Source organism: Pan troglodytes, chromosome 1 (assembly GCF_028858775.2).
Source record: "Pan troglodytes isolate AG18354 chromosome 1, NHGRI_mPanTro3-v2.0_pri, whole genome shotgun sequence".
NCBI classification, from domain to species: Eukaryota; Metazoa; Chordata; class Mammalia; order Primates; family Hominidae; genus Pan; species Pan troglodytes.
The window spans coordinates 194,603,211-194,656,863 of record NC_072398.2 but is presented as its reverse complement, the minus strand read 5'-3'; the positions used below and the strand labels follow the sequence as shown (position 1 = coordinate 194,656,863).

The following is a 53,653-nucleotide window of genomic DNA, read 5'->3' as shown; positions in this document are numbered from 1 at the left end:
TTCCCTTCTCCTCCTCACTACGACTCCATCTACAACGAACCATCCAACAGGCACACACAATACTTAATCAAACCAATCCTGACCTCGCACGTAACTGCTGGTTTTGTGTCCATTCCTCAGAAACCACACCAAAAAATGCCTTCCTGGTCCCACTTAAAGATTGGACCCTTACCAGCCTGACACTCCATCCTCACTATCGAAGCTTCGGAGGGGTAAATGCACTTAAAAGTTATAAAACCAACCTCACCCGCTACACCTCCAGGAGCAAACTTATCTTAGGGACACTTACATCTGATGCCAAATTAGACCAACAGGCACCCCTTTGTATACAGCACGACCTTCCCTCAGGAACCCCTTTAGGCACTCTCCCCACCGGCTCATGTAACTACACCCTACAACTCAGCCCACCTGCTGGTATCCAGCCGCTAACAGTATACAATCCCACTCAAATACTCAAAATTTCTGGTCCCCCAAAAATACAAACCACTAATCTCAACACAATAAACTCAGGTTTCTGCATCAATCAACACAAACCCTGTATGATAACTGCAGGATGGACTCCATGCCCTAGCCCCCGCCCAGCCTCCAACTGTCCACAACTCAGGTAGCCAGAGCCCCCACTGGGGAAAAACTTTCAGTGGACACATAATATTTCCTCCTACACTGGGAAAGCAAAACAGTAGGGCTAGCCAACTAACCTCAACCCATCCCTTCCAACCACTCACCGGGGCGGCCCTGTCTTCCTCTCTCTCCACTTGGCGATCAGAAAACAAGATCCTAAAGCCCCTCTTTGCCAAAGACCTCCAATTTTGCCTTCCTAGCCAGGGCACATTCTTTCTCTGTGGCACTTCCACCTAGCTCTGCTTACCCACTAACTGGACAGGAACCTGCATGCTAGTCTTCCTTAGTCCAAAAATAGACATAGCCCCTGGGGATAGACCCCTACCCTTCCAAATTCAAACATTATCCCGCAGACGCTGAGCCGTACAGCTTATACCCCTGCTAATAGGGTTAGGCATTATGGCAGCTGCAAGAACTAGAGTCGCAGGAATTGCAACCTCTACCTATTACTACAAATCCCTATCCAAGGACCTCTCTGATAACACTGATGACCTAGCATCCACTGTATCAACCCTCCAGGCCCAACTAGACTCCCTAGCCGCAGTAGGTCAAAGGAGGTATCTGCGTCTTCCTAGATGAAGAATGCTGCTTCTATTTCAGTCAGGCCTGGTTCAAGATGCAGTTAAAAAATTAAAGGACCGGGCTCAAAAATCAGGGAAAACAGTTCTTCCCCCTGGTCCTCCTGGCCCCTATGGCCCTTCAGCTCCTGGGCCTCCTGGCTACTCCCACTCCTTGGACCTGTCATAATCATTCTCCTTCTCCTAATCTTTGGGTCCTGCCTCTTATGTCTCTTTACCCAGTGTTTTTTAAAATTATTTATTTATTTTATTTTATTTTATTTTTTTGAGGCAGAGTCTCGCTCTGGCGCAATCTCTGCCCACTGCAAGCTCCGCCTCCTGGGTTCACGCCATTCTCCTGCCTCAGCCTCCCGGGTAGCTGGGACTACAGGTGCCCGCCACTATGTCTGGCTAATTTTTTGTATATTTAGTAGAGACGGGGCTTCACCGCGTTAGCCAGGATGGTCTCGATCTCCTGACCTCGTGATCCACCTGCCTCGGCCTCCCAAAGTGTTGGGATTACAGGCGTGAGCCACGGCGCCCGGTCTCTTCACCCAGTTTTTACAGAAGCGCATCCGAGCCTTCATCCACAGAACCATACAAGACATGATGCTACTCCAAGAATACCAACAATTTCAAAGCCAGAACCCAAACCAACCCCTACCTTCCAGCCTCTCCCCCTAACCACCGCTCCCTCTCAGCTAGAAGCAGCCTGATGAGAACAACACCCCCTTTTCTATCAACTATTAAAAGCTGGAATGTTAGGGTCACCCCGACCAGACTTTTCTCCTCCTTTCGCATAGGTCTTACAATGCAGTCCTTTGTGACCTCCGCATAGCTCCCCCAGGGCTAAAGGCAAACCCCCCGCCACAACTGACCCTTCGAGAGTAACTGTTTGTCCACAAGACTTCAGCTGAACTGGCAAACAGTTCCAAGATGCGGTCAGAACACCTGCTAACCAAAGCTGGCAAAACTATCTCCACGATGCAGTCAAGACACCTGCACCCCCAACTCGGTTCACACACCCCGACCCAGTTCCTCGCCCTGTAAAGCCCTGCTGCAGTCTGTAAGTGGGGCTGCCTCCTCTGCCTGTCAAGGAGCAGCCTGGCAGGACGAATAAAAATTGCTTACCTGACTTTGAGCCTTCTCATCCTTTCTCTCGGCTAACCTTACACAGAGGCCGTGTGGTGGAAGCATGCTTGGCTTGTTCAGGATCAGGGGGCCCAAGCAGCAGGAATAGAGTGAGGGGTGAAGGGCTGAGAAGGTGGGGAGGTACCCAAGTGTGCAGACTCACGATGTAGAGCCTTACAAGCCACACAGACCTTTGGATTTTCTCCTGCATGGAGGGTAAGCCATCAGAGGGTTGTAAACAAAAGAGGGACACAGTCAGGTTTTTAAAGGCTCACTCTGGCTACCATGTGGTGCCTGGACTGTGGCAGGGGAAGAGTGGGAGACCAGGAGGCCAGAGATGGAGGCTTAGCGTGGTTGCAGTGGAGCTGTGACAAATGGTCAGATTCTGCCCGTGTTCTGAAGGTAGGGCCAGCCAACAGGAGTAGCAGTGGATTGGACATGGGGTGTGAGAGAGAAGGATGAGAGGGAGGGAGGGAAGGAGGGACAGAGGGACAGAGAAAGTCAGGTCAACTTGGCTTCAGAGCCTGAACAATCCAGCCACCAAGACCATTCCTCACCCCCTTTCCACTTCCGCTAGTTTGACAGGTCCAGCCAGTGTCCCTGGCTCTTCCCAGGGACACTGGAGACCAGGGTGGCCAAAGGGGATGCCAGCTTCACAGTTCTCATTTGGTTTGACCTTTCAGGAGCACGCGAGTGGTCAGTGTGGCCGCACTGGTCCCACCCATCCTTCTGGTACTTTCTTTTTCCTTTGCTGCCACAGGGCTCATAGTGAAACCTGTGAGGAACAGCAATCCAAGAAGTTCACTTTTGTTTTTGTTAAATTGACCAACTCACAGCCAGGAAACAGTTTAGATCAATACACCAAACTGTTCAGGAGTGCCAGAGTGTACAGGCCCAGACCCAGGTGCTGAGGAGGTAAGGGTGAGCAAAACGAAGCCCCTGCCTGTAGGGTGCTTGCTGTCTAGTGTTTCGCTGAATGTAAGAGTGACACGTGTAGGTGCCCAGGAGGTATCTGTGCCCTGAACAGAGGCTTTAATGGGTGGCGGGACAGGAGTGAGGCTGAACATAGAGACAAGGTCCAGAGCTGAGAGTGGCACTGGTGGGCTGGGAGCGGGGGCACCTCCCAGCAGAGCATCCAGGATGGGTAAGGCATGGGCCAAATGTAATGGGCAAAATCTTTAGACAGCTGGCTGCTGGGGCAGGTGTGGAACTGTGAGGTGGAGGAGTGAGGGGCCTGGGGCTGTACTCGGAAGCACTGCAGAGGATCAGAGCCTTCTCACATCTTGGAGGTGCCCCTCTTGGTCTGTGGACCCTTGACTGGGAAGGGGCTCTGCCTGCACAGATCTTGTTCCTTGAGTGGCCTGGGTATGGGCTCCTGGACACAGAAGTGTGTCCGCGTGGGTGCTGTGGTGTGCCGGGGGAGGGGCCAGCCTACCTCTAGCTTCATTGCTAGAATGAAGTGCAATCTGCAAAGTCTAATTTTTTTTTCTTTTTTGAGATGGAGTCTCACTCCATCGCCCAGGCTTGGAGTGCAGTGGCGTGATCTCGGCTCACTGCAACCTCCACCTCCTGGGTTCAAGCAATTCTCTGCCCCAGCCTCCTGAATAGCTGGGATTACAGGCACCTGCCACCATGCCTGGCTAATTTTTGTATTTTTGGTAGAGACGGGGTTTCACCATCTTGGCCAGGCTGGTCTTGAACTCCTGACCTCATGATCCACCCGCTTCGGCCTCCCAAAGTGCTAGGATGACAGGCATGAACCACCGTGCCCAGCCCAAAGTCTAAATTTAAGCAAAGGAAGGAAGGAAAGAAAGGAAGGAAGGAAGCCCTTGGCTTCCTATTGAGGAGAGGGAGGGGGAGGGTGGAGCAGGAAGAGGCCTGGCTGGGCCTTCTCCTTCCCTGGCTGCCCTGGATGGGCACATGGGCAGTCTGTCTGGGGGCAGCAGGCTCCCCTACCCCAGATGGAGTTCAGCAGAGAGGATCAATACCCTTCAGCTGCTGTGGTGCTGGGATGCCCCACTACCTCCTGCATGCAAGGTCAGAGGGTGGGCCAAGCCAAGCAGGGAGCTCCCACTTGGGCAGTGGGCAGATGCACAGGTCTCAAGAGACTGCTGGGCACTTCAGGTTCCCCTCCCCCGCCAAGACAGTGGTGCCAGGTGCCACCCGCTGGCTGCGGGGAGCAGGGAGGGGGCACACTCAGAGCTGCAGGAAGCCAGTTGGGAATCCTGCACCACTCAGCTGGGATGGAGAGGGATGGGGCCGGGTCGGGGCTGGGTCGGGGCTGGAGAGGCCGAGACGTAGGCAGGGAAGGCAAGAACGCAGGAGACGCAGGCCACAGCGGTTCCAGATCAGGAAGTTTTATTGCTGACATGCAGGAAGAGTCCCCATGTAGTACAAAAATATGTCTTTATACAAACTTTTTTGTGACTTTTTCCGTTTCTTTACAATAGGACTTCTCTCAGTGTGTGACACCCAGTGAGGGCTGACCCATCCTCCTCTCCTTTGCTTCACCAGAAATGTAATCAGACACATGGCTTGACCTTGGAAGGGCCCAGTCTGTCTGACAGGGCTTTGCAGACCCGGCGGCTATTGCTTTGAAAAGGAGGAGAGAGACCACGCACGGGCAGCAGCCTGGAGGGACCCGGTGGGCTGCTGAGAGGGGGCTCTGCTGCGACGGGCCCTGGCCCAGCTTCAGGCCCTCACAGGAGGACAGTCAAGGGCTGGGAGCCCTAGGCCGGACTGCATTTCCGCTCCCGCAGGAGACTTTCTATGAAATAAATATAGAAAAGAGGGCATCCCCCAGCCCCACAGCACAAGACCCTGGCCCTCAGCGCTGGACAGCTGAGACAGACGCAGGCTCGCTGCTCAGGGGGAGTAAGTGCTGGGCTCCAGTAGGCTCCCACAGGCCCACTGAGGCAGAGGCATGAGGCGCCCAAGTGCTGGATGGGGCATGGGGAGAAAGGGGCGTGGGCAGCCCTGCTACTGCTGGCAAGAGGTGGCCCCATTTTTTCCAGATGGGGAAACTGAGGCACAAGGAGGTTTGGGAACTTGCCCAAGGTCACTCACAGTGAGTCAGCTTTTTAGGGGGAGGAGAGCGGCTCACACTCTGGGAAACACAGTCACCTCCCCACTGGGGAGCAGGGCCAGGCAGGAGGGGCCTCAGGGCCCATGACTACCTGGAGGGGACACTCAGCCTCTCTGAGGACATATGGGGGGTAGGCCTCTGGGGAAGGGTCTTTGCTTGGCATCAGGCAGGGCCAAGTCCAGTAAGGGCAAGGGGAGGGGGCATTCTGGTGAGAACAGCATTTCTGGCAAGACGGGCATCCACTTCAAAATCTCGGCTCAAAAGGGCAGCAGGGCTGTTCTCAAGCCAGACAGGCAGGGTCCCCCAATCCCTACAATTCTCCTGAGTCCCTCACCACCATGGAGGACCCTTGCTAGGGTCTATCGGGAGAGTCACCACATCTATTATGAGGCAAGGGCACTGGGATATGTTCCCACCATCCCCTAAACACAAGAGTAGGCTAGGGGAGCGTGCAGGCCGCCCCCGCTCACGGCCAGGCCTGCAGCCCAACCCATGGGCCCCTTCGCATTGGGAGTCCACGTGAGCTCGGTACCACGGGGAAGGATAGAGAAGGGAACAGGTTAATGCGCGTGTACAGCACCTCAGAGAAGCCACTGAGACGGGAGAGAAAGAGCCAGGTCTAGAAAGGCCTCCCATCACCGGCAGCAGAGAGGGACTGGTGGGCTGAAAGGGGACAGGGACTGGCAGGAGGGGCTTCCCTGCCTGGGGGTGAGGAGGGAGCCCACGTGTGGGCTGTGGACTCCTTGCTGTCCAGCCAGGCTGGGGGCAGGGAGTGGCCATGGACTGAGCCACCTAGAGATGGGAGAGAAGTTGGTATGGTAAAAAAATAAATATATTTGAGTTCGGTTTAAGATGAGGTGAAGGTTTTCCAAAGCTTGGACTGAGGGGCCTGGGTCAGAAAGAGAGGGACGGAAAGAGGCTGTGGCAGGGGCCTGGGAGAGCAGGGAGGAGGGGATGCTCGCTCTGGGGCCTGCAGCGAGCTGCACTTTCAGCTTATTTGGACTGTGGGGAGCAGCGCCCCAGGTCAGTTGGTGGCCGCTGGGGAAGGCCCTGGAGTGGGGTGAGCAGGCTCCCTCCTCCCTCTCACTCAGTCCAGAGACAGCATGGTTAAAGAGACAGAGGTAGATTAAAACATCGTGATTAAAAGCAGATTAGTTATCTAGGCTTCTGATTTAAAAACCAATCGAGCAATCATCCCAAAAGGTAGCTTCGTGGTACCTCTGCTGACCCCACGTGTGACCTGGGCTGTCCCTGTCCCTGCCCTGTCCCTGTTGTGGCCCGGGAGAGTTCAGCACTACAGGGCCCAGCCCTGACAGCCAAGCCTTTGGCTGGGGCTGGAAGAAGTGGCAGCAGTGCTGGTGGCCCCGGCTGAGGCTGTTATTTCCGCAGGTAGCGCTGCGCCAGGATGGCCGTGTCCAAGGAGGTCATGGGCTGTGCGTCGTGGCCCAGCCGTCGCACCGGTGGTGCGCTGCCGAACTGCCGCTTGGGCACCCAGCTCCGGGCGTCATGGATGGAGCTCTTCTCCTCGGCCAGCAGCAGCTGCTGACGCATGTAGTTCTCAAACTCGTACTGGGAGCACTCCTCCGTCACCTTCGCCTTTGAGGCGGGGAGGGTGGGAAGGAGACAAAGATAAACCCAGATGAAGGCAGCGCAGCAGACAGGAGGGCAGGCAAGAGTGCTGGCAGCCTGGCTCCTGCAGTCACCCTTCCAGGCACCACACCCTCAGGCCTCAAGGCCGGGGGCAGGAGTGGCGCTGAGGGTGGGTCCCTGACCCCCTCCAGCCAACCTGAACTCCCCTTGCAGGCAGCCCTACGGACCCGGGACTGACGCAGACTCATGCTTCCTAACTCACTGGCTGCGTGAGAGGTCACTTTACCTCTGAAGCCTTAGCTGTCTGGCCCCTCGCAAAGGTTCTCTGAGCCCTGAGGCGGCTAATGCACGTCAAGAGGTACGAGCAAGCCCTGGGCTGGGGGCTCAGCACCTGGAGGAGCCACATATACAGGGCCCCATGCTGAGCTCCCTGGGATGGTCTAGGCAGATGGTAACAGAAGCTGAAGTGGTGTCCCCATGCCAGTCACCACAGGAGACAGCAAGGCTTCAGGATGAGACTTGGGTTCAAGGCTTAGCTCCACTACTTCTAAGCTGTGTGGCTTTGGGAAAGTCCTCTCTAACCCTGCTTCCTCTTCTGTAACATGGGGCTAAGAACACAGGCCACGCAGGCCCGCAGTGAGGGCTGAATGAGGTGCCCTCGGGGTAGGCACTCACTGCGGGCTAGTGATGATGATTTTAGCCAAACAGCTAAAGGGTGGAAGCTGGAGGTGGGTAGGGACTGAAACTCTCTTTCCTCGGGGGCCAGGAGGCTCTGGGAGGCTCTCCCAGGCACGGCCCCTCCTGGTCCTACCTGCACACTGCTCACTGTGGAGCTCCAAGGTGGGCCAGGGAGGGAAGGTCCTTCCAATATCCAGGGCCCAGCAATGCTGTTGCTCGGCCAAGCCCTGCCCTCCAGGGGGCACCCTAAGATCACCTGCCCTCTGCTGCCTGGTGCCCAAGTCTCTGCCCCCAGCCTAGGCCCAACACTTTCTCCAGTGCAGGGAATGGGGAGGAAAGAAATAGGGAGAAATGAGTCATGTGAAAAATGAAAAGCAGGAAGGGTGAGAGAGAACTCTGAGTCAGAGGGGCAGAGAAATGTGACTTGGGCAGCAGGAGGAAGCTGAGAGGGCTGGCCTGGGCCACTTGGGCACTGGCTCCAGCTCGGCTGTCTCACAGGTCTCTCTGGCCAAAGATCTCCAGCTACACCAAGCCCAAGGCAGGCCCCAGGCAGCTCAGGCTGAGGACTGAAGTCTCCCTTTCCCACCCCAAGGCTGGGGAAGAAGACCAAGGAAACTCTGTGGCCTGCGCGGAGCTGCCACCTCTGCCCTTGCCCTGCCTGCCCCCAGAAGCCTGTCCCTTGGGGCTGGGTAATGGCCCATCTGCCCTCCCCAACTCACCTCCTGGGAGCTATCCGCATTGCTCATTTGGTCATCAATGTCAGGAACCACTTGCAAAGGCCCACTCAGAGATGACAGGGACTGCCTGCAGGGAGGCAGACAGGTCAGGCTGGCCCCAGAGAGACCAGGTCCATTGATCCCAGACTTAACTGGAGTCAGACACACCTGGGTTGTGTTCCTGCCATGAGAGACTGCTTCTCTGAGCCTCAGTTTTCTTATCCCATAAAGGGGGACAATTTCTCCCTTATAGGTGGTGGTGAGAACTCAGTGAGGCAGTGCCCATGCCCCGCTGGCAGGGCCTGGGTAACTATGGCAGCCCATAGTTGCTCAACCTTCAGTTCTGCCTATGCCCTCCCAATCTTGTCCATGCAGAGAATCTGGAAATCTGACTCTAACTGGCAGAGAAGCAGGCTGACTACTGGCTGCTTTTCTGGGTAGGATGGGCAGAGGCCCTGAGGACGCAGCCATGTGCCCGGTCAAGTGCCTGTCCACTTACCATGATGCAATGATGGCACTGAGGGCCTCCAGGACGTCGGCGGCGGCCAGGCGCTGCTGGGGGTCAAGGACCAGCAGCTTCCGGATGAGACACACGGTGTTCTCAGAAACCCGTCCATCCCTGAGGCAGGGAGTTGGGGAGGAGGGCTCAGTGGGTGGTGCTGGGTCTGTGGCCAGGATGCCCAGGCTCACCGTGCCGTTTCCCTGCCTTGAGCCCATCAGGCTGGCTGCCCCCCCACCCCCCGGGAGGCAGGACTCACTCAGGGATGGTATACTCGGCAGCCTTGATCTTGCGGAAGAGCTCCTGCGGGATGCTGTCGTAGAAGGGGAACTGGCCATACAGCATGGTGAAGAGCACCACGCCCAGGGCCCACATGTCACTGGGCTTGCCACGGTACGGCCGGCCTATGGGCACACACATACCACACTGTCTTCAGGCCACAGCACCACCGTGGCTCACCAGCCTGGAATCCCACCTGGGACCCTCCACCTGCCACCCTCACTTCCGGTCCCCCCAGAGTCGTCCTCTGAGCTCCTGCCCGTGCTCCCCGCTCCCCTGTTCCTCAGGATGCACCTCTCCTGCCCCAAGGAGAGGGCTCACTCAGCACCTGCTCACAGCACCTGCCCCGCCCGGCCAGACGGCGAGCCCCTGGGAGCCAGGCATGGGTCTGCAGCCCCAGCACCCAGCACAGCAGCTCACAAGCAGGGGGTCAAGAATGCTGGCACAGCAGATAACTAGCTGGCTCCAGATGAGCTGGCCGCTCCTCCTGTCACCGTCCCCACACCCCGCCTGCCTCCTTCACAGCCCGGATGACTACTTGCAGGTCCCCTCCTTTGTCTACTTGTGACTCCCCATCTCCCCTCTAGAAGGGAAGTTCTCAGGTGCAGGTGCCTCCCTGCGGTGTTCACTGCTGAGCCCCAGTGCCCAGCACGGACCCAAGTATTTGCTAAATGAAGGATGGCCACTTAATTCACCTCTCTGTGAGAGTTTCCTCATCTGTAAAGCGAAAAGGAGCAGGCATCTAACGGAGCACCCGCTTTAGGACAGCACGGGAAGAAACTTTTATTTCACTAACTGTGCTCCACAGCTTGAGGACACTGAGGCCCAGTGATCTGCTCTGTCCAGGGCCACATGGCTGCTCAGTGGGCCCACATCTGACTGTCAGGCTCTGCTGCTTGCCTGCTTTCGGGGCAACCTGTCCACCCACCCAGCAGCAATACAGTCATTGTCTGACCCACTCCCCCAAATGCGAAATATGAAGACCACTGGAGCATTTGAAAGCTCTTGGCCCTGCCCACTCCCTGCGATGCACCCTCTGGTATACCAGCAGGCTGTGGCAGCCTGGACCCCAGAACACAACTCTGTTCTCCGTGGGTGTGGAAGAGACGCTGCCAGGCACCCTAGCGTCATCTCCCTGGGCAACCAGGGCCCAGTGAAGGGCAAGCAGTTTAACCGGGAGAGGGTGTGCCATGTGTGCATGGCAGTGCCATTACAGGCCTCAGCCTGCGTCTTCAGAAGGTACCATGGCACCTTCAGGATGGCACTGCCGCCTACAACAGAGGGCTGTTGTGGGGAATAAGCACCTGCCCTGGCTGGTATAGCAGGTAGTTCTGTGGAAGATGAGCTTCTCCCAAGCTCTTTCCAGGCTGTGTCATCCTTGGCTCTTTCCAGCGCCCGGTGCCAAAGAGCAGCTGCGGTGACTGTGTGGCTGACCCCATGGCTGACTCGAGGACAGCCCCCTTTTCCTAGAACTTGCTCCACCAAGTGGGGTTGCCAGTACAGAATCTATTACTTGTACCACCATTCTTAGCTCTGTATGGTTCCAAAAAAGGTGCTGCCTCTCCTCCCGTGTCTGGAAGATGCTTCCTGTTGAGCTGTCCTGCTGGCTTAGGCAGGAAGGATCTGCTTCCAGGACCTGTGTAGGGTTCCCTCAGCCCGAGCCTCTGTCCTGACCTGGAGGTATGAATGGCCCCTCCCCAGACAAACTCACTGGGAGCCTGACCTGGGCAGGCGACCTTCCCTGGGCTTTGGCTTCTGAGGGGACACTGAAAGCTTCCCTTTCAGCAACGATCATGCCAAACACTAGGTTAAGGGCATTACATATATATATATATATATATATATATATTTTTTTTTTTTTTTTTTTTTTTTTTTTTCCTGAGACAGAGTCTTGCTCTGTTGCCCAGGCTGGAGTGCAGTGGTGAGATCTCGGCTCACTGCAAGCTCCGCCTCCCAGGTTCACGCCACTCTCCTGCCTCAGCCTCCCGAGTAGCTGGGACTATAGGCGCCCGCCACCACGCCCGGCTAATTTTTTTTATTTTTAGTAGAAACAGGGTTTCACTGAGTTAACCAGGATGGTCTCAATCTCCTGACCTCGTGATCTGCCCACCTCGGCCTCCCAAAATGTTGGGATTACAGGCATGAGCCACCGCGCCTGGCTGGTTAAGGGCATTATTTAATCCCTCGAGTACTACTACTGCCATCCCTATTTTACAGATGAGAAAATGGAGGCTCAGAGAGGTCTGTAACTTCCCTAAATTCACACGGTTATTAGCCAGACTATCACCTCCATGAGGGCCAGACCAGGCCTGCCTTTTCACAGCTCCATGCCCCATGCCCATGCTGGGCACATGGAGAATAAATGAAAGGGCAGACCTGGGTCTGAAACCCACATGGTAGGGCTGGTACTTCAGCTTCTAACCCAGGAGGGAGGAGGCTGAAGTCAGAAGGAGATTGGAGGCTGTGATCACACAGCTGGTTCAACAGCAAGGCCAGAATGAGAACCCAGGTCTCTGGTCTCCCAGTCGAGGATTCTCTCTGATTCAGTCAGATTCCTTTGTTTCATCCTCCAAGACTGGCACGAGTCTGGAAGAACCAGAAGGATAGGCTGCTGGCAACAGCAGGGAGGGCCACAGAGCCTCAGACTGCAAATGAAGGCCACTCTAGGCTGGTGCTGCAAGAGAGGAGTCCCAACCAGGGCTAGCCCACAGCCCGAGCCCTGCAAACAGGCACAGCCCCACTCACAGGCTGGGTGGAAGGAGGAGCCTGGCTCTATCTCCTATGGGGATGCTTTGGGGATTATTGTAGAGGGTGCCAGACTGTGCTGGGCCATGGGGGTGGTGCCCCAGGAGTTAGGGTATACCCCTGGCACCCAGTTCCCTCTAGCAGAGGCTGTAGTGACTCTAACCAAAACCCCCAGGTCTGGGGAATGGTGCTACTGTCTTTGCACACGGGCAGCCCTGGGGACAGGCCTGGCTCTCCAGCAGAAGCGGCAGCTGGGGGAGCCTCCGAGGGAGTTGTAAGTGCTTGTATTACAGCAGCCTGCTCACCAGGACGTGTGTGAAGAGCTGGGACGAGGCTGGCTCGGCCACTGCACGGAAAGGGCGCACTCATGTGTGGGGTGGGGATGAAGGATCTTGGAGACAACCCCAAGTTCTCCATGTTGGAGGGATGGGAGCTGGTGTAAGCCCCGGTTCCCTAAAGGATTTGGGCCAAGGACAAGGGGGAAAGAGAAAGCAAGAGTCGACAGTGAAAGAGTTGCAAGAATGGGCTTTAGTGGGAGGCAGCCCTGGGGCTGCGCCTCCATTTTCCAGTTTACTATTTATTAGCTACGACTTTGGACAAGAGATGTCATCTCTCTGAGCCTCAATTTCCTCATCTGTGAAAAAAGGACTTAAGATAGATATTGGCCTCACAGGGTAGCTGTGTGGTTTAAACAGATAATGCGAGTCACGCTCAGCACAGTGTCTGGAACTTGGAAATCAGATCAGTGGGCAGTAACTTTATGAGATTTTTTTTTTCTTTTTTTTTTTTTTTGAGATGGAGTCTCGCTCTGTTGCCCAGGCTGGAGTGCAGTGGCACAATCTTGGCTCACTGCAACCTCCACCTCCTGGGTTCAAGCGATTCTCCTGCCTTAGCCTCCTGAGTAGCTTGGATTACAGGCAACCGCCACCACGCCCGGCTAATTTCTGTATTTTTAGTAGAGACAGGGTTTCACCATATTGGCCAGGCTGGTCTTGAACTCCTGACCTTATGATCCCGCCACAGCCTCCCAAAGTGTTGGGATTACAGGCATGAGCCACTGCACCCGGCCTGTGAGTTACTTATTTGTTTTGTGTATTATCTGTCTCATCCCCACTAGAAAGTCAGCTCCATGAAGGCAGCAATGTTTGTCTACTTTGTTCCCTGTTGTCTCCAAAGTGTCTAGAACAGAGCTTTGGGCCTGGGTGGCCCTCAGCAAACAGTAACAATGAATGAACACAGACAAGGAGAGAGGGCTCTGAAACACAAACTCATAGCGGCACACTCAGTTAAGAACTGTTCAATGGCTTCCACTCGCACTTGAAGTAAAGGATGACACCTCTTACTGAGGCCTATGTCAGGCCTTGCCTGATCTGGCCCCTGCGCACCTCTCTGGCTTCCCCTTGAACCAGGCTCACTTTCTGAGCAGCTTGCAATTGCTCCAACGTGCTGTGCTGCCTCTGGGACCCTCAGCCTCAGCCTAGTCACACATACCCAGGGAATTCCTAGTTCCCCTTAAGATCATAGCTCAACTGTCACCTCATGGGGAAAGTCCTCCAAGCACCCTTCATCCACTCTCACAGCAATCCCGTTCCTCCCTAGCACTAACCTCAGAGGAATTAAACATGCATTCATGTTATCATTACGTCTTCCACCTCCAACAGACCAAACATTTTGTATGGGGAGGGACAGTACTGGTCTGGGTCCCCAGTGAAGCCCCAGCACCTTGCCCAGGGCCTGCCCACAAATTTGCTGAGTGGATTGTCACAGAGCCTGGCTGTATTGAGCTTAGAGGCCCAATGTCTGGCACACACACGTACCGCTGAGCACGTCGGGACTGATGTAGGCAGGGCTCCCTCTCTGGTCCTTCAGCAGGTCCCCCTCGCTCACCAGATGCTTCCCGAGGCAGAAGTTGGTGATGGTTATCCGATGTGTCCTAGGAGTGGGAGACAGAGTGAACAAACCTCAGTGTCTATAGCAACAGGCACAAGACACGCGGGCAGGACACACCTCGCTGGGCCAACCCCCAATCCTGAACAGTAGGAGGTAGGCTTCTCGTCAGAGGGTGAAGCAGCTGCCCCGACCCCCTCTCCAGGGAGCAGAGCAGAGGAATCAGGCCCCAGACTTTTCTGGCCACCAGCCGAGCTGTCCCAGCAGGGATCGGCTTCTCTCCCAGGTACCTGAGTGTTGCACAGGCCATCCCCGGACCTGCTGCCTGGGCTGAATCTCGGGGTACAGCTTAGGGCTTAGAACAACTTTCAGAGATTTCTCAAAAACAGCCTCACGTAATATTCTAGACTGGGAGTGACCTGAGATTTAGTTCAATTTCCTCATTCACACATGAGGAAAAGGAAGTCCAGCAGAGGTGAGTGACTCCACCTTGGAAGGTGACCCAAGGGCTGGCCCCGAGCCACCTCCGCACCACGGAATATGTCAGTTCTCACTTGGCCCCACAACCACTGCAGAGGAAGAAACTGACAGTGGCCAATGCGGGGGATTTTCTCACTGTCCTGTTTCAGATGATACAACAAAGGCACAGGGAAGTGAAAGGACTTGGCCAAGGTCATGCAGCTGGTGAGCAGAAGAGCAGGATCCAAGACCAGGTCTGCAGGGCCCCAGAGCTGCACACACAACTGACAGCTGCCTCATGCCCAGATGTGTCCCTGGGCAGGGCCCCAGGCCCCGAATGACTTTTCCTTCTGTTCCATCAAAGCTGACTCATCCCTTACCTCGTACTTGTGACTCTGCCCTGGCTAGAACATCACAGACCCTCCCTCTGAAAGGCGTGGGGCAGGGCAGCTTTGGGCTCTGATCCTTTGGAGAAAACTCACATGTGGACAAAAGGAAGTGCCCCGAGAGGACTCTTACACCTTACACCACACTGGGGGCTGGGAGGGTGGGCAGGCCCTGTCTAAGAGGCCTGGGAAAGGTTTCCTGGCCCACTGGGGCAGGCAGTGAGGAAGGATGCCTCTCTACCCAACTGCCCTGCTCCTGTGTCGGCTGGCTGGGTGGAGAAGCTAGGGGGAGAAGCTGGGAGGACAACAGGAAGGAAAGCTCCATGGGGGCCTTGGGCTGCCTCTCCCTACAATCAACTCTCAGAGGCACAGGGCATGTGTGGCTGCTGGTGGATTTCCCCAGGAGCTGCATCCAGGAGGCTCTGAGAGCCCTCGGTGATCTTGGGGAATTCTGCTGGCAAAGGGCTTGATGCAAAACAAAGGCCAGCCTGTCCTCTGGATTCCCCATGGAAACACCGACTCCAGCGCCTACATAGGTCCGCCCTGTCGGCTGCCATAGGAATCTGACTGGTGGCCCGCAGGCGGCTAGAGCCTGAGTGCACAGGTGAAGGGTCACTGCGAAGGGTCACTTGCACGTCAAGGAGTGGGCTGCTCTAGCCCTGAAGCTCCAGTGCCGCTGCCCTGAATATGGGGCTACTCTTGTCCAGAAGGTTCCCACAGAGCAGAGGCACTGTGGGTTTTCTCCCCTGGTCAGAGATGGCCGCGGAAGCTGCAAATGCATCCTGTGGGTCTCTGAGGCTCAAGACGCTGAGAGGAGGACAGCTCAGGAGAGAGTACAGTGGGTTTGGGAGTCAGGTTCCTAGTCCTGACTCTGCCACTTCTTTGCTCTGTGAATCTCTTGCTAAACCTCAATTTCCTCATGCGTACAACAGTGAAATCCCAGCACCAAACTCCAGAACTGGGTTAGGATTCAGCAAGATAAGATAATCTCATGGAGGGCACTTAGCCCAATGCCTGGCAAACAGTAGAAGCTGGTGTTGTCCTCTCATCCCCGATGGTTGGCACACCTGGTAGGAAAAGACTCTGTCTTGGAGGCGGTAGGGGAGAGGTGCCATGGTGTGACAACAGGCCCTGGAAAGCACATACCAGTGTGGCTGAGCTTTCAACTCAACACTGCTGGTGGGACTTTCCCGCCCTCTGCCAGGGCACGGGCAGGCACAGCTGAGGCTCTGCAGGGCTGAGCGGCAGGCGCACTGGAGTCTCTCCACAGGAAGTGGCATGGGCAGCTCCAAGTCCTCCTGAGGTTTGGCAACACTCCCCTGCCCTGCCACCACCACCCAAGTGGGAGGTACATGGCTCCCTGGGAGTCCCAGACCCCCTAGTCTGGTCCTGACAGGAGAGGGCAAGGGCAGAGTGGGACGGCGGGAGGGGACATGTGTCAGTAGGATGGGCTCTGAGTGAGTCACGCTTTAGCTATGGCCCTCTGGGCTGCCACAGTGTTTTTCTCCTTTTCTAGGAACTTGGTATGTTGCTTGCCTACCAAAAAGAAAGGAGGAAGCAAAAAGACCCCACAGCACCTCACATAACCCCAGAAGAGGATTTCGAATTTCGATCCTTTTAAAATCCAAAGCGGGGTGAACTTGTTGTTGCAGCTGCCTTGCCAACACCTCCCCCTGTCTGCTCCTTGGGAGCTCTCTGCTCTGCCGAGAAGGCCTCCAGCTGGTCCGCCTACTGCTCCAATGGAGTTATAGCCTGGCATGATGGGTGGGAAGGGGCTGGAGTGGGCTGGAGCTCCTTCAGGTCAACTGAACGAGGTGAGAGTGGGGCCCCAGAGCGGAGGGTGTGCCAGAGGACACACACGGAGCAGTGAGTCTCTCTGCACCACACTACCCTGCCACTCTGGAGCGCCCATGACTCAAGTAAAAGGCAGCCAGAACCTCTGTCTGCCCTGAGACACAAAAAGGGGGATTTATCAGATTCAGGAAGTACAACCAGGACACTGGGTATGAGTGAGGCATTGGCATTCTGCACCCTGAGGAGCACGCACTCACACTCACAGCAGAGCTGCTACAGCCACGCCGGCGTATGCAGGGAGGTGCGACCCCTTGACTACACTCCCAGGACCAAGGGGGCCTGGGGAAGTGAGAGTTGGAAGCAAATCCCCCAGTGACACAAAGGGCCAGGAGTGCTGGTGTGGTTAGCAGGCATGAGCCCGGCAAGTTCCCATGACAACCCTGGGATGTTCATTTAGAGCCAATGAATGGCTGCTGCGGAAGGCCTGGGAGCTCTCTAGTCCAGCTGGAGGGCACATGGGCTCTGCAGCCAGATGGATTTAGGTGCCCAAAAAATATGCTCTCTCTTTGTGAACAGTAAGCCTGTAGTTCACAGCAGGATGGGACTGGCCCAAGGCCCCAGAGAGGGCCAGGGGAAGGGGCAGGACCCAATTTCCCAACTTTATGACAACTGGCTCTCCACAGCCCAGGGCTGGTTTGCTCGGGGCTCCCCACCACCTCCTCTCATGATGCAGAGCTATGGCTAGGGGACCGCTGGGCCCTCACCAGGGGTGTCCTTATTGGCCACTCAACATGCAGCAGGCCTCATCTCCAGAGATGTGAGCCCATGCGTCCTGTTCTCCTGTCTCTCAGCCACAGGCTCTCCAGTCCTGGCTACATTAGCACTGGGGTGTGCCCGTGATGCGCCAAACCCCATCGTATCACGCAGCCTCACACCCACTGATTTGCATCTCAGGCCAATCTTCCTAGGAAGCCAGGATGACCTTCACTTTCACAGATGAGGAAATGGAAGCTCAGAGAAGTGCTTGGTACCTCAATATATGAATTCAATCAATAAGTACCCAGAGGACCACACTCTCATGGTCTCCAAGATAACGAAGAAGTGGCACTGGGAAGTGAGCCAGGTCTGACCCCCATGTCAGTGCTGCTTCCGTCCTCCTCAACTCACTCACTCAGCCAGTCCAGGGTTCAAGCAGCTCTGGAATTTCCTGTTTCCCTCCCTTCCCCCTGCAGAGCATAGCAGGGCAAGGTTCTCATCCTTTCACTTTCTCAGCCTGGCAAATCCCAACTCATCCTTCACAAATCGACTCAGGTGGCAGCCACTGTCCCTCCACATGTCCCTTGCCCTCTGCACGCCAGTCCTCCACACATGATACCATCTTCTGGTCAGTACACCATCAGATGGTGGGCTCCAGAGGGTAGTGGGAACCACTGAGCGTTTCTGTCTGCAGCCCCAGCACCAGGTGGTGCTAGTCGAAGGATGGAGAACGCTTAGCAGCTGAGGTGCACAGCATCGTCCCGATGGCCTCTCAGGCTGGAGCTATGGGATCTGGAGCCCCCAGCAGTAATTCCCCATCAGTTGAGATGGGGCACAAGGCAATGCCCCCTCCCCGGAGGCCAACCTCCAGGCAGCTTCTTTTCCTCTGACCACTGTGGCTTTGGCTTCTTTAGAGGACAGTGGGCCTCGGGCCCTTCCTGGGCTGGGCTGGCCACATCATGGAATGAATCACCCACCACAACACTTCTGCTGTGAGATTCAGGCTGCCTTTGTAAGCCCTCCAACCTGCTCAATGCCGAGTTGAGAGGTGACAGAGGGGAGCTCAGAAATAATGGGTGGGGGCGGAGTGGGGGAGATGCGCCCTTCTCAGCCCTGCATTTCAAGGATCATGGTAGCCCACAGAGTGGGCCCACTTCCTGCTGGTCCTGGCTTCCTACATGGTTGGTGGTCCCTCTAACATGGTGAGACAGTGGTAGCACTGTCCCAGATCACTCCAAAGAGGCCCAGGACCCTCTGTCGAGGCGGGATGACAACCTGAAACCAGGGCCACGCTTGGTGTCCCTCTGCTGCTGGTTCACCCCAACAAGGGTGGGCCACCGGATCCCCTCCAAGTCTAAGGCATGCTCTCCCTGCTGCTGAGAGAGCTGGTGGCATTTTACAGGTAACCACTCACAGCTGCATCCCTCTCCAGGAGGCCCTCTTAGCCAAAAGAAGCTGCCTTGCCTAAGGGAATGCCCCTCCCTAAGGACAGCAGACATTCAGTGACTGATTGCTGTGGGGGCACAAAGGCCAAGCGCGGGCCATCTGCAGGCCATCCCACTCTCGAGTTTTTCAGGCTGAGGCCCTGCTGGGACTTCACTGCGGTTCAGCTTCTCCCTCTGCCTAATTCCACCCCCTCACCCTGAGAGCACTTCACAGTAAACCTTCTGCACGTAAACCTCAGTCCATTCAAAAAATATATATATTTTTGTAGAGATGGGGTCTTCATTATGTTGCCCAGGCTGGTCTCAAAACTCCTGGGCTCAAGTGATCCTCCCGCCTCAGCCTCACAAAGTGCTGGGATTACAGGCGGAAGCCACCGCACCTGACCATTTAGTCCATTTTTATAGTAATTTTCTGAGTACCCACTAGGAGCCAGGTGTGACAAATAAATGGACAAGGGAGATCTGAAGTTCTTCCCAGAGCTCCCTTTCTGTGGCTCAAAACTCCCAGTCTCAGCAAGCCCCCAATTCCCATGTTCATCCCATCCCCTGAGCCCTGGGATTCCTGGAGGAAGTGGGTTGTTTTGAGTCGGAATCCTCATGAGGACACTTCAGGGCACTGGAGAGTTGCAATGTGTAGCCCGCCCCAGCCCCGGGGTAACTGTATGGATGTAGAGACAGGGATCTTACCTCTTGTTGAGCACCATGTTCCCCAGCTTCAGGTCTCTGTGCACGATATTTTTCTGTAAAACAACAGGCATATGGTTTACATTGTCAATGTGAGAGGTGGGGTCAGGGCCCACCCGTAAGATGGGGGCTCTCCAGGTGTTCGAGAAGGCGGGAAAAATTCTATGATGTGTCTCTTTAGGCTCCAAGCACAGGCAGATCAGGACAGTTCTAAGTTCGCGTGACCTGCGCGTCTGGATGGGGAATGAATGTGCACCTAGTCAGTGTCTCCCCTTCTGTGGCAGCTTCTTTAGCTCTTTCTCCCCTCAGGGCAGTGGCTGGTGGCGAAAGTCACTCATTTTTTCCCCTCCATTAGACATTCCATGGACAGGATGGATCTGGGGGTCGGGGAGGAGCTGTCATGGCTTTGTGACTAAGTACCACAGGCTCGGCCCACAGAAGCGGCGCACCGGGAAGAGGCTCAGGCTCTCCTATCCTTTGTCCCAGCGTGCCTGACACGTCTAATCCTACAAAAAGCTCAGATGTGCTGTAGTTGCTTGGGTGGGTATCTCACTGTCATCACTACATGCGGGTGGACACCAGGCCTCTTAACTGATGGGGAATTAACACAGTTGGCTGTGGTAATTACCACAGCTGGGCTGCAGGTCAGCCCTCACCAGGAAGGTGGCCTGCAGGGTGGCACTGTGCCTCACCCTGTGCACCTGCCACTCAGTCACTCTTCTTTTGGACACTCCCAGCTGCAAAGCACACCTGGGTGCACAGGACAGAGCTGCCTTCTGCTCAGCAGCAGCAAGAAAGGTGGCTTTCTGTGGCCAGAAGGCGCAGCGGCAGGGTGTGGCCTCACCTGGTGCAGGGCCTCCACCACGCGGACCACGTCGTAGAAGATGACCACAGTCTCCCTCTCGCTGAGCCTCTTCTCCTTGATGACGTAGTGCTGCAGGTTGATGAGGTCAGCAGTCTTGTCGCTGAAGTCATGAGCACAGAGGCAGTCCAGGACGAGGCAGATGCGCTTCTTCATCTTCTTAACCATCCGGCTGGATTCTGTGTCCTCAACGATTTCACAGGTGCGGTCCTGGGAGGCAAGGGGGCAGCGCAGGGCTTGGCTGTGAACTTGGCAGGGCCAAGGCCAGGGCCTGGGACTCTCCTCTGGAGTGGGACACTCAAACCAGTGAGGGAGCCTGGAATTAGCCTGCATGTGCGGGCCAGAGAGGACTGAGGCCTGGGCAGCCTAGACCATGGGGCAGCTCGGCACTGTGCAGCCTCTTGTGTGCCAAATGCCAGGACCAGCAAGAGGCTGAAGCTAAAACATCTCAGGTGAAGGCTTAATGCTTTGATCATAATGCAAAGGATTCAGATCAGGTCTGGGCGTTTAGAGCCCAAGGGCCCTCTTAGCCCAGTGCTCAAGCAGCAAAAATGGGAATCCTCCCTCCATGGCACCCAGATTCCAGTAATCACCAACAGAACCCCCTTTTGATATCTAAGATGGTGGAAGTTAGAAAGAGGTCAATCTTGGCAGGCTCCAGAGGCCATACAGGTTCTGTGTATCCAGGACACCTGTTTTCCTCAAGTGCCTTCCTGCTTTCCTCTTTTCTCAGAAAAGAGGACTGTCGGGATGCAGTACTCCCGACAGTCACATGATGGCTAAGAGTGACTTTGACCTCAGACTGCTGGGTTCAGGCCCCAGCCACCTTGTCTTAGCTGTGGGACCTGGGGCAGTCTGCTTACCCTCTCCAGGTCTCTAGTTCCTCATCGGTAAAAGGGAGCTAGTAATCTTTCCCCCACAGCCCAAGAGAAGTAAATAAGACAATCCATGTCCTGTGCTTAGGTCATGCACTGCCAGGGCTCAGTAAGTGGGTACTGCCACCAATGTTGTGGCTGCGAGATGGACACAATGGTAGCAAACTCTAGACCCATTTTCCTTGCTGAAAGGTATTTCGAGTAAGACAAAAAACAGGGGGACTTCATCTGACCAGCTTGAGGAAGTCCTTGGTGTCATGCGGGGTAGACTGACTGTCCCCTCTGGGGAACTCCTGAAGGACTGAATATCCACATTTCTTCTTTTTCTTTCTTTTTTTTTTTTTTTTGTGAGACGGAGTCTCACTCTGTTGCCCAGGCTGGAGTGCAGTATCACGCTCTTGGCTCACTGCAAGCTCCGCCTCCCAGGTTCATGCCATTCTCCTGCCTCAGCCTCCCGAGTAGCTGGGACTACAGGTGCCCACCACCATGCCCGGCTAATTTTTTGTACTTTTAGTAGAGATGGGTTTTCACCGTGTTAGCCAGGATGGTCTCAATCTCCTGACCTCATGATCCGACCACCTTAGCCTCCCAAAGTGCTGGGATTACAGGCATAAGCCACCTCGCCCGGCCTCCGCATTTCTTCTTAAGAGCAGGACCACACCTCATATTTGCTTTTCCTAGCACAGTGTCTGGCACACAAACAGTACACTAGAAACACTTCTGATCACCCAGGTTCTCTCATCCAAAATGACATGAACTAAGGCCAAGCTTCTGAAGATATCACAGACAAAATACCAAGAAACCACAATCACCCTCAATTTGATTTCATGTTTATGGGGATACTCTAATTTTTGGAGTTGCCTAAAAATACTCTGAGTCACCTCTAATTGCAAATCTAAGAACAAAGACCTTGCTGGGGTGTATACATGGGGATGGGAAGTGTTTTCCCTTTGTTTTATTTTAGGAACTCAAGCTGACAAGGAGTTTTTATGCCTGAACAGCAATGATGATGACAGTGTTCCAGCAGCAGCTCAGTGCTTGACACAATCTCATTCATCGTCCCAACCACCACTGGAGGTAGGTACTGTTATCACTATCCCCATTTTATAGATGGGGAATCTGAGGCCTAGAGACCTTAAGTGACTTGCCCAAGGTCATACTAGCTGAATCCAGGACTGTCAGCATCAAAATGTGACTGCTCTCTCTGGCACTGTGTGCCTCTCAAACAGCAGGTCTGTCTTAGCAAGAGCTGGTCCTGGCCAGCAAATGGCTGAGGGCTCAGTGGATGCTCAGCTGAGGAATGGGGCTGTTCCCAGGCCTGTGAAGGAGGCCTCCCAGTCATTCTGAACCCAACTCTTCATTTCTGGAGACACAACTTCAGTGCTGCCCCAAGAATGGTTCTTGTCAGGTACACACTGTTAATCAATACCTTTCCTAAGGGATCTGACCACCTGTTCTTCTGCCTGCTCAGGCATTTCAGTTTGTCCAGTAAATGTCTCAAAAAAAAAAATTTTAAAAAAAAGGACAAGGGGGCCCTTTTGAGACGGAGTCTCGCTCTGTCACCCAGGCTGGAGTTCAGTGGCACAATCTTGGCTCACTGCAACCTCCACCTCCCGGGCTCAAGCGATTCTCCTGCCTCAGCCTCCCGAGTAGCTGGGACTACAGGTGTGCGCCACCATGCCCAGCTAATTTTTGTATTTTTAGTGGAGACGGGGTTTCACCTTGTTGGCCAGGATGGTCTCGATCTCCTGACCTTGTGATCTGCCCACCTCGGCTTCCCAAGTTGCTGGGATTACAGCTGTGAGCCACCGTGCCCGGCCTGGGCCTGGGTGTCTTTAAGTGACTTCTTGCTTTCCTCTTTTCTCAGAAAAGTGGCTCTTCAAAGAAAGCCTGGCTGCTGTTAAGATGCAAACTGTGTGCATTCCTGGCTAGGCTATAACCATCCCCACAGAAGCACAGCTAGTGTGGCCCAGCCTGACTTCCAGCCCAGCCCATCTCACCCACCCTGGAAGTCCTGATGTACCTAGCATGGCAGGGACACCCAAGGGTCACGTGAGCTGCTCGTATGGCTGTGGCCCCAGCAAGTGGCAGCCCCCAGAGCCAGCCAGAGGTGGGCGCAAAGGGTGAGGGGGCAGGCCGCTCACCTGGAAGAGGCCGTGGTGGTGCACCACGCCATCCTGCGTGTGCAGGAGAGACAGCAGTGAGTACTCGGTGTGCAGCAGCATCTTGCCCTGCCGCTCTTCCTGGCTCTCTATGCCTTGGTCCCCCCTCTCCTCCAGGGTCAGGATCTTTAGGAAAGCATAAAAATAAAACCAAAACCAGAACACCTCACTTTACACAGCAGAACAACCAGAACGGGGGAAGCAGGGGGCTTTTTACCACATGACATTTGTGCACAATGCACACACAAACACACCAAGTGAAATCGTTTTTCTTAATATGATGGTGATGTAATTTATGCACAGACAAAACTCTTTAAATCAGAAGTTGTTCTGAGGGAGACTGTGAACTTGATTGCTTCTCGGGAAGAAATGGCACTACTCTTGTTCACAATGACGCAGGTGTGAAGGTGGAGGAGGGAGGAGTGGGTTGGCATGACAGGCCCTGTTCCTGAGGCACCCTCACCCCCATGTCTCACTTACCTTCAGCTGATAGAAGTCATCCGTGCCATCTTTCCTCGCCAAACACTGCACTATGCTTGGCACCGGTGAGTTGCCCAGACGGGGACCTACGGCACAGAGAGCTGCTGGTCTACTTTTCAGAAGCCCTGGCTGTCACAACGCCAGGTCACCACGTGGTCTTTTACTAGACCTTCTATTCAGGAGGGCACCATAGCTCACGTGTACTGGACTGACCCTCCAAGGTCTCCTGGTGGAGAGTTTTCAAGGTCTCCCCTCCAAAAATAGAGGGGTATGTGTGCTCTGCCTGGAGCACATCCAGCTTTTGCAGACACATTTCCCAAAGAGAGGTTTTCAACCCTGGGTGCACGCTGGAATCTCTAGTGAGCATCTATTAAAAACAAGAGATCCAGGCTGGGTGTGGTGGCTCACACCTGTAATCCCAACACTTTGGGAGGCTGAGGTGGGAGGACTGCTTGAGCCCAGGAGTTTGAGACCAGCCTGGGCAACACAGTGAGACTTCTTCTCTACAAAAAATAAAATATTGGTTGAGCATGGTGGAGCATACCTGTAGACCCAGCTACTTGGAAGGCTGAGGTGGGAGGATCGTTTGAGCCCAGGAGGTTGAGGCTGCAGTGAACTGTGTTTGTGCCACTGCACTCCAGCCAGGGCAAAAGAACAAAGCCCTGCCTCAAAAAAATCAACAAAACCCAAGAGATCCTGGATCCCCTGAAGAGCAACTTCAGGGTGAGGATCCAGGAAACTAGAGCCGCAACAGGTTCCCTGGTGATTCTGATACAGCCATCTGGCCCCTGTTCAAGTGCCAGCTTTGGGGACTTTCTGTACTTCTGGAGATGCACAGTGCTCACTGTCCCGTGACAGCACCTTGCCCAAGCTTTGAGAGTGGAAATCTGATGTCACAGTGCCACTGCTGCGTGAAAAAACTCTTAACGAAGCTCCGCGGCTCTTTGTTTTCCTTTTTACCAGTGCAATGTTCACAGACCCACTGCTCTTAACATACCACCCAAACTCCTTTGTCTGGCCCCCAAGGCCTTGCATGATTCAGTTCCCGCCCACCTTTCTAACAGGATGTTCCATTCCCTGTCCCATGCCACACTCCAGCTCCTAATGTTGGGCTCCTAGTTCCCAACATGGTAAACCCTTTCCTGCTGCTGGGCCTCTGCAGTGCTGTTTCTTCTGTCTGCAATGTTCTTCCCCAGCTTTCCCCACAGTTGCTGCTTCTCCTCCTCAGGTGTCAGCTCATATGGTGCTTCCTCATAAACAGGCCTTTCTTGCCTGCCCTACCTACGGGACCTTCTCATCTCACGTCATCGTGGAACTTCCTTCAAGGCACTTGCACCACCGGTGATGACTGGTGAGTTGTTTACTCTGTTTCTCTGTGAGGGCAGGAACTTGTCTTATTCACTGCTGCATGCCTGGCAAACAGCACAGGCCTGGCACGTAGTAGGTACACACCATTAAGTATGTACTGAATGACTGGAGCTGGAACTATCCTGTGCCTGTAAGTCCAAAATGCTGTCCCAAAGTAAAACTCACGCCCAGTCTCTGGCCGCAACCCTGACTATAAGCAATTTGGACTGCTGGTCCTTATGCATCATGCAGAAATGCTCTGCTGCTCCTCTGGCCAACTGCCAACACCTGTGCCAGGATTTCTGTGCCAATTTAAATAAATTTGGGGGGCTATACAAAATGCTTTGTGAAATTATGCCATCCAAAAATGGCATAAAGCAGTGCCTTGGATGATAGATCTTGGGTTTTCATTTTATTTTATTTTTTTAGAGACAGAGTCTCGCACCGTTGCCTAGGCTGGAATGCAGCCTAGTCGTGGCGTGATCACGACTCACTGTAACCTCAAACTCCTGGGCTCAAGTAATCCTCCTGCCTCAGCCTCCCAAGTAGCTAAGACTACAGGCATGTGACACCACACCCAATTAATTTTTATATTTTTCTAGTAGAGATGGGATCTCACTATGTTGCCCAAGCTTGCGAAGTCTTGAACTCTTAGCCACAAGTGATCCTCTCACCTCAGCCTCGCAAAGTGCTGGGATTACATAAGTGAGCTATTGCACCTGGCCAGAGCTTGGGTTCTAACGCAGCTAATGACTTCTAATGGGTGTGCTTCCTGTGAGCACGTCACCATTCTAGGGGCACACATAGGATTCTCTGGGGGGAGAGTCGGAGCCTAGCTATTGGCTAAGGCTGATCTAAGGCTGGTATGGCTAAAACACTGACAGCCCCTGGTACAGAGTGACCCAAGGCTTGGGTCTTCCACTGATATAAACATACTCCGTTTCAAGTAGTGAAGCTAGGGACCAGGCCTGGGGCAGGGCAGGACCACACACTGCTGTGGGCGGGCCACCTCACTCTGATGTCTGTAGGTCAGATCATGCGAGCCAATGTGCCCTGCCCCTGCCTCCCAGCCCACCCATTTTTCCCAAAGGTCAGAGGCTTACCAAGGATGAATGGTCCAGCTCTCTTTGCATTATTTCCAGAAATCCCACTTCCTAGAGCCTTGGCCCTGGCCGACGTTTCCCCAGCTCCTCTGTCTGATGCTCTCCGCTTCATTCTCAGCTCTAGACAAGACAGAAAGACCCCTTCTCACTGAGTAAGTCAGCGAGTTTCCTTATGCTAACCCAGCCTGCAGGTCTTTGACTTGGGATGCGTCACACAGCTGCCTCTGCTGCCTCCAACTCCTCCTGCTCCCAGAGGAGCATCCAAGGCTCCAAGTGACAAAGAACCACAGCTCCTTTACTTGGGATTAATTAGATGCTAAAGGTGGACATCCTTTAAGGCAGCATATACAGGGTACAGAGGCAGGGAGCCAACACACCACCACCAAGTGGCCAGTTAAATTCAGAGAGGAGAAAACTGGGCTTTGTGCAGATGCTAATGCCAAACAGAGCCCCAAGAGACTACCACAGAGACAGAGAGGAGAGCCAGCCCCATCCAGCTGAACCCCAGCCCTGAGGTGAGCAACTATTCCCAAAGTGAGACCTGCCCTCCAAATACCTACAGCCTAATGACCCGAGGTGCCCATTCCTGGCCCGTATCTGGACAGTGGGCCCCAGGAATGGGATGCTTGTTACACGAGGCCTGGGGGCTTCTTATGCCCATGGAGTTTGATGACTACAGCCCTGAGAACCCCTCTCCCCATCTTTCCTTGACTCTCTGGTCCTCTCAGATGAAAGAACCCCCCAAAATTGTCAATGGCAGGGTTTACTTTCTCTTCCCTCATAAACTCAAACTTTTCCTGAATTACTTTTCAGAAAAAGAAAATTCATTGTGTATTTAAGAGTCAGTTAAAGAACACTACTGAAGATCACTGAGCACTCTGATTTGCCTGATAATCCTGAGATCCTCCTGCGTAAAAATGAAAGGCGGACATTGGGGCCAGAGGCTAAAAGACACCTCTGGACACAGATTAAAAAATAACAGATAAAAACACAAAAGAGGAGTTGTCTCTTCCAGCTCTCCAAAGTCAAACACCTTGGCAAAGCAGGATCCGGGGGGGACAAGGAAACAGATGTGTACAGACGCGTTCCACATGGGGAAGGTCAGGGTCACAGGATGCCCAGTGTGGGTGCAGAGCTCCGGGAAAATTTCCCTAAGGATACAGGAGTGGGCCAGGCAAAGGGCAAGGACCTTCACGGTAGGAGGGCCTCAGTGAGCAAACATGCCCAGGTAAGAAATGGCATGCAAGCCACCAACGCCAGGTAGTTTGTGTTGCTGAAGCATCCAACGCGAGGCAGGGAGTGGTGAGAGGTGGCCCAGGATAGAGGCCTGACACCCACCTTAGGAGTGTAGCCTTTACCCTTCCATAATGGACTCAAAAACACAGAACTCCAGCCTGTTCCTGTATTTTTCTTCATATAAAAGTAACTGATGTTCTCTGCAGAAACATTAGAAAATACGCATATGCAAAAATAAGAAAATAAGGTACCCATGACCTTACCTCCCAGATATAACTGCTGTTAACATTCAAGCATGTTTTTCCTGTGTGTGACTGTGTGTATGCTTATACAAAGTTTTATTATTACAAACATGTGGACCACACTGTAATGCTATTTTATGTTTCCTTTTTTCCCACCTAAAATACATTAAGGGAGGCCTGGCGCATTGACTCCATGCTTTTAATCCCAGCACTTAGGGAGGCCAAGGTGGGTGGATCACCTGAAGTCAGGAGTTCAAGGCCAGTCTGGCCAACATGGTGAAACCCCATCTCTACTAAAAATACAGAAATTAGCTGGTCCTGGTGGTGCACACCTGTAATCCCACCTACTTGGTGGCTGAGGCACGAGAATCGCTTGAACCCAGGACACGGAGTCTTCAGTGAGCTGAGATCACGCCACTGCACTTCAGCCTGGGCAACAGAGTAAGACTCTGTCTCAAAAAAAAAAATTAGCTGGGCATGATGGTGGGTGCCTGTCTCGGGAGGCTGAGGCAGGAAAATCGCTTGAACTGGGGAGGCGGAGGTTGCATGAGCTGAGATGGTGCCATTGTACTCCAGCCTAGGGGACACAGCAAGACTCCATCTTAAAACAAACAAAAACCATTAAGGATAAATTGTATAGTATGTGAAATACATCTCAATAAAGCTGTAAAAAACAAAACAAAAACCCATTAACATCCCTGCATCACAATATTCTTTTGCAACATCACTTGAAATAGCTACACAGGCTCCTTGGTACAAATATACAGTGATTTCTCTGACCATTCCCTATTTATGGACATCTAGGTTCTTTCCATTTAAAAAGAATTAGCCGGGCGCGGTGGCTCACGCCTGTAATACCAGCACTTTGGGAGGCCGAAGCGGGCGGATCACGAGGTCAGGAGATCGAGACCATCCTGGCTAACACGGTGAAACCCCGTCTCTACTAAAAATACAAAAAAAAAAAAATTAGCTGAGCATGGTGGCGGGCACCTGTAGTCCCAGCTACTCGGAAGGCTGAGGCAGGAGAATAGCGTGAACCTGGGAGGCGGAGCTTGCAGTGAGCCCAGATCGCACCACTGCACTCCAGCCTGGGTGACAGAGTGAGACTCTGTCTCAAAAAAAAAAAAAAAAAAAAGAATTAATAGTCACGCACATACAAGTATACATCTTGTCAGCCAGGCGCGGTGGCTCACACCTGTAATCCCGGCACTTTGGGAGGCCAAGGAGGGAAGATCACGAGGTCAGGAGATCGAGACCATCCTGGTTAACACGGTGAAACCCTGTCTCCACTAAAAATACAAAAAATTAGCCGGGTGTGGTGGTGGGCACCTGTAGTCCCAGCTACTCGGGAGGCTGAGGCAGGAGAATAGTGTGAACCCAGGAGGCGGAGCTTGCAGTGAGCCGAGATCGCGCCGCTGTACTCCAGCCTGGGCGACAGAGCAAGACTCCGTCTCAAAAGAAAAAACAACAACAACAAAAAAAGTATACATCTTGTCATACTTATCTGTCTCCCTCTGGATAAATTCCAAGAAGCAGAATTGCAGAGTCAAGTGGGGCACATTTTAAAAAAATCCCCATTAGGCTAATACAAGGGGGACATGTTTTTAAGGTATTTGACAGATGCTGCCAGGCTGCTTCCAGGATGGCTGTGCCAATTTACAGTCCAGTGAGTTCCAGAACTTGCACCAGGACTGAGTTATTTCCTTACTCTTATAAATGGCTAATTGGGTGGGCAAAAAAAGCATAGCATTTTAAAATCCATAATTCTTTCATTATATCTGAGGTTGAATTTGTTTCATATGCTTACTGGCTGTGTCTATTATTTCTTTTATGAATTTCCTTTATATTCTTTTTCTATTTTTTACTGCCATGTATTAGTGTTACTGATTTTTAGAAACTCTTTCTATGTAAGGATGTAACTGACATATAGCTTTTTCATCTTTTTTTTTTAATTAAAAAAATAAAAAGAAATGGTTAAGGGCTGGGTGCGGTGGCTCATGCCTGTAATCCCAGCACTTTGGGAGGCTGAGGCGGGAGGATTGCTTGAGCCCAGGAGTTCGAGACCAGCCTGGGCAACGTTGCGAGACCCATCTCAATAAAATTAATATAACATTTAAATTTTTTTAATTAAAATTAAAAATAAGGTTGACTTTTTATGTAAATATTTCTGTCTTTTCCTTTAGTTTGTTTTTGCTGATACTCCTGGAAGCCGTCTCCTACTCTGAGAACAGGTGTGTCTTCACCAGTAAGGTGAAATCCTCACATGCTATTGTTTTGGCCCTTATTCTTTTTTTTTTTTTTTTTTTGAGATGGAGTCTCGCTCTTGTTGCCCAGGCTGGAGTGCAATGGCATGATCTTGGCTCACCGCAACCTCCGCCTCCCAGGTTCAAGTGATTCTCCTGCTCAGCCTCCCAAGTAGCTGGGATTACAGGCATGTGCCACCACACCCACCTAATTTTGTATTTTTAGTAGAGATGGGGTTCTTCCATGTTGGTCAGGCTGGTCTCGAACTCCCGACCTCAGGCGATACGCCCGCCTCGGCCTCCCAAAGTGTTGGGATTACAGGCATGAGCACCGCGCCCGGCCTGTTTTGGCCCTTATTCTAAACCCTAGGAGACTGACTATATGTGGTGCACCAGAAAGTAAGAGGGATGATCCATTGCACTGCAGGTCTAATCTACCAGGCTCCCAATTTGTTTTCAGAGCTGTGCCACTGGGGAGCACAGCCATGACTTAATTTTGAGAATAACTAGGATTGTGTAACTCACTGAGCCCCAACAGTCCCCAGATGGAGCAGAAGCCACAGTTAGGCTTGGCTGGGCCTTCTGCCAAAGAGGCTCATGCTGGAAGCAGATTCAGTGTCATTCACATAAAAGCAGAGAAGGGTAAAACTGCTTCTAGAAATATCTTTAAAAGCTGGGCAGTAATGTGTCTGGCACTGTGTTCCTGCTCTTTGCTTGGCTAACTCCTACGCATCCTTCTCAATCTAAGTATCACTTCCTCAGAGAAGTCTTCCTTGATAACCTCATGACCAGTGGGTCCCAGTTAGTCTCACTCATGGTGGTCTGTAATTTTCCTCCATAGTACTTTCCAGATTTTGTAACTATGTATTTATTTGTGTTTATATGCTCAATGTCTGCCCCCCTCCACCAGAAAAATTCCACCACAACTAAAAATTTCACAAGGAAAAACAAATGTATAAACATATATATAAAACCACTGCAGCCCACTGCCAGGCCCAGCAGATACTCCATGAGTGAACGGATACCTTCCCTCCAGCTGGTGACAGTCATTGCCAGGGTCGGTGGCCCTGGGCCTGTCCTGCGCTGCCCACTGCTTCCAGTAGTAAGTTGGTATCACCACCCTTCTGATCCTGTTCTCTGTCTTCCCGGGAGCAGTAAGCCACCTCTTTCTTTCCCAGGTCCCTGGAGAGCACCATGGAGGCGCGTAACATCTGTGTAGACGCTGCCTACGCGCCTACGCACAGGCATGGTCTAGACAACAGTTTGCAGGGAGCAGCTGCAGCACAGACAATCAGTGGGCTCAGCCTGACCCGCCCCTCCCCCATCTCAGGATTCGACTCAAGCAACTGGCGTGGGAACTGCTCCAAGACACAGGCCGACAGAAGGATGGCAGCAGACGCGCAGGGAGACGAAAAAGATGCTTGCGGGGGAAGAGGGAGCAAGGCTGCCTCCCTTCCTGCCACCTCTTCATGCTACCCAGAGTTGACTGAAGCAAAGGAAGCGTCATGAAGAGGCAGGCCCAGAAAACCGGAAGCTGCTGCAGGCTTACTAGTAGGGTGAGCAAAGACACAGCTCCCAGGGACAGACCCCCCCTTTCCCTGCCCCATCCTCCAATCATCTGGCTATGCGTCCCTCCAGAGACACGCCTGCAAGTGGTCCACAAACACTCCTCTAGAGGGCCTGCTCAGAGGGACCCCGGCTTCACAGTGAGATCTGTGATGATGCCCCAGCTACTCTGGTCTCAGGAAGACTGGGAGCCCAGGTCCCCCCAGACACCTGGTCCTCAGGCTGGGGTGCATGGTCCACTACTCGGTGCCCCAGGAACTCAACAGTCCTTGCTTAGCAGTCTCCGGAGCTTTGAATCTGTTAACTCTTCTACATTCTTCTTTTTTCTTTCTTTTTTTTTTTTTTTTGAGACAGAGTCTTGCTCTGTTGCCCAGGCTGGAGTGCAATGGCGCAATCTCTGCTCACTGCAACCTCTGCCTCCCGGGCTCAAATGATTCTTCTGCTTCAGCCTCCCAAGTACCTGAGATTACAGGCACCTACCACCACACCCAGCTAATTTTTTTTTTTTTTTTTTTTTTTGTATTTTTAGTAGAGACAGGGTTTCACCATGTTGGCCAGGCTGGTCTTGAACTCCTGACCTTAGGTAATCCGCCTGCCTTGGCCTCCCAAAGTGCTGGGATTACAGACATGAGCCACCACACCTGGCCAACTCTTCTACATTCTATCCTCACAAGTCAGCACCAGTCCCCTTAGAACCTGAACTCAACAGGAAGCTGAGAGAGGCAACAATGAGGGTGAGGGGAGGAGGCCAGGAAAGAGCAAGAGCCCAGCTGGCACTCCGCCGTCCGCAGGCTGTAGCTGTGCCTGATTCTGAAAGCAGGGGGTTCCATTGCTTTGCCAAGCCTGGGGAGCAACTGTGGGCCTCAGTGTGAGAGGGCCTCACCTGTGGGACAGCTCCCACTGCGTGGCCTGAGTAGGGGGTACCTGATCTTACTCTGTCAATTTGGGGCTAAAGTCAACTCACCCTAAAGCTACCGGGCAACGTGAGCCCAGATCTCCCAGCAAGGCAGTGAAAGCCAGGCCATCAGAGCCACATAAGGGTTCCAAGGCTGAAGATGCCTGGAGTCCAGTGGTATAGTGTGACCAGGTCCAGGAGAGCTGTCAGGGATAGCTCTACCCCATGGTTCCACCTGGTAGACACACCAATCTCCAAAGGGATGAGGGGTACAAAGATGGCACTGAGCAGATGAAACGCCACCACTGATCTCCCCAGCTCAGTCTGTCCTCATGTCTACCCAACTACAAAGGAGCTGAAGCCTGGCCAAGGCATGGAGGGTCCCCCACTCTACACTGAGAAGCATCCCCACAGGCAGCCACATAGGAGCGCACACATGCTGGCAATTACCTACTTGACATACAGTAAGGGACTGTCCAGGATGAAGAGGCCGCCAGCCTCCCTGAATGGGTCTGTGGTCATGCTCCAGTTGGAGGTGAAGTGTGGGTGGTGGGGAGGAGTCTGGAATTCAGACCTGGTGCCTCCAGCTTAAGATCTCTTGGAGCAGGATTGCGGGAGGAGAGCAGAGCACATATATTGTGCTGTAAAACTTTTACTGCCGAAGGACATAGCTTCTGGGTGTGTGCACTGGTCAAAACAATTGAACAGCACAGTTAAAAGACATGTGAAATCACTGTGTGTAAATATACCTATATTTTTTAAAAGGCAAGCTGCAATCTTAACCAACTGGTCAAAGTTACTATCACCAGTAACAGAACAAACTGGCATCACACACCTCCTAACATGATGTCCTTAATAAACATGTACTACTCATGCTATATATATATATTTTTTCGAGACAGGGTCTTGCTCTGTCACCCAGACTGGAGTGCAGCTTCCACCTGCCAGGCCCAAGTGATTCTCCCACCTCAGCCTCCTGGGTAGCTGAGACTACTGGCACACATTACCATACCTGGCTAATTTTTAAAATTTTTTGTAGAGAGGAGGTCTTGCTATGTTGCATAGGCTGGTCTCGAATTCCTGGGCTAAAGTGATCCTCCCACCTTGGCCTCCCAAAGTGCTAGGATTACAGGCGTGAGCCACCACCCCCAATCTACTCATGCTATTTTTTTTTTCCAAAAATATATAATTTGAATCTAATCATGAAAGAAACCCAAATTGAAGGACATTCACAATAGGCCTGTATGTTTCAAAAACATCCATGTCAGACAGTTAAAAGAAAAGCTGAAGAATGATTCTAGATTAAAGGAGACTAAAGACATACAACAAAGAAATACAATGGGTGATCTGGGAGAAAAAAGGTATAAAAGACATGATTGGGCAACTGGTAAAATCTGAATATAGACTGTTCATTAGATAATAGTATTGTATCAGTTAAATTTCCTGAACTTGCAAATTGCATTGTGGTTCTACAGGAGAATGCCCTTGTTCTTAGGTGATACATACTCAAGTGTTTTGGGGTGAAGGGTCATGAAGTCTGTAACGTACTCTCAGGTCCCCCGAGGCAGAGGAGAAAATCCAACCTGCTCGAATAGCTCCCAAGACCTGATTCACAGGTTCAGAGGGACCTGTGGCTTGTGGGTACACAGCCCACAGTGGCAGAACTTGCAGTCTCATATATGTTGGGCAGAGCCAGCCTGGCATGAACAGGAATTCAGTCTTTTATGGCCCCCTCTCTTCAACACTGTGCTATTATCAAAGAATTGGTGGGGGCGGGGGGGGGGGGGCCTCCATGCAATCTCCAGGCCTGCCACCTGGTGGCGTCTTTCTGTAGTGCAGCTTCACAGGGTTTCTCTGCACCAGGTGCAGGATGGTGGGGCCCTGCTCTCCTCAGGCTGATCAGGAAGGATGCACTCCATGGGAAGAGCTCACCTCAGCCACCTGTGTAAGTGGGGCTGGGCAATCAGATCCCAGGAGGCTGCCGTCTCTCTGCCTGCTGTGGAGGTCCTCCAAGGGCTCCATGCTCTTCAGGAAGAACCCCAATTCCTCAGTGAGCCTAAGCAGACCTAGAATACTTCTCCAGGCTCACTGCCTTTATATGCACCCTAAATCCAGCCACACCAAATGACACAATCCCGAGTATGCCATGAACACCCCTGCCCCGCCCAACTCTCCCTGGTTGGCACATCCTTCTCCCTTGGTCCTCACTGAAATGTCACCTGCTGCAGAAAGTCTTCACAGAAGGCCTCCTGCCAAAGCTGGCTGCTCCTCCTCCAACCCCCAGAGCACCTGAGCACACCTCCGTCCCCTCCCACTGTGCTGCAACCATTGGTTTATCTGTCTGACTCCCCCATCTCAGGCTGTGGGCTCCCCTGAGGGAGCAACTCCAATCCACCGCTGCCTCCCTGCACCCAGCCCACTGCCTGGCGCAAAGCTGGAAGAGAACACAGTGTGGGGCTGTTTGCTGGGCATCTATAAGGCACCATGGTCCCTGCTGGGGCAGGAGACAGAGGCAGTTGAATAAAGAGGTACAAGGTGTCATTCACAGGACAACTCTGTCCAAGGAGGGGCCAGTGGCTGGAGTGGGACCCTGAAGAAAGTACACATGGTCAGACTAGCCAGTATCTGCCAAGTCATGGCTGGAGACAGGGTGCCACAGCTGTAGGTAACTGGGGCTGCACTGGATAGTCTGTCCAGGAAAAGTCCCATGTCAGAAATGCATGAGGCAGAATGGGGTCTAAGCTGGCTGATTACCGGGGGTTTTGCTTAGACAGCATTTGCTGCTGGAGAGCAACCCCTACTGAAGAATTAAACCTGTTCATAACATGCCTGCAGCTGTGCAGAAACCCTCACTGATGAAGGGATGGACCAGGCCCTGTGCGGGAGAATCCCCCAAATCCAGCCAAACGATCTGCTTTCCTGCGGCAAGATGTGGGGAGTGTGTGAGTGGCAGCCTGGCCTGTCCCTTCACACTGGTGACAGGTCCTCCAGGCCACTCCAGGTTTGTGGTGTGAATTCCAACCACTTGCGCTTCTCTGAAAAGAGAACTTCTGGCCTAACTATGCATTTATCTGACTACACCTGGGGTGAAATGATGACACTCTAGGTGAGTGATGTGAAATCTGAATGCACGATGCAACTGAGGTCACCACCCACGCTCTGCAGACCACCCGTGCACACTAGGTGGCTGCCAGGTCTCTTGTAGATTCCTGCGCACCTCTCTGGGTGGTGAATTTCAGACTTAAAACCCGGAAGGGCGGCTCACACTCTCAGATTAACTATCAGAACTAATTTTTACACATGGCTTTATAGTTTACAAAGCATTTGTGAATATAATCATCCCTCAATATCCATGGGGGATTGGTTCCAGGACCTCTGACAGATACCAAAATCCAAGGATGCTCAAGTCCCTAATATAAGATAATGTAGTATTTGCATATAACCTGTGCATATACTCCCGTACTACACTTTTTTTTTTTTTTGATGGAGTCTTGCTCTGTCACCCAGGCTGGAGTGCAGTGGCAAGATGTCGGCTCACTGTAACCTCCGCCTCCTGGGTTCAAGTGATTCTCATGCCCCAGGCTCCTGAGTAGCTGGGATTACAGGTGCATGCCACCATGCCCAGTTAATTTTTGTATTTTTAGTAGAGATAGGGTTTCACCATATTGACCAGGCTGGTCTCAAACTCCTGGACCTCAAGTGATCTGTCCACCTCGGCCTCCCAAAGTGCTGGGATTACAGGCGTGAGCCACCACGCCCAGCCCCATATACTTTAAATCATCTCTAGATTTATAATACCTAATACAACGGAAATGCTGTGTAGTTACTATACTGTATTAAGAAATAATGACAAGAAGGGCCAGGCGTGGTGGCTCACGCCTGTAATCCCAGCACTTTGGGAGGCTGAGGCGGGTGGATCATGAGGTCAGGAGATCGAGACCATCCTGGCTAACACGGTGAAACCCCGCTTCTACTAAAAATACAAAAAATTAGCCGGGCGTGCTGGTGGGTGCCTGTAGTCCCAGCTACTCGGGAGGCTGAGGCAGGAGAATGGCATGAACCCGGGAGGCAGAGCTTGCAGTGGGCCGAGATCAGATTGCACCACTGCACTCCAGCCTGGGTGACAGAGCGAGACTCCATCTCAAAAAAAAGAAATAATGACAAGAAAAAACAGTCTGGCTGGGTGCCATGGGTCATGCCTGTGTAATCACAGATCATGTGATCCTGCCACTGTACTCCAGCCTGCGTGACAGAGCAAGACCCTGTCTCCAAAAAAAAAAAAAAAAAAGGACTGCATGCGGTGGCTCAAACCTGTAATCCCAGCACTTTAGGGAGGCCGAGGCGGGCAAATCACCTGAGGTCAGGAGTTCGAGACCAGCCTGGCCAACATGGTGAAACCCCGTCTCTACCGAAAATACAAAAAAATTAGCAGGGCATGGCAGTGTTTGCCTGTAATCCCAGCTACTTGGGAGGCTGAGGCAGGAGAATTGCTTGAACCTGGAGGTGAAGGTTGCAGTGAGCCGAGATCACGCCACTGCACTCCAGCCTGGGTGACAGAGCAAGACTCCGTCTCAAAAAAAGAAAGAAAGAAAAAAATGTCTGTACATGTTTAGTCCAGACACAAGCATCCTTTTTTGTTCCTGAACATTTTTGATCCGCAGTTGGTTGAATCCACAGACGCAGAACCCACGGATGTGGAGGGCTGGTACATAATGATAACTGATCACCTCCCCACAACACACACACAAAACACAAAATTTTCTAGAAAAAGAAATTGAGCCCGGGCACGGTGGCTCATGCCTGTTACCCCAGCATTTTGGGAGGCTGAGGTGGGAGGATCACTTGAGCCCAGGAGTTCAAAGCTGGCACAGCTGGTAGACCCAGCTACTTGGGAGTTTTAGCTTGCTTAGTTTGGAGGACTGCTTGAGCGCAGGAGTTTGAGGCTGCGTGAGCCATGACAGCACCACTCTAGCCTGGGGGACAGAGTGAGACCTTGTCTCAAAAAAAAAAAAAAAAAAAAAAAAGAAAAGAAAGAAAAAGAAAAAAGAAATTGAGACTCAGAGCTGCCTGAAATCACCTGGCTAGCTGTTGGAAGAGCTGGGATATAAACACAGCTTTTTCAATGCTGAATCCCATATTCTTTTTCCCTGACTGCACTGCTTCCTCAACTGCCCCTTCTCCACCCAATGTCTGCATGGTTCCAGGCATGCCAAGCACAGACTTATTTATAAACAATCATTCTCCTGGAACCAGGGTGCTGTCAAGCCAGAAAGCTGCAGGTGAGCAGGGAGGGAGAGAGGTCATGCTTCCCTCAGAATGAGGCATTTCAGGGGCTGCTGAGTGGGGCTTCTCTGGAGAAAAGGGCTGAGTCAGAGGTGGGTTACTGAGATATCCCTCCACCAGCCAACAGGCAGCATCCCCCACCCTTCCCTGACACAAACACTCTGGGCGCCACCCCTGATGCACTTAATACTCACATGTAGATGCTTCTACCAGGGATACCTACAGACCTGCTCTCCATCCACAAAGGCAGTCCAGGAAACCCAGAGGAATTCACAGCTCAGAGAACCAAGGGTTTCAAGCCATGGACCAGTTATGCAAATGCCAATTGGGATAGCAAGATGGATTTGGGGGTCATGGAGGTCCGGGCTCAAATTTCAACTTCTGACACTCACTTATTTTGTGACTCTACACTAGTCACCTACCCTTCAGGGGCCTCAGTTTCCTCATCTGTAAAACAGAGATGGTAATATGCCTTCACAGGACAGCTGAATGATGCTGTGGCTGGCGGTGTCACCAGGTCTTTGCTGGGTGAAGGGTGGGTGCTCCCTGCTCCGTGCTGAGGCCGCTTCCCTGTGGCAAGTCTCTGCAGGTATGTCTTTTTTTCATTATCATTTGATGGGCACCCACCGCTTGCCAGAAACCATTCCCAGTGTTTCCCAGATTCTCTCTTTAACTCGCACCACTTTCTGATGTGGATTCTCCCCTTCTATTATTGAAAAAGCAAAGCCTAAAGACTGTGGCCCAGGTCAAGGCTCTGGTGAGGGCTTTTCCGCTGAGTCTGAATGACAGCCATCCCTGAAGAAGGCATGCACCCTCTCCCCGGGAGCTTGGTGGCTATGAGCAATCTCCTTAGGAACCCATTGGAAGCCATTTGCTTTGTGCTCAGGACAGATGCTGACAGGCTGGGGAGGCGGATAGAGAGGAGGATTAGTAATCCCTCGATTTCAGCCAGGACTCCCTGATGACAAAGATTCATGCATGTGCTGTCATCTTCACTGCTCCAAAACAGAGCGATGATTTTGTTCATTTTTAAAACGCAGGACATGTATAGCTCCAATTTGTCAAGAATACATAATATCACATCATTTAATGCATAATATCACATCTCCAAATGCTGCACTTTATTGCCTTGGGGGTTATAAGTGAACTGGCTGCTTCTAACCAGAGCTCTCTTTGTATAGGATGACCCCACCCCCTGAGGCCTGCTCTGCTCCCAGCCTGTGGGAGAGTACCTGCTGCAGCCAGAGAGGAAGTGACTCAGCCCAGTGGGAAGTGGGAGGGGCGGTCAGCAAGAGGGCCCTGCGCCCAGCCTGCTCCCCCAGCACATCCTCTGCCACCGCTGCCTTTCCTCAGCAGGACTCCAATGTGCTGAGCACAGCAGGCCTGGGGGCCAGGCAGGGCCTGCAAGTCCAGGGTCTGCAGCTTGGTGACCTAGCTCTAGTCTCCTCCAGGAAGCAAGGTTCATGAGTTAGCCCCACATAAGGAGACTGCGTAATCAGTGACATCCCTCCTCACCCCACTGCCCTGAGGAAGTCCCCACTGGGCTTTTCTGTGACCTCCTTTGGAGGCTGCAAAGAAAGCCTAGAAGCTAAAGGCCCCTGGCCAAGGGGGTGCATCCCAGAGAAATTCTGGAAGAAAAGTCTCAGGGCTGTGCACACAGAGGTAGAGAGAAGCTTTCTCTGCAGGCTCTCCTGGGGAAAAAATACATGGAGTTAGAGACCTGTCCCCATAGCCCTGAACCAGGCCGGCTGCTCCTGGGAGTAAAGGGCTTCACCAGCAGTCACGCTGAGAGCCACCAGAGCAGAATCCAGGGCAGCATTGCCAGCCCTGCCACCAGCTCTCCCCTCCCAAGGGCCTCCGGAAGCAGCTGATGTGACAACAAATAATCTGTCACTGTGTGTGGGTGTCAGAGGAGGAAGGGACAGACTTACAAGCTCTTTCTCTGGGCCGTACTGGCCTGGCCTCTCCATCCAGAGAGGTAGCCTGGGAAAGCAGCCAAGCACCCTGGCTTAGGGATGTTTGCGGTGGCCCCTTGGCTCTTCAGGGTGCCTTCTGCCATGCGCAGTGACGGCAGACTGAGTCACTGGCAGGTCTTCCCTGTCATACTGGCCTGCTCTGGCTCATTTGGACTAGAGGAGGAGATTGCAACAAGGGAGATCCTGGCATGGGCATGTGACTAAGAGTCCCCTCAGCTCCAACCATCAGTTGTTGCTTTGTGCAGTGACTCAGTCCTGGAATAAGGCCTGCCATGGGGTCCCATGTGGAGTTCAAGTTCTTACCACCCATGATAGCCCAAATCAGGCAAGGAGAAAGCAGCAAGCAACCGCAGAACAACTGGTTGATTCTAAAAGCCACCATTCTGTCCACTGTGTGACCCGGACACATGCTTCTCTGCTCTGCAGTCTTCTCATCTGGAGGACAGGGACAGCGCTACTCCCAAAAAGGGTTCCCTTCAGGATTGCCAGGGCCCAGTACATAGGAGGCACTAGACGCTTAACTTAGAAATGTTACGTTTCCTGGCCAGGTGTGATGGCTCACGTCTATCATCCCAGCACTTTAGGAGGCCGAGGCAGGTTGATCACCTGAGGTCAGGAGTTTGAGACCAGCATGGCCAACACAATGAAACCCCATTTCTACTAAAAATACAAAAATTAGCCGGGCATGGTGGTGGGTGCCTATAATCCCAGCTACTCAGGAGGCTGAGGCAGGAGAATCGCTTGAACCCAGGAGGTGGAGGCTGCAGTGAGCCGAGATCATGCCACTGCACTCCAGCCTGGGTGACAGAGCGAGACTCTGTCTCAAAAAAAAAAAAAAAAGAGAAATGTTATGTTTCCTTCTTTCTATCCCAGATTTCCAGAGTGATAGAGAGGAAAGCCCAGCCAGGCCAGACCTAGGTGCTGCGCTTCTCTTTATACTGTTTTCAACAGCAAAAATCACCACAATTATCCTGTGAGAAAGGCAGTCTGGACTGGGGCCAGCAAACTGCCTTTCCTTAACTGCCTCTGTTAAAAATTAAATTAAATTTCATAACTTTAGGCCAGGCGCGGTGGCTCACGCCTGTAATCCCAGCACTTTGGGAGGCTGAGGCGGGTGGATCACCTGAGGTCAGGAGTTTGAGACCAGCCTGGCCAACATGGCAAAACCCTGTCTCTACTAAAAATAACAAAAATTAGCTGGGCGTGGTGGTGCTTGCCTATAATCCCAGTGACTAGGGAGGCTGAGGCAGGAGAATCATTTGAACCCCAGAGGCGAAGGCTGCAGTGCGCTGAGATCGCGCCATTGCACTCCAGCCTGGGCAACAAGAGCAAAACTCCATCTCAAAAAAAAAAAAAAATTCACGACTTTGACAGTGAACAATACAATTCACTTTCTGAAGTTTGACTGAATGTTGAGGGCTATGGCTGCTCAGAGGGGCAACAGGCTGCCTGGTATGATTAGAAAAGCCAAGAGCAGGCGATCCCTTCAGAGTGCCCCTCTGTTGGCTTCACCTGCTCTGAATCACCAAGAGCTGGACACGGCAGATCACGAGGGCTGGACACGGCAGATCACGGGGGCCAGCAGCCACCACTGAAAGACTATGTCCATGCATTGAGGGCGTGTTCATTACCTGTCTGCTTATATGTAGGTCTCGAGAAGGGTCTGGTCCACCTCAGGCCTCCCAGGCTCTGCACAAGCCCAGAAGGTATGCAGAAAAAAGGTGTGAAACCATAGCCAACAAAGAAAAAGAAAATGTACCTGCCTTGGGCCCAGCAATGCCAGTTCCGGGGATGGATCCTGCAGATATACTCACACAGGTTCACAAAGATAATGTGCTCAACAAAAGTCCCTATAGAGCCACGTGTAGCAGCAAAAAACAAAACCATAAAAATCAACACACACACACACATGCCCCCAAGGCAGGAAACTATCTAAATGGCCATCCAGAGAGGACTGGTTAACTAATTATGTTCAGCTAGATAATGGATACTATGCAGCCTTTCCGACTAGGTCCACGCCTGCTGATAAAGATGTCTATGTTACCAAAATAAGCACACTGCAGGAATATATGTACAACATAATCCTACTTGGGTTAAAAAAGATTATACACACCTTTGAATATGCATAGGAAACTTCTAGAAGAAATTTTTTTTTTTTTTTTTTTTTGAGATGGAGTGCAGTGGTACAATCTCGGCTCATTTTAACTATCACCTCCCCGGTTCAAGCAATACTCTGCCTCAGCCTCCCGAGTAGCTGGGATTATAGGTGCTCACCACCACACCTGGCTAATTTTTGTATTTTTAGTAGAGACGGGGTTTCACCAGCTTGGCTAGGCTGGTCTTGAACTCCTAACCTCATGATCCACTCGCCTCGGCCTCCCAAAGTGCTGGGATTACTGGCATGAGCCACCGTGCCCAGCCTAGAAGAAATTTAAGTGGACACCTCCAGTCAATAGAACTAAAGGCCCAAGGAGGGGAGGGAGAGCTTTATTTTATATTCTCCCATATTATTTAACTATTGTACCATAAACTATTAAACTAACAATACTTTTTTAAAATCTAAAGATTTTCTGAACCCATTAGAATTATTAAGAGTAGTAGTGGAGCCAGGCGTGGTGGCTCACACCTGTAATCCCAGCACTTTGGGAGGCTGAGGTGGCGTATCATGAGGTCAGGAGTTCAAGACCAGCCTGGCCAACATGGTAAAACCCCATCTCTACTAAAAATACAAAAATTAGCCGGGTGTGGTGGCACTCGCCTGTAGTCCCAGCTACTCGGGAGGCTGAGGCAGGAGAATTGCTTGAACCTGGGAGGCGGAGGTTGCAGTGAGCCAAGACCATGCCATTGCACTCCAGCCTGGGCAACAGAGTGAGACTCCGTCTCAAAAAAAAAAAAAAAAAAAAAAAAAAAAAAAAAAAAAAAAAAAGTAGTAGTGGAATCAGGGGAGGCTGAGCCTCAGAGAAGGCAGACTTGAGAGAGTATGGCCTGGGAAGAGGTGTAAGCATAAGTGCCCTGGATGTGTGAGCTTGTGTGCCAATGCAATGGTGCAGCAAAAGAGTGAGAGGCAGAAGGACAAAGACAACACCCCTGCAGCTCTCCAGATAGGCTGCAAACATGCCTATAAGGAACTTCCTGCCTGCCCCCTGGCATCCATAAGGGCTGAAAACTGGCTCAGGATGCCTCTTTTGGGACACTCACAGGTTCACTGGCAAGAGCTCACCTGGGCCTTGCTGGAGCTGGCCCCTGGGTCCTGCCTGCCTGCCATGCACTAGGCTGAACGTGGTAGAGGCCATAAAGCCCTGTGTCTCATGACTACCTTAAGCGCAAGAATTGTTATGCCCATTTTACAGAGGAGGAAGCTGGGGTTGGAGACAGGAAGTGACTTGTTCAAGGTCACTCACTTCAGGTTCTGAAGCCACATCTGATCTGAGCCTAGGCCCTTAACTGCATGGTTGCAAGTCTCCTTGCCCACTACCCATAGGGCAGGTCAGGGAGGGACCTGTCTCAAGGCAGTGGCAGTTTCCATTTTTCAGGCAAAAAAAGGGACTGGTTCAGCTTTGGGGCTGGCTCTATGAGTCCAAGATTCTATGTGGGCTGGACTCCCTGGGACCAGAGCTTAGCCAGGATGGAGGAAGGGAACATGGGCTTTAGAGTCACACAAATGTGAGTTGGAAATCCCAGCTCTGCCCTTACTGGCTGTGTAATAGTAGACAGTCTTTTTACCCCGCTCTGAGCCTGAGTGTTCTCTGTAAAATAAGAGACAACCCTTACTTCCTTAGATTCAATAACGTATTGCAGTATTACAAAGGACCTGGGAGGTGGTGGGGCTTTTTTTCTTTTTTTTTTTTTTGAGACGGAGTCTTGCTCTGTCACCAGACTGGAGTGCAGTGACACGATCTTGGCTCACTGCAACCTCCGCCTCCTGGGTTCAAGCGATTCTCCTGCCTCAGCCTAATGAGTAGCTGGGACTACAGCCGTGCGCCACCACGCCTGGCTAATTTTTTGTATTTTAGTAGAGATGTGGTTTCACCATGTTGGCCAGGATGGTCTCGATCTCCTGAACTCGTGATCTGCCCGCCTCGGCCTCCCGAAGTGTTGAGATTACAGGCGTGAGCCACCGTGCCGGCCGGGCCTCCTTTTTTTGCTGGTTTCCTTCCTGTTTTTTCAGAAGGGACCACTCCAGGAGTCAGAAAAGAACACACACTATGAAACTTACCCCAAACTCAGTAATGCTGGAAGCGCCATACTTATTGCAAAAAGTAGCAGGACTCTTGCTCCCCAGGGTTGGCAGATGCCAGCAACAGGATTCTAAAAGCCCCACGGAATGCTGGGCTACACCAGGCCCAAGGTCCCCAAGGCGCTGAACCGAGCTTCTCCCTAGAAGCACTGCTGTCCCCTCAACACACCTCACATCAGCTCTGCCCCAGAGAGAAATGACAAGCACATCAGTCCTGCTCTTGCCAATTCCCACTACAATGACCAGTCCACTCTCTCTTCCTTCTGGACCCTTGCATCCAGACTTCCTAAAGGCTGAAGATCTTCTATCTCTTTTGCCAAGTAGGCGGCAGTGTGTAAACATATTTAGAGGGGACAGCTTTATTCTGCATGCCAAGACCCCTTCTCAGTTTTTCTACCTCTGGTGCTTTCCAACAACTAGAGTTCCTTTGAAACCGTCAGGCCTGTAGACTGCTAAGTTCTAGGGAGCCTGAACTCACACCCAAGACTGACTGTCATGGCCAGGAGAGAATGAACACCGTTGGGTTGTAGCCTCTTTTTTTTTTTTTTTTGAAACGGAGTCTCGCTCTCTCGCCCAGGCTGGAGGGCAGTCACTGCAAGCTCCGCCTCCTGGGTTCACGTCATTCTCCTGCCTCAGCCTCCCGAGTAGCTGGGCCTACAGGTGCCCACCACCACGTCCGGCTAATTTTTTGTATTTTTAGTAGATACAGGGTTTTACCGTGTTAGCCAGGATGGTCTCGATCTCCTGACCTCGTGATCTGCCTGCCTCGGCCTCCTAAAGTGCTGGGATTACAGGTGTGAGCCACCGTGCCCGGCCTGGGTTGTAGCCTCTTTAGGGAGCGGGAACACCTGTGTTCCCCTCAGGACGTACGACCTCAACCCAAAAGAACAGATTCACTTGCTGGGGGAAAAATAAGGCTGCCCCAATTTATTAAAAGGAGACCTAGAAATTCTTTAACAATAATAATAATAAAGGATAGTCTTTGAGGCAGCAATTCACTTCTAGAAATTTATCCTGCAGATGATACCTAAGGTGGGCAAAATCATATGTATGAAGAAAGTCACTTCAGCAGAAGTGTTTAGAGAGTAGAATGCAGAAAATAACCCAAGTGTTTGTTAGCAGAGAGCTTGTTGAATAAATTACACTCACAGTGGGACACATCATAGCCACAAATGACCCAGACCTGCATGTGCCAAAGTGGAACTATCTCTAAGATAGTAAGTAAATCACAGCAAGCAATTGCATCCTTTCCCCTCTTGGATCTTGATTACAGAGCCTGGGAGGATATGCGGGGGCTGCTGTGGGCCCTCGACTACCTTCGAGGTCAGAGTCTCACCTGAGCAGGTGGAGGAGAAAGAAATGCTCTTGTTTCAGATCATTTTCTCGTTTACTTTCTTTACACCACAAACCCAAGGACAAATCATGTAAAAAAATCTCCCAAATTCCAAAGGGCCTGTTTGAAGGCCCGCCCACCAGCACACCCCTCACTATAGTCCAATCCAGCTGAGGGACAGCTTCTGGCTCCCTTAGAACTTCAAGGGTCAAGGACACTGGGCAGCTTTCTCTCCCTTCCCTGAAGGTTCTGAGCAAGTCCTGGGTGGCCTCTGGCAGATATCAGTCCTTCCTGAGAAGAAGGACTGAATCTGCTGAGCCAGCTTCAGGCAGCAAATCCAATTTCCAGACCTCTCTCTAGATAAGATCTCCAGGGGGCACTGAGAAAGCCTCTCTCCCCTGAGGGTCTCTGCTGTTCAGGACCCCATCACTGGGCTGTAGTATGCTGAATCGGGGTGGATATTGCCAGAGGGAAGGGTTGCTCTTAGGGCTATTGGAAGGCTGAAGATTTATCGCTTTATAGATGTGAAACATGAAGAGGTTCACCTCCCTGGTTAAATCTGGGCAGAGGAAAGGTGAAGGAAGGAAAGCTGCCCTTCTCCCAGGTGCTGATTCAGGTGAAAGCAAAGGGAAGCCTGGCCCAAGTCCAGACAGGGGTCTACAAGACCTTCCAACTGATCCTCTCCCGAGAGGGTGTGCCCAGGGTTTACTGAACGAAGCTGGCAGATTTCACTGGCCATTATCTTCTCCTTGAGCCATCCCTATCTCTGCACTATCACTCACTCTGTCACCCAAACCAAGGACCTCAAGGTTACCTGTCACCATTCCTCCTCCCTCTGGCATCACTTCCAAACACTCCCAGAGTCCAGTTGATTTCCCCCCAAACAGCTCATCTCTGCTCTTCTTCTCAACCCTATTGCCTCTGCCCTGATCCAAGCCCCTCTCAGCCCTTGCTGGGATTACTGCAACAGCCTCCTATGGGGACTCCAACCTCTCCCCAACCCACTCCATCCTCCAAAGCAGATGCAGGTCTAATGGTATGTTTCCTCCACTTAATGCAAGGCATCCATCACCAACAGAATACAAAATTCAAGCATCTGAGCCCTAGTGCCTGCCTACCTCTCAGGCACATCCTGCAGTCAGTCCCTTCACACTCTGGGCTAGAACTCCTGTGGTTCCTAAAGTGCCACACAAATTACCACATATCCGTGCTTGTGCCAGGCTGCTCCCCCTGCCTGGAGGGCTTCATAGACCCCCAGAAAACTCTATTCATTCTTCACGATCCAATTCAAGTTCTTTTTTTGAGACAGGGTCTCACTCTGTTGTCCAGGCTCAAGTGCAGTGGTGTGATTACAGCTTACTGGGAGTTGGGAACTCCCAGGTTCAAGTGATCCTCCCACTTCAGCCTTCCAAGTAGCTGGAACTACAGGTACATGCCACCACGCTTAACTAACTTTTTTCTTTTTTAATTTTTGTAGAGATGGGGTCCCACTATGTTGGCCAGGCTGGTCTTCAATTTCTGGGCTCAAGCGATCCTCCTGCCTCGGCCTCCCAAAGTGTTGGGATTACAGGTGTGAGCTGCTGTGCCCAGTCCCAGTTCAAGTTCTAAGGGCTCTCTGAAGTTCTCCCCAGTCTCCTCATCCTAGAGCTCGATCACTTCTTCCACTGGGTTCCCCCACATGCTATAGACTTCTGTGAGAGACTTGCCAAACTGTGCACATGTTAACTGGTTAGGAGCCTGCCCCTAGATCACAACCTCCTCCATGGTAGGGCCTGCCTCTCCATCCTCCTCCTGCCCCCAGGACCCAGCAGAGCCCCAGCCACACATGGGAGCTCACGTATGTGGAATCAGGGCTCTGTATTTTGAGCTACCACACTCATCAGTGTGTGTGATGCCTCTTGATGCTGCTTATTCAGGTACCAGACTAGGGTTGCTAGCAGGGACACACAGAGAAGAAATTCTAAATACATTTACTCCCATGTATACTTTTTTTTTTTGAGACAGGGTCTCACTGTGTCACCTAAACTGGAATGCAGTGGTGCAATCTCGGCTCACTGCACCCTTGATCTCCTGGGCTTAAGAGATCCTTCCACCTCAGCCTCCCTAGTAGCTGGGACTACAGGTGCGTATGACCATGCCCAGCTAATTTTTGTATTTTTTGTAGAGAAGGGTTTCGCCATGTTGCCCAGACTGGTCTTGAACTCCTAGGCTCAAGCGATCTGCCCATCTCGGCCTCCCAAAGTGCAGGGATTACAGGCATTAGCCACCGCGCCTGGCCAACCCATGTATACTTTAAAGTACTATTTTTTTCTCAGCAGTCCTACTTCTATTTTTAAAAATAGTTCTTTTAAAGAGCCAAGCTGAATCATCTGCATGGCTCCCATACAGACTGGGTAAACTCCCCTTAGATTTTCTTTTCAGAAAGAATAAAATAAAACTCTGTGATCTTGTGATCCCTCAGGACACTTCTGACAGCTCAATGGGACATAGTTCTAGTTGCCATGAATTGCTGCAACTAATTCCTAAAAGTTCTTTCCTGTAGCCTGTAATAAGAGCTAACATTTACTACTCAGTGTCTGTTTAGTACTCATCCTGTAACATCTTACTTACTCCTCACAACTGCCCTATTAGGAAGGTACTCTTATTGTCCCCATTTTACAGATGAGAAAGCTGGGGTGGAGAGAATAAGTAATCCCTAGTGACCAGCAGGGATAGAAGTAGAACACAGATCTGTCTGATGGCAGAGCCAAATAAGCTTTTTTTTTGAGACACAGTTTCGCTCTTGTTGCCCAGGCTGGAGTGCAATGGTGCGATTTTGGTTCACTGCAACCTCCGCCTCCCAGGTTCAAGAGATTCTCCTGTCTCAGCCTCCTGAGTAGCTGGGATTACAAGCATGCACCACCACGTCCGGCTAATTTTGTATTTTTAGTAGAGAAGGGGTTTCTCCATGTTAGACTGGTCTTGAACTCCTGACCTCAGGTGATCTGCCCACTTCGGCCTCCTAAAGTGCTGGGATTACAGGCGTGAGCCATCATACCCGGCCTCAAATAACCTCTTAACTATTACAATCTACTGCCTTCCCCAAAGGTCAGATTAAAAGCACAAGTTAGCAAACACAGCACCCTTTACAACTGGCCTTCTGAGAGGGCAGTCTTGTCTCTCCAGCTGCTCTAGCAACCTACAATCCCAGGAAGAGAGGGGCACATGTGCCAGGCACTTCTGCGCCAGGCAGAGAAGCCCAGGCCAATGCAGGAGCTTGCCATCTGGCACTGGTTGCACATGATGCTTCCTCAGCAAAGATCCATCGCCCCAGCACCAACTCTCCTCTCTCAGAAGCCTAGGTTTGTCTCCGAAGAGTTCTCCAGCCCTTCAGTCGCTCCTGTCCTCCTCCTTCCCTCCTCTACTGGGACTCCAGTGAAATCTTTCTAAAATATGTAACCAATCATGTCATTCCTCTGCTTCAGACCTTTTCACTTGCTCCCGGCTGCCCTGGGCATGATATCTCAAATTGCTAATATGGCATTCTTTCATGAACCTATACTGCTTCACTTGCACCATATCAACTTCCATACCACTAGATTGAACAATCTGAGATTTCTGGAATAAACTGAGTTTATTTGTCTATCTCGCTCTCAAAGTATTCATTCTCACCTGGCTAAGCCTCCCCTCCTCTCCTTTTAGACTCAGCTCCAGCATCACTTCTGCCAAGCCTTTTCATGGCACACTCCCGTCCCCACCCCACCCCCAAGGCTGAGCTCGCAGCTTTCTCCCTTTCTCCACTGGGCTCCCACAGTACTCTGTTGCTGCTGCTATTAGCTTCTTCTTCTTCTTCTTTTTTTTTTTTTTTTTTTTTTTGAGACAGAGTCTCACTCTGTTACTCAGGCTGGAGTGCAGTGGCTTGATCTCGGCTCACTGCAACCTCTGCCTCACAGGTTCAAGCAATTCTCCTGCCTCAGCCTCCCGAGTAGCTGGGATTACAGGCCTGTGCCACCATGCCCAGCTAATTTTTCTATTTTCAGTAGAGATGGGGTTTCACCATGTTAGCCAGGCTGGTCTTGAACTCCTGACCTCAGGTGATCCGCCCGCCTCGGCTTCCCAAAGTGTTGGGATTACAGGCATGAGCCACGGCGCCTGGCCACTACTAGCTTCTTTAGACCACATTTCAACCATTTGTTTACAGGTCAATTTCCCTTAATTAGACTGTATGCTCCTTGAAATAAAAATAGATAACATTTATTGAATTCTTATTACGTGGCAAACATGGTTGTATGTTTTACATGTTGACTTTTTACTCTTCATAATATCTCTCTCTGTTATCATCCTTGTTTTATAGATGAAGACACTGAGGCACAGGGAGACTAAGCAATGTGCCCAGGTACACACAGCTGGAAAGTTGCTGAGCCAGAATTTGAACTCAGGAAGTCTGGCTCCAAAGCCTACTCTTAACCACTATGCTGTCTAGCACTTGCCTCTAGGCAAGGACTCTTGTTGTGGTCATGTGAGAAATGAATGAATGAATGAATGAGGACTGTCTAGATTAACCCAACCAACAACTTGCACAGCACGGCCATTAGGAAGCACTAAAGGAGCTCACAGGCACTGTTTACAAACAAGATTATTTTGGCCCTACAATTACACATTCTGCTCTTCCTTATCTCACGCAAAACTACTTAAAGAGGGAAAGGCGCCCAGCCCAGTATGCCTACCCTCTTCCCCACTGGTTCTCAAAACCAAAGCAAAGCCAACCGGTTTCCTCCGGTGACTTAAAACAGAGCAAAGTCTATCCTGCCACACAGAGGGCGGCTGTCATCTCTTCCTTCCGCTAACAAAAGGGCTTCAAACCTGGGGATTGGGGTGGGCAGAGAACTCGGCATCAGGAATCCGAATGTCCCTACCTACTGGCTGGAAGGCGGGGCCAAGTGGCGTGGGAATGGGCGGGCCTGACCGGCTCGGCAGGTGAAACACTGACCACAGCAAGCTCTCCTTGGAAAAGGCCGGCCAAACGTGGCCTTGGCAAGCAGGTAGCTGTGACTCGTACCTGAACGCCGCCCGGGATATGAAAATTCCCCAGCAGCGGTAGCGCCCGTGCCAGAGTGAGGGCTCTTGGAGGAAGCCCTGGCTGGCCCTCCCTGGGGACTCGTTCTAACTATCAAGTCACCCTCGGGATTAGGAGGGAAACACGGAGAGGCAGAAGGTGTCTTTTTGGAAAGATCTGGCTGGATTCACACGCCGGTTGCTTCACTCACTGGCTGGGTGACTCTAGGCAAAGCTGGCAGTGCCCACTTCCCAGAGCTGCGGCTGGGACTGAAGCTCCCGCGGCCTCCCGGTACCCGGCGCGAGGCAGCCCTCGCCCCTGCCGCCGGGGAAGGGCAGAGCCCCCAGCGGAGGAGGGGGCATTCGCCGGGGCCATTTCTGCTGCACTCAGATGGCTTCAGGCTGTCACTCCGATTCCACCGCCGCGGCCGCCGGGGCCCGCCCCGCCTACCCGCAACCCCCACCCGGCTCCCCGCTCCGGGACCCCTGCCCTCACCTTCGCCGGGTGGTCAGAGCTATTCGCCCATAGTCCGTAGCCCAGAGCCGGGGCTGCTCGGCTCTCCGTCCCGGGTGGCCGGGGCCGGGCTGGAGGCGTGCGAGTCTCTCACCGCCGCCTCCCAGCGCAGCCACCCGAGCCGCCGCCGCCGCCGCCGCCTCCCTCCATGGCTGCGGCGCCGCCACCTGACAACGGAAGTGACGCACCGCCCCCTCCTCCCCAGCCTTAGCCGCGGCCCCGCCCCCCCGGGCCCCGCCCTCCGCCTGCGTCTCCAGCCCCACGGCTTTCGGATTGGGGCGCCATCTTGACGATGGGCGGAAGACTTCAGGCAAGAGGCCAGAGTCCGATTGAGGATTGGTTCAGGGTGGGGTCTGGGCGAAACCTGTTACACGATTGGAGGCCGAGGCTCTAATGGGGCGGCACTTACTGCTGATCTATATCTGCGGCGAGGCTGGGACGGAGGCACCGCCCCGCCCGACCCCACAGAACCTCGCGGGCCCTACACTCCCCCTGCCGAGGTTGAAGTCCCCAGCGGTTGGAAGATCGGCCAATTGTAGTGTATTTATCAGAAAAGTGACTCATCCTTGATCCTCATTTCCCGGTTTGTGGAACTCTGTGAGGAAAGCACTGCAGTTAGGCTCAATAAAAGACAGAAATTCCTGTCGCAGCGCTCATAATTCATTTCTCTCTAGGTCTGTCGCCTTTGTAGAAACCCCGAGGATGGCAACCTTCAACCTGGAGATCCCTGAAGCCTTGACCAGGGAGGTTTACAGTGAAGCGTTCCTATTAGCGACTACAGCTATCTAACCTCAGTTCCTCCTGCTGCAGTTTCGGTCCCTTTCTCCTCCTCCTCCAGCAACCACGCCCTCCATGAATCAGCTTCTTGCACCAGCAGATGAGCCCTTTAAAGGGATTGCATCAGGCAAGTGACTCACTGGGGCCCTCTAAGAGCCTGGCTTCCCTCCCTTGGCATGCAGAAGCAGCTAGAAGGGCTCAGTGGCAGCAGCACCAGCGGCCGTAGCCCCACTCCCTTGTCCCAGAGGTGTGAGTCAGGGTGTTTGCTGCTTATGATGTCTAACTCTTGGCTGTCTTTCCAGCTGTCCCCTGGGTCACTCTATATCCATGTGTGGGCACACGTGTCTAAGCTTGTGTGCACTGCTGGGTTTTCCTAGGATGTGTGGCCACTTGTGTGTATGTGCATTTGTCATCTCCACATAGGCAGTGCCAGGACACAAGAGCTGATATGAGTGAAGTCTGGCTGCCTCTACCTGTGTCCTTTGTCTCTGAATGTCTGGTGCCCACTGAGCTGCTGATGGGGCTGACTAACAAGAGTAATCAGAACAGCTCCCACCGTTGTGCCACACTCTGCATGGAGCACTTGAGACAGTATTAGGTAGGAGGCTGTTTACAGCTGAGGAAGCCAGTGCTCAGAGAAGGAAATTAATGTGCCCAAACACACACAGCTAATAATGGCAGGGCTAGGATTCAAATCAAGTCTGATGGATTCCAAAAAACTTGGCTTTGAATCCCTGCTGCATCACTTACAAGCTGGGTGACTATGTGCAAATTGCCCAATCTTCCCCTTCTGTCCAAACAGGGATAACGCTTGGGGGATCACTGTGAGGACTCGGAGTTATAGAAACAGCTTTTTGCAAGACGCAGCGAGCACTCATACTCATCTCAGTTGAAGGGCTTCAATGAGGTGGGTGACCAAAAGACAGGCATAAAGAAGGCCCCAGCCCAGCAAGCTCCACTCTCTGACAAAACAAAAAGCCTAGGGATTCCGGAAGCCCTGACTCTGACAAAAATGAGTTCTGGGTTTTCCAGAGCTCTAATTATCAGCTAGATGAATCACTCTGCGCTGACACCACCATTCCTACCCCCAGGAGACTCTCAGCTGATTGAAAATATAGGATTTTAACAAAGGAGAGGAGGAGGAACAGAAAGCTAGGAGGAGAAGAAGTAATGAATAGAAACCAAAGGTGCCAGCCAGAGGAAATGAGAAACTGTCATCAGGACACTAGCATGAGGAGAACGCTGGGACACACACACACACACACACTCACACTCACACTCACGCTGACATACTCTTGCTGGCTCTCCAACTCTAGGCTTACGGCAGACGGTGCTGCCATAACAAAGTGACGGCTGTCACAACAGCATGAGATGGTGGCTTGACAAGGTATAGGCAGATCTGCCTATCACAGAAGGAGGGAAAGAGACCTTCAACCTCCAGGGGCTTCCTCAGGCTTCTGAACCCTCGTCTCCATTACTGGTTGGCTCTGGCTTCTCTTTGTCACCAAATCGCAAGGCCTAAATCTGGCAAATTTTGAGTGTCAGACCTACACCCTGTGGCTAGGTACCACCACTGTGGTGAACAAAGTCACCTCTTATACTCTGTCATCAGTATGATGCCAAGAGTGCTGGGAAACAGAATAGCACAGCAGTTAAGATCATCGAGTTGGAGTCGCACAGACCTAAGTTCAAATCCCCATTCTGTTGTTCACCTTGAGCAGGCCACATAAATTCCTTGAGCCGGTTTGCTCAAATGTAAAATGGTGCTATTAATATATGGGGTTTTTATAATGATATAATAAGATTACTTTCAGGGCTGGGCGCAGTGGCTCACTCCTGTAATCCCAGCACTTTGGGAGGCCGAGGTGGGTGGATTGTCTGAGGTCAGGAGTTCGAGACCAGCCTGGCTAACATGGCAAAACCCCGTCTCTACTGAAAATACAAAAATTAGCTGGACGTGGTGGCTGGTGCCTGTAATCCCAGCTACTTGAGAGGCTGAGCGGGGGGAATCACTTGAACCTGGGAGGCGGAGGTCACAGTGAGCCAAGATCGCACCATTGCACTCCAGCTCAGGCAACAAGAGTGAAACCCCATCTCAAAAAAAAAAAAAAAAAAAAAAAGGATTATTTTCATTCCACAAGATTGATGGAGTGCCCACTATGTGCAGAGCACTGAG

The 53,653-nt window shown here is 52.3% G+C and overlaps 1 protein-coding gene and 1 long non-coding RNA gene across 28 annotated transcripts; one reads left to right on the top strand and one right to left on the bottom strand.

Moving 5' to 3' along the window:
- Positions 1 to 4,650: 4,650 nt before the first annotated feature.
- Positions 4,651 to 50,884, bottom strand: STK40 (serine/threonine kinase 40). Of its 27 annotated transcripts, none has more exons than XM_063808940.1 (14): positions 50,683 to 50,884; positions 32,778 to 33,010; positions 27,952 to 28,196; positions 27,480 to 27,577; positions 26,142 to 26,261; positions 23,692 to 23,777; positions 23,194 to 23,337; positions 20,157 to 20,384; positions 19,316 to 19,368; positions 13,719 to 13,834; positions 9,137 to 9,281; positions 8,878 to 8,997; positions 8,382 to 8,466; positions 4,651 to 6,990 (listed from the first exon to the last, which is right to left on the bottom strand). In XM_063808940.1, the coding sequence occupies exons 5-14, from the start codon at positions 26,251 to 26,253 to the stop codon at positions 6,772 to 6,774; spliced, it is 1,308 nt and encodes a 435-aa protein (XP_063665010.1). In that variant the 5' UTR covers positions 26,254 to 26,261; positions 27,480 to 27,577; positions 27,952 to 28,196; positions 32,778 to 33,010; positions 50,683 to 50,884; the 3' UTR covers positions 4,651 to 6,771. The 27 variants fall into 27 exon arrangements, with proteins under 27 accessions (XP_063665010.1, XP_063664974.1, XP_063664657.1 ...); XM_063808904.1 differs by having other exon boundaries at positions 27,968 to 28,220; positions 50,683 to 50,872; XM_063808587.1 differs by having other exon boundaries at positions 23,692 to 23,792; positions 27,952 to 28,220; positions 50,683 to 50,869.
- A 226-nt stretch (positions 50,885 to 51,110) lies between these two features.
- On the top strand, positions 51,111 to 53,238 carry LOC134807226 (uncharacterized). The gene is made up of 3 exons (XR_010147113.1): positions 51,111 to 51,283; positions 51,375 to 51,604; positions 52,280 to 53,238. It is a non-coding gene; the product is annotated as an uncharacterized LOC134807226 (long non-coding RNA).
- Positions 53,239 to 53,653: the final 415 nt, after the last annotated feature.

Coding starts and splice junctions, on each gene's coding strand:
- STK40 (XM_063808159.1), bottom strand. CDS start 32,845: ATGACCACAGACCCATTCAGGGAGGCTGGCGGCCTCTTCATCCTGGAC. Junction 28,221..32,777: donor AGTCCCTTACTGTATGTCAA/GTAGGTAATTGC, acceptor GTTTGTTTTAAG/ATGGAGTCTTGCTGTGTCCC. Junction 20,385..23,193: donor ACCACCACGGCCTCTTCCAG/GTGAGCGGCCTG, acceptor CTTGCCTCCCAG/GACCGCACCTGTGAAATCGT.